This window comes from Trematomus bernacchii, unplaced genomic scaffold (genome assembly GCF_902827165.1).
Source record: "Trematomus bernacchii unplaced genomic scaffold, fTreBer1.1, whole genome shotgun sequence".
In the NCBI taxonomy this organism is placed as follows: Eukaryota; Metazoa; Chordata; class Actinopteri; order Perciformes; family Nototheniidae; genus Trematomus; species Trematomus bernacchii.
Window position 1 is genome coordinate 7,059,165 of NW_022987641.1, and position 64,624 is coordinate 7,123,788.

The 64,624-nt window shown below is 38.4% G+C and overlaps 3 protein-coding genes across 10 annotated transcripts in view; 1 reads left to right on the forward strand and 2 right to left on the reverse strand.

Moving 5' to 3' along the window:
- The first annotated feature begins 760 nt into the window (after window positions 1-760).
- Window positions 761-20,809, forward strand: tbc1d30 (TBC1 domain family, member 30). 5 transcript variants are annotated; one of them, XM_034133594.1, is made up of 15 exons: window positions 916-1,420; window positions 3,868-4,032; window positions 10,414-10,475; window positions 10,685-10,750; window positions 11,392-11,517; window positions 12,332-12,517; window positions 13,127-13,196; window positions 13,435-13,533; window positions 14,014-14,182; window positions 14,521-14,626; window positions 14,831-14,937; window positions 15,194-15,333; window positions 16,448-16,672; window positions 17,228-17,311; window positions 18,967-20,809. In XM_034133594.1, exons 1-15 carry the CDS (start codon window positions 916-918, stop codon window positions 20,118-20,120), a joined length of 3,264 nt encoding a protein of 1,087 aa, XP_033989485.1. In that variant the 3' UTR covers window positions 20,121-20,809. The 5 variants fall into 5 exon arrangements, with proteins under 5 accessions (XP_033989487.1, XP_033989485.1, XP_033989488.1 ...); XM_034133596.1 differs by lacking the exon at window positions 17,228-17,311 and having other exon boundaries at window positions 761-1,420; XM_034133597.1 differs by lacking the exons at window positions 916-1,420; window positions 3,868-4,032 and adding an exon at window positions 7,519-7,988.
- Window positions 20,810-22,236: 1,427 nt separating this feature from the next.
- Window positions 22,237-39,540, reverse strand: prkcq (protein kinase C, theta). The gene is made up of 18 exons (XM_034133545.1): window positions 39,464-39,540; window positions 35,164-35,478; window positions 31,526-31,725; window positions 30,116-30,176; window positions 28,060-28,234; window positions 27,951-27,982; window positions 27,767-27,852; window positions 27,240-27,369; window positions 26,721-26,830; window positions 26,290-26,416; window positions 26,033-26,193; window positions 25,404-25,577; window positions 25,233-25,324; window positions 24,758-24,820; window positions 24,537-24,675; window positions 24,093-24,281; window positions 23,784-23,912; window positions 22,237-23,214 (listed from the first exon to the last, which is right to left on the reverse strand). Exons 2-18 carry the CDS (start codon window positions 35,279-35,281, stop codon window positions 23,056-23,058), a joined length of 2,145 nt encoding a protein of 714 aa, XP_033989436.1. The 5' UTR covers window positions 35,282-35,478; window positions 39,464-39,540; the 3' UTR covers window positions 22,237-23,055.
- Window positions 39,541-57,090: 17,550 nt separating this feature from the next.
- sfmbt2 (Scm like with four mbt domains 2) overlaps window positions 57,091-64,624 on the reverse strand; it is a 41,364-nt gene continuing 33,830 nt past the window's right edge. For all 4 annotated transcript variants that reach the window (XM_034133419.1, XM_034133416.1, XM_034133418.1 and 1 more), the window contains 7 exons: window positions 63,884-64,023; window positions 63,433-63,542; window positions 61,898-62,073; window positions 61,473-61,633; window positions 59,700-59,960; window positions 58,690-58,812; window positions 57,091-57,977 (listed from right to left, as the gene is read on the reverse strand). In XM_034133419.1, the coding sequence (XP_033989310.1) occupies window positions 57,837-57,977; window positions 58,690-58,812; window positions 59,700-59,960; window positions 61,473-61,633; window positions 61,898-62,073; window positions 63,433-63,542; window positions 63,884-64,023 (1,112 nt within the window). In that variant the 3' untranslated portion in view covers window positions 57,091-57,836. The remainder of the gene's footprint in view (window positions 57,978-58,689; window positions 58,813-59,699; window positions 59,961-61,472; window positions 61,634-61,897; window positions 62,074-63,432; window positions 63,543-63,883; window positions 64,024-64,624) is intronic.

Consider the following 64,624-nt stretch of genomic DNA (forward strand, 5'->3'; position numbering starts at 1 on the left):
TTGATTCACTACATCTATTTGATAAACATTTTTACTTTGCTGATTCAGATTAGCCTATCAATGTAACATATTATTAACAAATTATTATATAATATTACTATAGATAAAGACTCAATAATGTACAAAATAATACATCAGTGATTATAATTCAATAATGGCTGCAGTGTTAGCCTACATTATTCTGAATGGGCCCATCCCACCCCAAGTACTTTTACTTTTTGTAGGCATATTGTAGACTATTTGTTAGTAGCCTATATTTGGCAACTACATTTAATATAGTAACATATTGAATGCAGGATATTTATTTGTGAGTGTTTATACACTGTGGTACTTTTACCAATTTGAGTAAAAGGTCTGAGAGTAGGCTTACTTCCACAACTGTTTGCTTTGCAACAAGCATACAATGTGTGTTTAACAACCACCACTGCTTATCTGGAGATGTATTTGGCAGATACATGAACAAGTAAACGTTTACAAAATATACCTCAAATTAAAAGTTCATTATCATGTTAGTGTTATTCTCCGTTGTTTAATACATTCAATTGTGTTAAGTATTGCTCAAATAAACGTACAAAATTACCTCCTGGCTTAATGATTAAACAAGGATGCGGATTGGTCGGTTTACTTTTGTCTCTTCTGTGATTGGTCAATCCACCAGCACCTGTCGCGCGACCTGAAGAAAGTTTGGCAGCCGTTGAGATATTTAGCCAGAGTGGGCCGGCCCATTGTTATACAGGAGAAGGGGGGGCAGGGAAGTCAAGTCCGGAACGTTCAGGAATAAAACTAAAAGCTGTCAAACGGGTCTCTACCTTTTCTGAGGTGAGGAATGGAGTGCTCCAGGAACTCTATCCTCTTCACAGAAAACGTTCTAACTTCTGCTAGGATGTCTGTAAAACAATATTAATTTAAAGAAACATGGCGTCGCCGGTGAAATTAAACGGAACCGAACTTTTGGAAGTTGACATATGCGACGTTGTATGTTCCGAGGACGAAAGCGGCGTTTTCGTCAATTGTGTATCCGCCTTTCAGGAGGACTTCTCCGGCTTCCAGCGGTGGACAAACTCCACCGAGTCAACTTATGACACATCATCGCCTCCGGGACAACAGGTCCCCTCCACCGGGGAGCACGGAGCTCCACCTGCCGCTGTTAGGACTAGCGCGGCAGGGGACAGTGACTCTGAGACCACGGGAGATGGAGTCAAATTCATCAGGTCTAGGTCCATAGTGGACTGTCTTTTGGTGGAGCTTTATGAGACGTACAACGGTGGTAGCAGGAGGAATTTGGACAGCTGGGATAGCTCCACAGAGGCGTCCGGATCTGATGCTTTCCTCGGCCGCAGTAACTCCGGGTCCAGCTTCCTCCAGGAGCTCCAGGAGAAGCACACAAGGAGGCATCAGATGAACTACCTGGCACAGAAAGGTGAGGGGTCTGTTCATTGATTGATTGATTGGCTTGGGTCCAATATGGCCTGGGATGTTTTTAGATCAACAAAGTCACAAAACACATGCATTTTTATACAATAAGCAGCAACAGTCAAGGACATGCTACAATGGAAAACAACAGGGAAGAAACCATATTTTAGACTCCTCCTATAGCATTACAATCAATAAAGCTGTTCACATTTTTTTATTATAATAACAAAACACAGTAAGAAAGAAATTAAAGCCTTCTTTTCATACTTTAAATGATCCTCTGACTGTGGGCCTGGGGCTTTGACAGGTCAAGTTGCATCTGGCATGGTCAAACAAATGTGATTATTTGTTCAAACCTGTGATACACTTTTTATGTTCATGCATTTCACAAATTAGGCATACATTTACCATACATATCCATCTTTTTTAGGGCTGATATTTGGATGTGGTGTTAGTGTTCAATATATCTGCTAACTCATACATGGTGCCAATATTTGTTTTATTTTAGATATTTAAACTTTGACTGAGAGCTTTATTGGTCTAATACATGAGGCAGGAAAATCTAATAGCAGACTTTCTGATAATACATACATAACCATTATTTTATGAGGAATATGTAAACAAAGTGACATGATTGATTAAATAAAAAAGCAATATATCTGCAGATATTTGTACAATTTTATATAGTGTAAATGCCATGTAAATTCCCCAGCATAAAAGCTCTTGATACAGAGAACTTGCATTGAAAAGTCAAATGTATTGGTCAGTTGATCTGCTTAGTACTCTCGGTGTATGGCCTGTTGCATCCCTACAAATGATAATAAATAAATTGTGTATAGTCTTGTGATAGCCATGACTAAAGTGATTAATTATCCATCTATATGAGCTAGTTGTAAATCACAGGAGGGGTTTTCTTTACCTTCAAGTCCGTTTGGAGACAGACAGCAAACAGTAGGAGACACATTTAATAAAACAAGGCTCCAGTGTACCATAATTGAATTTATTAATTCAATTAAATGTGCCTGTAATCAGATTGAGGATTTTGTTTGTTGCCAAGGAGGTTTGCAAATACAAGGGATTTGTTTTGGGGCATTGGTGCATGCATAAACAAAGTAAGAGATCTTTTTAAAAAGGAAAAATATGAGTTTGTTTAAAAATAAAAATAAAAGGTTTATCATGATATGTAGCAGGTATGTGTACAAGGCCTCACTGTTTACAGGTATGCAGACCTTTAGACAAACACACTCCAACACAGAGGCTGATGAGTGTGTTGACAGCTCGGTTGAATCGCCTCAGTGTGTGCTGATAAACACTGTTTCCTCAGAGTCGTGAAAGGCATGTTGCAGGGAGGTCTACGCTGCCATTGTTTTCTCTGTTAAAGTAGAATCCTACAGTAAACACAGACTGGCCTCTGAGCGCAGTGTTTGCCCTCCACACACACGTGACGCTCAGTCGAGTGAAACAATGCTGCCATCAGGAAGAGGAAACCCTCTGATAGTGCTTCCAATAACAATGTGATACTTGTGATTACGATAAAATCCTCTTTAGTAAACGTTTAAAGGTGGAGTCTGGTCATTAGTGTGGTTAAATAAGTACACACATTTCTAAGCTCTTTTTAGTGTCCTTTAAAGGAGACCCTGCCACCTCCTGGGCAGTGTCTGCAGGTGTTCATGAAACTGAAACAGTGATAATATGAAAGGTTAAGCTACAAAATATTTTTGAAATGTTGATGAGAAGATTATCAGTTTTTGAAATATGACTAGTTTCATTACTTATGATTCTGTCGTTTGTTTTTATTAATGTCCTTGTCTTTAGAATGCAAACATTGTGAAAGAATGCCCATGCAATCTGAGTGCTAAAGCAGATTAGATTGCATTTAAAAAGATAAAATACAGAGATAAACAGTTTTTTTTATAAGCTCATACTGCATCATTTGATAAGCCCATACTGCATAGTGATCCCTTTTTTTATTTTCACACATGAACATAATAACAAAAACAATGAAGAAGTCTTCTTCATCACGGATCTGTTTGTGCCCCGTTTAGTTTAAATTCAGATTTGATTTATCTTAAAAAATGTTGTCTCCATTATTGGAAGGATGGTCTGTGTTTATGGCAGTGTTCTGGTTTTTATTTCATCTTTGCCTGCAGCATGGAAAACAGGCAATTGGAAGAGATATCCTCATCACATGTTTTTAAAACTATATTAAGGGGCTTTACTTAGATAAATGTAAATGTCATATTTAACAATGATTCACTTAAATGGTCGGACATCTCATTTTTGAAGCATGTTCATGTAGAATTTGTCAGTTGGGAAAGAGTTTTATTATCAGTTTTATAATTTTAAAAGTAGTTTAGGATATTTAACATTTGATTTTCATCCCAACATGCATGATTCACGTCATTGCAATGTCTACCAGGATTAAACCTGCGATTTCTGTGTTTGTTTTTTCAGCCGCGGAGGAGCTGCTTTCAATCATCCAGGAGGTGAAATATCGTACGGGACTGCAGTCGGCCAAACTGCTCCGCCAGCTGAGGAGACGGGACCGACTGAACCACAAAGTGCAGAAAAACTACGACATTATCACCGCCTGCCTTCAGGCTGTCTCACAGAAACGACGTAAGAATACACACTTATTTTCTTCCTGCTTTAACCCAAAAAAAGATTGGTCTTTTTGTGTGTTAACTTTCAGGAAGAAGCCATAGACATTTAAGTGCTCTTAGAGGCTGGGAACTGAGGAGAAATGTATTAAAAGTGAAAAATAAATGTATTTTCAAGAAACTGTTACACTTCCAGGTCTTTACACTCACTATGTTTGTCCTAGCTCTCCTATCACATGTAGTATGGAAATAGGTCCTACATTTACATAATATCCTGAAACATACAGGAGACTGAGAGCACATGACTACAAGAGAATCAAATATTAATTTTCATATCCCAAATCTCCCAGCTACTCCCAAGCAGCCTTACAAATCATTTAAATCCATCGGGAATGTTCCTAAGAAACGTTTAGAAAAGGTATTTACAGGGAAGAGATTATGTTTGAGTCCTCAGGAGGGATCTTTGAGTTGAAATATCTGGGCTATACTCTAAGGGACAAGTCCATAAAGTTATAATTATATTAACTAAATCATTTACAGGTCTTGTCATCAAACACTTAAAGGTGGGGTAGGTAAGTTTGAGAAACCGGCTCAAGATACACTTTTTGTTATATTCCATGGAATGCTCTTAACATCCCGATAGCAATGAATATCTTAAGTGCTTTGACAAAAAATCCACAAAAAAATGTCATCTGTGGAAGCCGTAGTACTGTAAAAAGCACGACCAATCATTTTAGCCGGCCCGGCTAAAATGACTGGATGGCCTACCTGCCTGTCAGCCTTCCATCTGTGCACAAACTTATCTCGTGCCCTCATTGGTCATGTGCGCGTTCGTGTGTGTTGGAGGAGGGGCTCTGTAAGGAAGTGGCAGATTTTTTTCCGGCTTTGTATTTTCAAATTCTAGCGATCTCGAGCTGGTTTCTCCAAAATTACCTACCCCACCTTTAATAATCTGCCTTTTGTTTAGTGCACAAATGATTCTCTCTGCAGGTGCTTTGGTGGTTGATTGTAAACTCTTTCGAGGAAGAAACACATTTTTGAAGGGAGTTGGGTCTAATGTGGTTATCTTGCTTTTTATGTTACCTGCTTTTTTCTGTCAACATGCAGCTTGATGACTCAAAAGCAGGTAGGGTACACAATAATACCATAATATACACATTTTATTGTAACGAGGCATTTCCACATATGATTCAAGCCTGGTTGTGTCAATATCTGCAAAGCAGCATACTGTGAAGTGAACATGGCTGCATTTGAAAATGTTCTACAGTAAATGCTATCGCTGTGATTCTTTCAACTGGAAAGTGACATAAAGCATAATAAATAATAAAGTACAGTCATTTTCCAGGGCTCAATTGCATTGTGATCTCATGATTTATGGCCATTTATTCTGTCTTTGTTGATATCTGGCAGGAATTGCAGCTTTTATACATCCACAAGTATCTGCGTTTTACTTAAGATGAAGTGAGTTTTAGGTTTTCATGATGTAAAACAAAGTAGACTTATCATAGCAGTCCTACAATTGAAACATCTAGTGGCAAGGTCATTAATAATGCTGTTCATGGAACATTTTCATCATCAAGGATGTTTGCAGGGATTGATTCTGAACGCCATTTGAAACTGGATGTGTTTTCCTTTCAGGAAGCACTTACTGCACCTGTAGCACTGAATCATAATGTCATCATTGATTTAGTTATTGATAAAATACGTGACATGGCAGTTAGTATAGTTTACTGATTTGTGTCTGGTCATGTAAAGTATGCTTGTATGTTATTTAAGGTACATTCTCCATCTGAAACAAAGTAAGGAGAATAAACTTGTTGCATTATCCTTAGATTATAATTAAATTAATCCATGATAAAAAAAAAAACATGTTTCAGATCATTTTCCATTTTGTGCAATCCTTTTACCTGCTCCTCTGTGATTGGTGCAGATTTTAAACAGTTTGTCAGAAAATCTGGTTCCAGTTCTCTCTTGAGAATGAGATCACTTAATGAGATTATCTGAATTAATAAAGGTTAAATTCATGTATTTTATTTTGAGTAGATCATACTCAGGCTTTTTTAAATGATTCTTAAGCGAGCAAATTAAAATGTTATGTATTTTAGACGACATTTTACTTTATAAAGATATTTTTATTTATTTTCATTGAACATTCTTACCTTAAAGTGGACCTATCATGCTATATTTAAATGATATATTGTAGGGCCATACCTATATAAGGTATATTTATACGTTTCTGTTTTCAAAATACCAAACAGATCATGCATTTTAGCCATGCCTCATTTCGCTCTATGTGCTGTTTGCTGTCTACGGGGCTGATCTCTGTGAGCTGCAGCTGACCACGCCCCCCTGCAGGAGAGGGGAGCCGTGCTCTGATCAAGTCAAGAGGGGGAGAAAAAAAGATCTCCGTCCTCCGTGTTTTATTATATAGAGTTCATTTGTTTTAAAGCTCAATAAATAACAAAGAAGACCTTTGACCGGCACTTTTCTAATTTTGTCCGGAAGATTTAAACTTTAACGGACATCTTGACCGGCGAAAGAAACTGAAACTGAAACTCTGCCGCACGGTCCCCTCGTTCCTTGGAAGAGGCGGAGAGGTGGGTGTTTGTCATCTGCTGGTGGACTAACCGGAGAGAATCACAGTGCTTGCCTCGACGGGGAGGGATTGCATTGAATTAAAGCAGCGGGAGCAAACGCTTGCCTCGGGAAGGGAGAAAAAAAGCCACAGCGGAGAATAAACAGAAGGGTAACCATGGTAACTATGGGCGGGAAGTCTTCTTCGCTGCTTTTGTGGCAGACTACAAGCCTGGCATATGTACTACAGCGTCTGCAGCGCTTTCGAGCGGCAATGGCCGGCCGTGGCCCAACCCCACATTCCCCTTATAGGTGGAGAGTTGGCCCAATAGCCGTAGCGCCACTTCTGTGACGTCATAGAAGTGTTCAAATCTGGATCAGTCTGTATCAGATCCGTTGCAGCCCCTTTTTTAGAGATTTGGGTATGGAGGAAAATAGAGAGGGTTGTGTTTTCTGACACTTGGTGAGTTCCCTGGAACACCGGGGACACATATTCATGTACAAAAGATGTACAAAAGTGCATTTTGCATGATAGGTCCCCTTTAACTTTGTGTGTATACAAAGATATCTTTATTACATTTTTATTTGATCTTTTCATTGCGCAGTCTTTCTTTAACATTTTTTATGTTTTTATAAATAATTGTATTTATTTTGTTTAATTTTATTTGACTCAAAACTAGAGCAGCTGTCACAAACCAAATTTCCCTTAGATACATTTGTTATTCTTGTGTTAAGAAGCAGCCCATGTCTGCTCCTCTCCTCTCTCCACCATTACCTCATCCCCTCTCTCTCCTCCCTGTACCTCCTCCTGGTGACGGCAGACTGGAGGAGGGAGAGGAGGAAGAGGAGGAAGAGGAGGAGGAAGAGGAGGAAGAGGAGGAAGAGGAGGTGTGAAGCAGCGTGAAGCAGCAGCAGCACTACACCGAGCACATGCAGGCTGCAGAGAGCGGCTATTTTTGACATTTCCTGAATCATATTTTATGCAGATGTTTGTGTCGCTTGAACGTGGACGTTGCTGCCTCGCCGAATTGTGAGAAGAACCTCTGTCATTTTCATTCGGAAACACAAGCGATCCCCGGAAGAGATTTGAATCAGTTTAATCGATTAATTTTCCTTGAGGATAGCGTTATATGCGCAGCTGTCTGATGCACTCCCTATCGGAAACAAGGACATAAAGACGGGATTATTGAAGCGGGACAAAAGGCGATGATAGCCCGGATCTAGCACTCTGATCCCCGATGAGGCAGGACAGGCTCCCCGCCGCCGGCAGGAGGCCGAGGGCGGCGAGGCGGCGGCAGCAGCAGGGGTCGGGAGGGGTCGGGAACATCATCAGCAACGTCCTGAGGAAGAGGAACGGGATCTCCCGGAGTGCACCGCGGCTGCTCTGCACCTTAGAGCCAGGTTAACACTTCACCCAATGCATGGCATGGTCTTGCATTTTGATTTTATTCTGGTCAATATGGCAATTAGTGGTTTGAGCACGTTTGTTTCTGCTAACTGTCCACAGACGATTCACGATTGGTGTCATTATACTCTCATTTTCCTTTTCTATTAACTGCTTGATGTGATCTGTAAAATTGGCAAAGTAATTGTCATCTTTAAGACATTTCGATTGTTTAAATTATTATATAAGATTAGCAAAATGATGGCTGGTATATCGAACCATTTTGTATCAGGCATACTTTTGACACCTTTTATAGTTTTTGGAATTATGGCTCAAACTGATAAATATTGTTTATAATACCCCCTCCATCCAAAGTGTATAGCCACGTGACTGTTTTACCAATTTGTCAGCTGCAAATTACTTCATTTTGCTACATTACACATGATTAGGTCAAATATTGTATTGCTCTCACCAAGAAACAATCGTAAAGCTTCATGAGCTCATTTTCAACCTGTGCGAATAATCAGATTTTAAGTGAGTTCAAAATCAAATGACGAGAATTTAGGGTTTGATTTAATCTAATAATGCATTTCACTGACCAAATAACCGGGGAGATATCAGATTTACCTGTTCTTGTGGATGGACACTGCCCATGCACCAGTTGTTTATAGTTCTGCTGGATTGAACACTTTTGACAAATATCATTTGGAAAAAGCTGTTTAGTACTTTTTAAATCCCAGATTATAGTCCCCCATTGCTGTTCTTTAGTCTGGAACTGAATTGTTTACTGTTTTCATAGTTTCTGTCCCATGTTTGATGGATAAGGTTTTAGGAAATACAAAGAAAAGCTTTTTGGATAAACGAAAGCCACACATCTAGTGTTCATAACTAAAGACAACAGCACTTATAATGGAGGAATACATATGTTTTGTAATATGTTAAGGTTAATGTGATCCAAACACTTCATGACACAGCAAAAATCCTTCCATCTCCCAGATATTTATCTAATGACGTGGAGTTATTTGAACACGATCTACTTCATAACAGTCTTTAACAAGTGTTATCTTGTTTATTTGTGATAAAGCCAACCTAGTTTTCTCAGTCTTCATTCTTGCAGTTTTATTCACAGTGAGGAAGTCCTTTGTTTTAGCCTAATGTTTATTCCCAAAGACTGAACACTTGAAATGCTCTAGAGGTCTTTCTCCTCCCTTTATCTGTCTTTCTTTATCACCTTCCCTTTTTTCCTTTTTTCCTTTCTCTTATCCTTCATACCTTACCTGCCTTCCCCCCCTCTCTCAGTAGGCAATCATTAATCTACTGGTTTAATTCTAATTAAATTCCCATCTGGAGATATTAAACCTTGCCCTGTCATGCTGGCCTCAGCCTCTGGACCTCTCTAATGCCTTAGATAAATACTGCTTCAGTGTCAGCTGTGTAATCTGTGAAGGGAAGGAGGAGGGCTTCCGTGTTAATCCTCTCCCAAAGCTCAGAGAGGAAATAAAGCGACGTACACGTAGAATGGCGCAGGAAATAACGACAGAGGCGGAAGAAACAGGTTAAACACACGTTTTGTCTTTTTGCAACAGGCTGTTTTTGCAGTAGACATTACACTTGTTGTTGTTCTGGTGGTGCGACCGGCTGCGTTGTGTCGATCCTCCGGAGAAAATGGGGGCAGAAATGGCCGCTGTTGGCTCAGTGCCGACACATGTCAGGACCTTCCCTCTTGACTTCAGATCAAAGTTTCATTTCCGTTTGGTCTTCGGCAGGGTTTAGCGGGTTTAGCACACTAAATATGTTCTAAATGAGTGTATGTGTGTGTAAACGATGTTTTTGTGAAGCGGAGATTGAAACGCAGATTCAGCACCAGGCGGAAGTGGACAGCGACTCTCCGTGAATCGCCCAACAGCACAACAAACTGTTATTAAATCCAATGTTTTGATACGATCATATCTAAATATCTTGCTTTGTCTTATGTTACTTTTAAGTATAGGGTTGACATACATTTCTCCAATACTAAAATAACTTCCGGGGTTTCCTTAAGTTTTGTTTTTGATGAATTTACGACGTTTAGTTTATATTTGTGGAAAGCATAACACATAGTTTGAAAATAAGAAATGATTAGTTACAGGAGGAATTGGAATTAAGTTATATTAAAGGATAACTTATCTTATTGAATTTTTTTGGTCTGAAAAATAGTTCAAAACAATGGGGGCTCATAAATGTCCTTTGCTTGTATTTATACTGCCTCGTCATTGGTTGATTCCCTTTTCATTTATAATATCTGTTCATCCAATAACAGCTTGTTGTTGTTTTATTACAGACTGATGCTGGCTATCTATCGTAATATAACATTTGGGAACTTTGGAATTTTGACTCATTGGTCCCTTAGATCTGGTTCCAGACTAGTTTAACCTTCTGGTGTCTTGTTTGTTTGTTTTGTAGGAGTTGACACAAGGCTGAAGTTTACAATTGAACCATTGCTGGGAACGAATGGATTCCAGCAGGTAAGAAGTCAGAAACCCAAACTGATATTCTTTTTTTAGGTTCCTGAAATACTGAATGCCATCTGTTCGACTACATTTTCGACTACAGTAAAACATATATTATTCTAGATAAAGTAATAATACTGTATTGTACTGGTTTGCACTGTCCTCAGTGGGAGTGTGGCAGATAATTAAACATACAGTAACAGCGTGTTTTTTCTTCCCCACAGTGGTACGACGCACTTAAATCTGTGGCCAGGCTCCCTACAGGGATACCAAAGGAATGGAGAAAGAGGGTGTGTAACCTAAACTAATCATAACGTATGGCATTTCTGGGACATTATTTTCCAGGGGTGGCAATGCAGTGAAACGCTGAAAATGTAAGGAGTAGATTATTATATATATAAAATTGAAAAAGTAGCCTTGTAGTTGTTCATATAATTCTGCATAAACTCTGTGCTACAACCCTGAATCTAAAATATCCCCCGCATAAAAGACATCTTGATAAATGAGCCTTTATTTATATTCTTTGTTTTGTACCAAGAGGGTATTTAGAAAAAGAAAGAGATGACCAAGTAGTGCTATTACAAGAAAGGTGTGTTTTCTTTATTATCGCCAACCTGCAGGCAGAATTTTGCAGCCTTGAAAGAGACCGCATAGTCATAAAAGAACAACACGCATAGGCACTTTGTCTACAACGCTCCATTCATCTCACAAAATAACTTTGTCTCATGGGAGGAGAGAGCGGGAACAGGAAGTGATTAGTTCCATCTTGTCAGGGGAAAAGTACAAAATAAAACCTTTTATTTTTCCTGATCTTGCAAAACAAAATGAATCACTTTGAACAACGGACCTCTTACACTAGACAACTTTGATATTGTTCTATCATTAATGTGCTTTTTCTTGGTTTCTTTGTGTGTCTGTTGTCTTTCTGCAGGTGTGGCTAACGCTAGCAGAACAGTACCTGCACACTATCTCTATAGACTGGGATAAGACGCTTCGTTTCGCCTTCAACGAGCGCAGCAACCCTGACGATGACTCGCTCGGCATCCAAATTGTCAAGGTAACCAGATTGTAACGTTAGGGGTTGAGAGGAATGTGAGTGCAAATGTTAAAGTCTAAATATGTAGATTTACTAAAAACACTGACAGAAAAAGCATGAATGAGACTGTTCAGTTACGTTTTATATTCTTTTTATTTTTCACCGTTATTTGTTTAATTTATTGAACTTTCTGAAATCTGAACATTTTTGTTTCATATAAACAACAATTTTCCAATTACCCAAAATACCAAATTTTTGATGAACTTTTAAATGAACCTTGTAGAAAAAACTGATTTCTCATTCAGTATCCATTTCTTTAAGATTTAATGTAGTTACTTTTCCTGACAAAGTAGTGTTTTTTTTTTTCCAAGGAGTGTTCAACTTTAGCAGTTTGAAATGATCCTAAAATATTGGTCTCAATGTTCTGGCACAGATTACTGTCTGCCATTGAGATAAGTGGATTCAAGCTTTTATTTTACAAGTGATATTCAGGAAGTGCAAAGTAATGATGACTTGCATTTAAGATGATGACCAAAAAGGAAACACATAGCCATCTTTGATATTCTTTTACTGGTTGTATAAAGATATATCCGGAGGCAGGTCAGGTGGAGGATGTTTGCCTCTACCTGTGCGTCAGAGAAAGAGAGGACTGCATCATGGAAACTCTGCAGCTGTTTTCTATTTCTCAGTGACTCACACATTCAACAGAGTAATGGCTGTTTCCATCAACAGAGCAAAGTCCAACGATCTGCTTCTCATCAGAATTTCTGAAACAATTATTTATACCCCTGGTTAATGACTCGTAATAAAACGATCCATACTGTCCATCCTCCAGGACCTGCACAGGACGGGCTGCAGTTCGTACTGCGGGCAGGAGGGGGAGCAGGACCGGGTGGTGCTGAAGAGGGTGCTGCTGGCCTACGCCCGCTGGAACAAAAGTGTGGGCTACTGCCAGGGATTCAACGTACTGGCTGCGCTCATACTGGAAGTTACAGAGGGCCACGAGAGCGATGCACTGAAGGTACGCACACGGAAAGAATTAACGCAGATTTGTAATAAACGAACAATGCTCAAACTAAAGTCAAGCTGTGTGAAAAAGGACAAGTCTTTTATATCAGGAGTTTAAGAAATATCTCAGAGAGACTGTGGGCCTTGCCTCAGAGAAATATTGGAATGATCCCCCTTTACCTTCTTAGTTTTGCTCAATTCATCGACCATGACCAGGCTGTTTTATCCAGGCTATGATTGTATTCCATTGACACTCAGGGATTGAGCCAATTAAGCTTACTATCGTCGTTTGACATAACTTCAGACTAAAACAAATACATGAAAAGACTACAGTTTCTCTATCTCTCTTTAACCTTAATCATACTTATTTATGTGATCTTACTCTGATAACTATTTTTTATAACTCGTGTACAATGTGTTCATTCCAATTCCCTCAACCTCCCATGAAACGGCTTGCAATGTCCAACTTCAAAATCTTCTTTTAATGATCTTCATATACGGCACTACAAGTCAATATAATGAATTGGTTACTTCCTGGTAGCGTTCCTATGTTCCTTTCTGCCCTTTAGTATTTAGCAATGATTAAACGTCTCTGTGTGTCTGGGCTCTCTTCTGTGTTCAGGTGATGATCTATCTGATTGACAAAGTGCTGCCTGAGAGTTATTTTGCCAACAACCTGCGAGCATTGTCAGGTAAACGCAACGATGCAAACCATGCTGATTCATGATTGAAGAAAACAGATTGTAAAAACTTTAATAACTTTAGCCTGAAAATAATCCAGGAGATGAATTATTAACATGGTTAACTCGATGGTTAACAAGCTAATTTATCAAAGCAGAACTTTAAACATTTACAGCATTAATCAAAAGGACATCATTTAACATGTCCAGTACTAACAGATCTTGAATCTGTATTGCCTCCTCCTCTCAGTGGACATGGCGGTGTTCAGAGACCTGCTCCGCCTGAAGCTGCCCCGACTGTCACAGCATCTCCACCAGCTTCAGAAAGCTGCCAACAAAGAGGCCGGAGGTACAAACTGTGTGTCAATGTTCACAGAAATGCTTTCAAAACTGCTATAAATATTCAGCATCAACAGCAGGCAATGCTACCTGGTGATGCTGTAGCTGTTAAGGTGTAACATGTCTCTTTTCTTTGCATGAAAGTGTCTAAAAAAACGACTGGACTGTTTTATATTTAGTTGAGTTGTGTATGTTATAGTAAATGTTTCCAACAATCTTCAAACCAAGAGAAATGTGTAATTTTATCAATTTCTTTGAAGTATGCATCAGCGTTAGAGTTGCCCAATTAATTTAAATGTTGAAGTATTTGTTAAAATATCATTTGTAATTAAATACTGTGGAGCTGTAGAGTATCAAGGCATAACATTCGTACTCTACCGACTTAATTTTTGTTTGTTTGGTACAAATCCTCAAAAAAGATTAAAGGTAATAATGTGGGTTTGTGAATGTATAGAAAACTTGCCTAATCTCACAACATTCTTTTTCTCAGGCAGCTACGAGCCTCCGCTGACCAACGTGTTCACGATGCAGTGGTTCCTCACGATGTTCGCCACCTGCCTGCCGGCGCCCACCGTGCTGAAGATCTGGGACTCGGTGTTCTTCGAAGGCTCCGAGGTTCTGTTTCGAGTCGCACTCGCCATCTGGGAGAGACTGGGAGAGTGAGTGGACCAGCACAGGAATAATGATTTGACTTCTGTTGGGGGTTTTGATTAACAATTTAAACATTTGTGCGTCCAAATTCTGCCTTTTTAACGGACATTAAATTAGACCATTGTCATGCTCAATCATTTTTAAAATGATTGTGTATTTGCTGTTAAATATTGTTTTAGTGAATCCATGAATTCTCCACAGGAACTCAAAACAATGATAGAAGATAGAATATTTGTGCTTCTTTCTTGATTTGTTTTGCTTCATGATTTTGCCTCTCTTCTTCTCCTCATGTCTCAATCTTCCCATTATTTAAAAACACTACTCATTTTTGTCTCCCTCTCTCCAGGAGGATCGAGTACTGTCACTCAGCAGATGAGTTTTACAGCACCATGGGATGTCTCACTCAGGAGATGCTGGACCGCAACCTCATCGATCCTCCTGAACTCATGCAGGTAAAAACCGCTCATACCTCTTTTGCAGTGATGGAAGTACTCAGATCTTTTACTTAGTTAAACTAGCAATACCAAATTTACTCTGATAAAGTACTTTAAAATTGAACTTGAGTGTACAGTACTAGCGTTGTACTACAACATTCCACCAATGCTCTTTTGTGATGTTTTTAAACTGACTTGTTTACTGTTATCCTCGTTGTTCAGGAGGTTTACGCCATGGCTGTGTTTCCATTCCCTCAACTGGCTGAGCTGAGAGAGAAATACACGTACAACATCACTCCGTTCCCCACTTCAGTCAAATCCAGTGGAAGGTTTGTTCTCTACTTAGAAATGATAACAGATACACATTTTACAATAGATGTTAACCAATGAAATGCCCTTAAAGATACTATTGGCTAATACAAATACAAAATCAGTGCATGCATTTCACAAAAGTAAAAAAGCATTGCAAAGGCTGTCTATAAAAAGGTTTACAATCAAAGGAAATCTGAAATAAAATATATTAGTTTAAATGTGTGAGATGGTGTTGATGGGACATGTTTAATATTGTTTGTATTATCTTAATAGTGGAGGTTTGGGCGGCTGGGAGAGTGATGATGATGCCGAAATGGACGATGAAGACTCTGTGGTGACGGCGCTCGGCTGCCTCGGGCCCCTGGGTGGCCTGCTGGCCCCCGAGCTGCACAGATATCAGAGACACCTCAAAGGTCAGCGTACTTTATTACACAGGATTTCAATAGAAGCCGGTGGACAGACGGCAGCAAAGACCAACAGACTGCCGCCCCAAATCCTCGTGTCCTGCCCTCAATTTGACTCAGAGTACAAACTGTCTCTGATCTGATTCCTCCAGACAAATCCCCACTTCCTCCCCCTTCAACGGCTCCTCCAAAGATAAAAACAGCCAGAGGGATTAAGCCAAAAACGTTTTTTTCGCTCTCCACCGATTTAAAATGGACTTCACAGAGAAAGTAGTGTTTGATTTTGGATCTCAGCACAGCTGTTTCGTCCTTGTTCAAAAGGGAAATGTAGCTCCTTTTTAAACAGCTAACTGTAGCAACTGAACATCAAAGAATTATCCTCACAGTGTACTTTATCATATAATTACAGGAAACAACAGGCTTCTAAAATACATCTTGGTCTTTGCAACACAAAAAGAGGAAAGCTGATGATGAAAGAATAACTTCAAACACGCTGAACTTTTTCAGTAGAGCTAAAGAGAAATCAAACAAAGTAAATGTCAAACACTTTTGAACAAAATGCACTTTTCCCCTCGTCGTCTAAAGTCTATTTCCAAAGCATTGTGTTTACGATATCATCAAAGGCGAAAAAACAGGAAAGGCTGACTCATTCGCATCAAAGGCCTTTGAAAATCACTTAAGAATATGTATTGCTTCAAATCAGCATCAGCCATGTACAGAATGTAATTCAAGAAACGTTCGGTCTTTTCAATTTAAAATAAATACAACCTACCCTCCCGAAAATCTGTTGTCATCTTCCCCTGATACCAACGAGAGGCTTTTTGTATTTAGTGCTTAGTTTTGTGACTCTGCTGATCTTGATTAAATGGGATAAAAGCAAAGCTGAGTGAGAAGATAAGTAAGAAAAGGGGCTTTAAAAGGCACATTGGATTTGTCTGCTTCTTTGTGTATTTTGCTTGAATGTTTGGTTCCACTTCTTTAAACCAAAGCTCTTTACTATAATCTTCAAGCCTTTTTCAATTCCTCCTTCAATCTTTTCTGGTTTGGCTTTCAAAGAAATGGAATAAGGTGAGGCATTGTTGGGTAAAAACGTGACATCAGTGTTTCTTCTCTCTACCTCCAGACCATCGAGGGGAGCAGGGGAACATCGCAGAGCTGAGCCCAGGAGCGGTGGGCGCTGCCGGGGGAGCAGCAGGGGGAGGAGGAGGAGCCAGGGCGGAGCATCAAGCAGCAATCAACAGCATGATGATGGAGAGGATGAGCACCGACATCTGCGCCCTGAAGAAGCAATACACACGCATCAAAAGGAGGCAGCAGCAACAGGCTATGCAACTCTACATACGCACAGGTGGGAGGAACCGTTTTTACATTGATCATAACTTAATACATTTTTTTAAACTTCAAACACCTTCTCCGTTCATTGTTTTTTACATTAATGTCAAAAGCTAGTTGCTTCAACTGTCACTTTAGGACATTATGTGGTTTTGACAGTGGAGCTACTTATGTCAGATCTTGGTGACAGTAGCAAATAGTACATTTCATTAAAAAGATTTCTGTCATACTTTTCAGACATAACATGAGTCAAAATGTATGTTACAAAAACAAAATATTCAATTTAATTTAGATACGTTGTCCTTAATAACCTACATTGTTTAAACATTAGTAAATAGACATGATTTTTTTTAAATAAACAAAAAACATGTAGGCCATAAATTAAATACACTTTGTGGAGCATTTTTAAACACTATTTACTGACAGTGGCAGTTAATGTCCAAGTCTTTATTTAAACGAATACAAAACAGTGCTCCCTCTTCTGTAAATAACAATGATTAAACACCGCTGGGGCAGAAAAACATGCATTCAGCAGAAAGTCAGATGTGTGACCATGATGTGTGACTCGTAGGACTTGGAACTGAAGTGGCGAGTCCAGCTGTTTTCCAGGAGCAGCCCGACAAACACAGCGACAGTACCGACCCACACACTGACGGTACTGCTGTCCAAACACTTCTGAAACTCTCGGGCTGATTTGAGGGTCTTAACTGAATCATTTGGGTTTCAACTGAAGTCATTTTGGGATTTAAGGAGGATAGTTGAAAACGTTAAATCATGGGTAAGGTCTACCATGAGTTTCCAAGACAGATTTCCAATTGAATATTTCCTCAGTTCAGAACATATAAAAAAAACTTCTGATGCAAACAACACATCAAAAAGGTGTATACAATGTGCGGCTTTAAAGATATTTAAACAGGTGTACAAACTCTGTCATGCTCATTTTAAACATAGAGAGGATACTCTCTGAAAAACAAACCCTATAGGAAAAACAACGTTAGAAATCTGTCATGGGAACTTCTGGCTCAAAATATTGAATCCTTTCCTGGTTGTCTAACTATAAACTCTTTGACTAATACTACTGAATCAGGTTTTGGTTGCTCTAGTATGAATAAGTACTATAATGCTCTCAAAATGCCAAAGGATGCATACAGGAATGATTCACTTTGTTAAACAGCAAACGTGTCCGCATCGGAAGAAGTTAATATAAATTGTAAATATGCGTAGATACATCTTTTAGACTTAAATGAGAGGAGTACTGTAGACTCTGACAGGCATTTTGAGAGCATTTTTGAAACGTGTGCTTTGATTTAATAAAAACAAATGTATGTTCAGAGGGATGCTGTGCCTGGGACAACAGATGATGGTTGTTCTTCTTGCAGGTGGTATATGCAATGTCAATTAAAATGCTATATTCAAAATATGTTTTTGGAGACACCTGTCACTACTGCACAAAAGGCAAGTCCTACATAAGCATAAATCAACTTTTTTAGAACCTGAACATCTTAAGATGACAGAAGATAACACAACCATAATTGAATAATGAAAAAACACTCTGGTTTTAATGCACCATTATTTCTGGATCATTCTTTAGGGTTCATTTAACTAAACACTAATGATGTCTTCAGTATTGACAGATGTTTCCTAATAATTGGTGTTTTTTTTGGCTGTATCCTCAAGGATTTCCTGGTCTGGGCGGACTCCTATCACTAATGTTATGTTAACAACTTCTACTTCCTTCTTTTTGTTGCTCCTCCCATCTCATGCTAACATACTGTTTAACTTGATGATAATCCTTCAAAGAAAACTTTGGGCGCCCTCTAGTGTCTGATGTTGCTATGAGCAGCTGCATGTATTTATAAATGTGACTGAGCTGATGCATTTATACAATCAAACATAAATAGTTAATTTCTGAGATGGCTGTAGTGCTGACACAATTAATTAATTTCTAAATGTATAGATAAGCAATCTGACAAGTTTGTAGTATTAATACCTCTTTCGGATCATTAATTTGACTATATTGACAATTATTTGAAATGAAGACTCATTATAAATTCAATATATTTGTTTCTTACATTTTTGACAATTGCATTACCTTGTAACACAACTTAGGATAGACAGTTGACAATATCGATCATTTCTTAGAATCATCAATTTTGTAAAATATAATTGATAACGAAAAAAATATTTTTAATGGCAAACAAGTTCTTTAAGAAGTTATATTGGATACATTTCAGCTCCTATCAAATTCACTGTTGCTTCCTGTTTTAATGTGCTTTTGTGTGCGTCTCCTCACCTTTCACCCCCCTCCAGAAAAGTGCCCAGCCACCCGTGTACTGCCCTCCCAACTCAACCCTTCGAGCACCGTCATCAATCACCTCCTTTTGGGTCGGAAACCGCGCAGAGACCCCCGGGGCTCTAGACCCACCTCACCTAGCACCTCCACCCTACCGGTGTCTGGACCCTCTTCCCTGTCCCAGAGTCAGGGCTCCCCGACCATGCAGCGCTGTGCCTCGATGCTCTCCAACAGTACAGGATCTCCAGGGAGCTGTGGAGGAGGCTCGGGGTCTCCCTGGCGCGCTCATGTCCGGGTCCATCGAAGGAATATAGCCATGGCTCGAGAACAGCTGGGCTTCGGAGATTCAGAGGAAAGGGAAAATGAAGAGAGTGAAGAGGAGAGGAAGATGGAGGAAAATGAGGGAGTTGATGATGAGCTGAAAGAGGGGAGCGACTCCTTGGTGTCTCCTGATCCCTCTGGTTCAGTGTGTGAGGAGGCTCCACAGGTGGCAGATGAGACAGAAGTTGCAGAGGTGGTGGTGCAGCTGGACTTCCTGGATCTAGAGGACGAACCAAATCTGACCTCCCCCGACGACGCAGATTCACAACCCACATCACCAGAGTCTGAACCTGCACCACAAGTTCCTCTTCTCCCTCCTCCACCATCCTTAAAAAGACACCAGGAGTCCGACTCGTCAGGTTCAGAAAGAAGCTCTGACAGACACTTTACTTTACCTCCACCTCACCACTCCTTCAACTCCTCACCCTCCACCCTGAGTCCGTCCCCCTCTCCGGTCCCCACATTGGCCTCTCTTGCCCCGTCTAGCTCATCCTCTCCTACGCCACCTTCCACCCCAGTGCCAAGCTCCACATCCTGCCTCCGATCTTCCCTTGCAGCTAACGACTTCTCTTCCACCTTTTACAAAACTTCCTCCCCCTCCACTCCCTCACTTTCCTCCATCTCTTCATCATCAAGATCTCATTTATCCTCCTCCCCGTCAACCCCAGCGTTATCCTCCACCCCTAAACAGCAGGTCTATTCCCCATTCCCAAGCGTGAAGCAGCCAAGAAAATCAGCAGCTGCCAGAAACCTCGGCCTCTACGGACCTACATCCAGAACACCAACAGTACACTTCCCCCAGCTCAGCCTCAACCGCAGCAGTGCTGCTGGCACCACAGGGGCCCGATGAAGACCTCCGCACTCCTGAACTGATGCCACAAACACAGTCATTAAGTAATATGAACAATCATTATTTAACTACACCGTGTTGCCTCCTGCATATGAGTTCACCCATATCTTAGCTGAAGATAGAACGTTATAGACATGTAGAGTTCAAATGTGCCCAGAATTGCTTGATTATTGCTGTTGAAATGTGAAGATTATATTTCCCCTGATAAAGGGGTTATCCTGAAACAACAAGCCATTGCAGATAAATGTTAAAGAAGTAATTGACTTTGTCTCTTCAAAAGTGGTTTGTACTCCTATAGAAAAGGATTCTCCCTGGACTGGAACACAAAGAATGTGAGAAATGCTACCTTCTACACTCTTATTGACATGTGGCATCATGATGAAGAACACTCTTTTCTTATCTGAAAACACAATAGCCATACAGTTGTTCTATGCCAAGTATTTCAAGAGATACCTAAAAATGGCTGTTAATGAAGAATCAAGGTTCTTTATTTGTCAAACGAATAATGAATATGTAATGTTTGTGTGCCCAAAAAAAACACTTCCAGTCTTAAAATGTTTGTTTTTCTTAAGCACTAAACATTGTTTCTTTCTTCACTCGGTCTGTAACTTGGTTGTTTACCATAAAGCATGTAATATATCTCTGTCAATAACGAAATAAAATAATGAAGTGTGAATTAATGAATGTTACTCAACTTGGCCAAGGATTATTTTGACCATTGGGGTGTGAATGCTTTGTGGCACATCTAAATATAAATGCAGAAACATTACTGTCAAGTCGCATTACATAAAATACACCTGCACAACATTTCAAAGGACACCTCCATGTTGATTTCCTTTATATTCATTATTGTCTCACCAAACAGAACGCACTCTTACTCTGGAACATACCATAAGCTTATGCCATCCAGTCTGGTAACCACATGGAAAATTCCCTGTATGGTCAGTCATTTCATGTTTTGGAGAAGCAATACCAACCGATCACAGCATCGTGCTCCTATTCTTTTATCTATTCTTAGATTTAATTTGACTCAACAATATTTTTATATTTTTTTCTTGAGGACAAATATGAGCCAAACTCTTTTTATTGACATTTAAAAAAAAAAAAAAAGAAACATCATAAATGACTCATTAAACACAGAGCAAAGGACAATCTGACAATGTGTATATACAATTTAAAATGGAGATTAAGATATTAGATTTTAATATTAAAACATTTCTACTACCATTTTATCTATAACAATTGTCTCTTTAATGTTATACAATGTTCATGTCAAATACATGTAGTTAACTATCTTAGTAACCTTTTAAATGTTCCTGCATGGCTTAAAAGGAAAGATTAGTGCGCAACGATGGACATGTCACTTCCGGTTGCCATCTTTGTTTACATTAGCAATTAAGCAGCCACATCTTGTGAAAAAAGTTTAAAGGCTTTACTTGTACAAAGAGTGGGATGGTTTTCCTTCGAAATGGCCAGAAGAGTATTGCAGGAATGTGGAAAAGTATTCAAAACTGCCGTAAGTGTTTTCAGTTTTTTCCTCAAATTAGGACTTTATTTTAATGTATCTCCCAAAAAATAATTTAGCCGTTAGCTAACGGTTAGCATCACACGCATTTAAATATAAAATCGGCTAGTAAAGTAACATGCAATGTACAAACTGGGGGTGAACTGCACTGCAAGTTTTTCAAAAATAAATACATTCAAATGTTGATTTATCATTATGTCAAAGTTAAACTGGATCAGAGAGGCTACATGGTAGTTGGCCTTCATTGTGGCTGCAGAGGCTACACATTCTCCATATTGTAATTTTTAGGCTAGTTTCATATGTCCGAAACATACGTTTGGCTAACAGGTTCACATTGAATACTTCTGCTAACCACTAAACGCAGTAAGCATCCCTTGCTTAAGCTTCCCATGGTTATAATAAGGGGTTAAAAAAAGGCTAGTGGTGAGTGATGAAATTCTCCTCACCACTTGCTTATTTTACTAGCATTTAATTAATTTGTGCAAGTAAATTGGAAAACCTGACGTGGTTATTCTTCCACCTCAACTCTCAGTATATCTTTATACATACCCTTCACATTTTGTTAAGTCATAAACGAAACAAACAACAGTATACAAAAAACCTCACATATTTTATTACACATGATTCACAATGAATAGAACAATAACAACTACAGTATGCAGCTGATCTAAGTACCTGATCCAAAATATAGCATCAATAAAACTGCTGAGGTTCAATAAGAAAATACATGTAAACTAAATCCTGCTACACACTAACGGATATCCATCCAACTGACAGTCCAGTATATCGACAGAATGACGTTACATTTATTTACACAACACATTTCTAACATCTGTATCGAACATGGAGGTAAAATACTCATCAGGCTAGGGAATAAGACAGGAAAGAAAACAATAACACTAATTATCTGTAACACATGTTTTGTATGCTTTTCTTTTAAGAACTTTACCCTCACATATTACTACGAAGCTCCGTAAGATTTTTACAACACATTTTTATTTAGAAACACACCTTCATGAGCGCAAAGGCAAGATGTATAGGTGATATACAGTATATGCCACTTGATGAATTGTGTGTGAGTATAACGGACTTCTTGGTATGTGTTCTGGGCCTCTTTGTCTGATACCAGAAGATGAGATTACCAAAGGCTTTTTGTGGATATTTTTGTTTTATTTTAACACTATTTTAAATGGAGAGACTTAAGAGTTAAGACACATATACTGTCATATTAGCCATGTCTGTGCCTTACACTAAGGACACACCCTTTAGTGGTTATCATCATAATTACAGATACAGTTGGGTTTTGTGACATTCACAGTCTAAAGTCTCTGCAGTCCATTTCAGTTTCAGTAAGTGCTGGTTGTGTGTGAGCGGCTTGTTTGTAATGTAGTAGGTTGTTTTGTCCAGTGCTCAGCGTGCTGCCGGGCGGGCCATCCCCGGGTTCACGAAGGAGAAGTTCTTGAACATCGTCTGATCAACGCTGTTGATGAGCGTACGGTCGGCACAAGACAGTCGTGGCTTCTCGTTGATAAACTCTTTGTCAAAGTTACTGCAGTCACTGGGGGATGACTGTCAGAGTGGAAGAGAAAATGTGTAAATACAAACAATATACACCAATTGAAAGTATTATTTATCCTTAACTATTGGACTATATATATAATAAATTTAACTCAATATGTTGGTCATTAGATGAGAATAGGAGTATTACAAAATATTTATACAGTATTGTATCGCAAAATAACCTTTCTATTACAGTATTGTATCCTAAAAAACACTTTATACATTTTTATTTAAGGTTTACATGCAAAGATGAACTGTTAACATCCTTTCAGTGTACAGTATGTGCCCTCTTAAAGTAGTGAAATAATCACTAAAAAGGATAATGACAATGATCGTTAGAGCAGCTAGGGCTAGGCAATACATCAATATTATATTGATATTCTGATATGCTACTTGATATCATCTTAGATTTTGAATATTGTAAGTGTTGGCTTATCCTGGTTCATATTTACTAACTCTAGTTGCAGCCCTATTCTTCACTTTAAAAGTAGGTAAATATATTTAGCTACCATGCTTCCTAGCAAAAATCAGGCCCTTCAAATGTAAATGAAAAAGTGAGAGCATGTGATTGCACTTACTATAGTTGGCTTGAAGGGCGGTGCCACCTTGCGTTGTTCCAGGTTGTTCCAGTCGGTGCTGCTAAAGAACTTGTGCTGTCGGATGTTTCCCTTCAGTCCAAGGCGCTCCTCAGGCTCCCTCACAAACAGCTGCGGCACAAACAAAACCAAGGTTACAAACAAGCAGTTTAAAACGTTTTTCTACAAAGAAAAAGCACCTAACTTGTGTAAATCCGGCCACACTGAATGTGTGAGTCAAGGAATGTTTTGCTTGTATAAATGTACTGCTTTAGTACCCCTAGTACAACGTTTGAAACACACACGTCTGACCTTGATCAGAAGGTCTTTGGAGTCTTTGGAGAGCCAGTGGGGATAAAAGGGGTTGTCGGTCCGTATAGACTGAAACAGCTCCTCTTCGTCTTGGCCGTGAAATGGAGAGTGTCCGATCAGCATCTCGTAGAGCAGAACCCCGAATGACCACCAGTCTGCTGAGCTGTTATACTTCTGACCCAGCAGTATCTGATATATAATTACATAAAGGTTACAAACATGCAGTGTAGCTTTTTTTGATTTGCGTTCGAAACATTCTACATGCAGTCTGATACCCATAGATCTTTTCCTTGGTGAAGTAATATTACATTATCTGTGCTTGGTAGGATAACACTTTTGGAAAATGCTTAAAGTGAATTACCACTTAAGGTACATCTGCTAGTGTTGGTTTGCCCATTAATATATAGTCTTATGTAAATGTAAATATTTAGTGTGTGTGATCACCTCAGGAGCGATGTAGTCAGGCGTCCCACAGAAGGTGGAGGTCACGGTGTCGCTCTGCATGTTCTCCTTACACATGCCAAAGTCTGCAATCTTTATGTGACCTTCAGAGTCCAGCAGCACATTATCCAGCTTCAGATCCCTGCAGAGGAGCAGCAAGATATGAGCACCAACAGTTTTTTCATCAGGTTCAGTTCTGTTTCTAGCTTTTACTGAACATTTACCTGTAAATGATTCCTCTGGAGTGCAGGAACTGAAGCCCACAGATGATTTCTGCTCCATAGAATCTGTGGAAAAATATAAATGGTAGCGAGGAAAAAAATGTGGGATGTTAGTTTAGTCTTGCCTCCTACATACTCAATCAGTATGTACTGCTTACTGCCTGCTAAATGAATGATTTAGTAAGCCATTACCAGCAGGCTGTTAGTTTGGGGGGGGATTTTTGACATGGTATTAAATAAGTATTGAGAATCTTGGAATTTAAATGGTATTTGTATCGACTACAAAATGTTGGGTACTGTGACATCCCTACTAAGTATTGATAGTAAGTGAATTTGCAATTCTGAAAACATTCACATGTGTATTCACTACAAACTCCTGCCAAGGGTTAGGGTTAAAAGCAAGCAAAGCATCCCAACCAAACAGCACAGATCTAAGTTGGGCATCTTAACAAATTTAGCATATTGCCGGGATACATACGTGGCTCTGTGCAAATCAAATTTGTGGCAGCTCTGGATATGGAACATGAGATCCCCTCCGTTCAGATACTCCATGACAAAGAACAGGTTTTCCTGGATAAACAAATGCAGGAAGGTCAGATGTGTGACTGTAGTAAATGTACAGATGAATCCAAGTGTTCCTTGGTGTTACCTTGGTCTGGAAGGTGCAGTAAAGGTGTGTGAGAAAAGGGTTTTCCCAGGCTAAAGAAAGGACCCTCCTCTCCACCATGGTGCATTCCACGTCATCGTCCATCAGCACCACGTCCTTCTTCAGAGCCTTCACTGCGTAAAACTGCCCACTTCTCTTCAGCTCGGCTAAAAATACCTGTAACAGAAAGATTAGTTAAAACTGCTGCGGCTGGACAGTTATATTTTCTTTGACACTCACGCTTCTGAAACACCTTTGTGATTACTGCCTCCCACTGACATTAAAGCAACAAGTTGTTGGTTTACTGTGGAAACTAGCGGCAGTAAGGGTTGCCCAAAATGTGTCATAATGTCATGTATGAAAGCTTTAAATTAATGCGAATAACTAAAATATCACTGATGACATATGGAAAAAGTATTCCCCTAAATGTGTCGTTTGTTATGGCGCATAGCTATAACAAGTTATTATTACTTAGAAACATACCATTAATAATGCTGAAATACTTACTTAATGAGTGTCTGGCAGATACTAAGTCTTATAGTTTGAGAAGAGTGCTGGAATGATGCTTTTTGCTGAGTTCTGCTGTAAATCCCCCTGTGTGCATTAGCTTTTCTTTGAATCAGATGCTGTACCTTGCCGAAGCTGCCTTTCCCGAGCATCTTGTGCAGAACGAAGTCATTGACGGTGAATCTGGGTTGGTCCTTCTTTGGGACGGCGTACAGAGGCTCTTCTTCTTTCAGCGCCTCAGTGAAGCTCCTGTCTGCCGGTCCTTCCCATGAAACACCCTGCATCTCTTCAGGTCAGGAAGCAGGAATGGGGAATATATGCGTTATATTACAAAAACTATCGAGAATAAAGGACAGGGTGCAGGTTTTTGAAACTAATGTACCTTTGTTTGCAGGTGTAGCTGTGGACGTTACTAACCCAGACGGAGCTCTGATAACCCCCGGCTGGTCGACACTGACTGGACCCTCTCTGCCGATGATTTCAGTTTCAGTGTCCCTGGAGCTTCTGGCCTGAAGGCAAAAGGTAGGACTGAGATTTAAAGTCAAACATGTTGGTGGAAAGGCCGCTGAAAACAGCCTTTACAAAAGTTTGCAAAGATTCCAAAAGTAAGGTTTATTGAAGAAGGTTTAACATTATCAATTCCAAAACTAAAAAAGTTTTGGAATTGTGTTTTTATCTTGCAAAACATTCGCTTCAACCGAAAATGGTGGCCGTTTCATATATATATATATCTCCATTATTCCCTATAATGTAGGCAGTTCAAAATGTACACATGAAAATGTTTTGAAATTGCAGAGGTTTAGTGTGTCTCACCTGCTGTTTAGTCTCGATCATGGCCAGAGCTTCAGCCATGAGTTTCTGGTTGATCCCGCATAGGTTGGCTACTTTCTTCTGGCATTTATGATGGACGTTCATGCAGCATTCTGCACAGAAAACACAGAATTACCACCGCAGATAAAAACATGCCTTTTTGAGGACGTTTTGTATTTACGATGGCTATGGCACTGATTCTACCTCCAATTTAAATTGTGTGATGCTACAGAGGAAATCACTTTTCTGGTACTAATTTTGTTTGTTAAAAATATCTGCTTCTGTAGTTGGTATTTCTAGCTCTTTTACCATCATGAATAACATTTATTATAAGTTACCCTATATGTAGTAACCTTCTAGGTCATAAAGGAAAGACAAATCGAGCAACAAACAACATGTGTTTACTAGGCAAGTGTTCCATTAGTTTAATCAGTTGTAGTAACACAAAGAAAGTCGATGGTGTGTCTACAAAACATAAATTAGTAATGAATCCACAGAAATGTTAAATCTTCCGCCCCTCACCCTCACATTTGAGCCCCTGCTTGGCGAGCCCCCAGAGCAGAGTACCGCAGTGTTCACAGAACGTTGGACTTTTGTAGTTGTACACTCTAAACCTGTGCGGCATGTCGATCTTGAAGCGCTCCTTGTGGATCTGCAGGACACACATCACATCATACAGCTCAGCATGGAGGCCCTGGCACAAAATACATACTTTCTTGCCTGTAGTGCAATTTTTATTTTAAAATATAGAGAACACTTCCTGTCCCTAAACAGAGGGGGGCAGGTCTGTTCTTCTTACACTGCGTATTACAACAAGGGTTTAGTATTATCTTTTGGTTTCATGCGTATGAACTCAGCAGGCATGTGGCTGAGGAGGAAGTGAGTCAAAAGATAAAAGCAGCGAATGAGATGAGACATGTGTGGCGTAATGATTCCTCTGTATGAGGTGATTAGTAAGCAGTATAACCACAAGTCTTTTAGTGTGACTGCTCCGACGCTATGACATAAGAGCATTTATGTGAAATGATGAGTGTGAGGCAGATACTCACCATTGTTTCTTTGCTGTTGATGGCTGAACCAGTGCATTTGGCGATAACCTTGTCTATGCATTTTTTGTGAATAGCTGCGTTGCACTCTGTAAAAAACGAAAATGACAGTTGGACATTAAGGGGTTGAAAAAAGGCACCGTTAAACTTCCAATACATCAGTGGAAAATATTCATCTGACACTCACGTCTGCACTGGTACCCCTGCTTGTTTAGACCCCTGCGGTGGAAAAAAACAGGAGAAAATTAGTCATTATAATGCAAAACATGATCATTTGTCGATGATAGTTTTCGTACCAGACAAACTCTTTGCAGACGGAGCAGAAGGTGGGTTGAGGGAAAAAGGTGGCGCTGAACTCGTGACATTTGACAACGTGAACTTTGGCTTGTTTGATGGCCCCTCGCCGCTGATGCAGGGCGAACAGACCCTCTCTCATTTGTCCCGACTCTTCCTCAGGCTGGCCTGCAGCATCTGAAACACATCATGTAACCTTGTGTATAAACGATAAAACATGAAAACACATTTGGTAGAGCTCAGCTTTCGCAGGAGTTATTGTTTACTGGAAAGAAGGTTTTACACCTAAGTTTCTATTTCTCACCTTTTGTGGATTTATGAGAGTTTTGTGAGTTTCATTTTGTTTAAACCGTCTCATATGCAAAAAAATTCTCTGTTGCTGATGTAAATGCTGCAGTTTAATATAAAAGATGGAAAGAGTTTTTACAATTAGTTTTTGACAACTTAAAGGTGGGGTAGGTAAGTTTGAGAAACCGGCTCGAGATACACTTTTTGTTATATTCCATGGAATGCTCTTAACATCCTGATAGCAATGAATATCTTAAAGGGGACCTATCATGCAAAATGCACTTTTGTACGTCTTTTATACATGAATATGTGTCCCCGGTGTGTCAGGGAACTCACCAAGTGTCAGAAAATACAACCCTCTCTCTTTTCCTCCATACCCAAATCTCTAAAAACGGGGCTGCAACGGATCTGATACAGACTGATACAGATTTGAAAATTCTCTGAGGTCAGGAACGAGGAGCTCCGCCTATATGGCCAACTCTCCACCTATCAGGGGAATGTGGGGTTGGGCCACGGCCGGCCATTGCCGCTCGAAAGCGCTGGAGACGCTGTAGTACATATGCCAGGCCTGTAAGTGGCGCTGTAGTCTGCCACAAAAGCAGCGAAGAAGACTTCCCTTGCATGGTTGCCATGGTTGCCCTTCTGTTTATTCTCCACTGTGGCTCTTTTTCTCCCTCCCCGAGGCAAGCGTTTGCTCCCGCTGCTGTAATTCAATGCAATCCCTCCCCGTCGAGGCAAGCACTGTAATTCTCTCCGGTTAGTCCACCAGCAGATGACAAACACCCACCTCTCCGCCTCTTCCAAGGAACGAAGGGACCGTGCGGCAGAGTTTCAGTTCGATTTTTTTTCGCCGGTCAACATGTCCGTTAAAGTTTAAATCATCCGGACAAAATTAGAAAAGTGCCGGTCAAAGGTCTTCTTTGTTATTTATTGAGCTTTAAAACAAATGAATAACGACTCTATATAATCATATAAGAATAAAACACGTAAGACGGAGATCTCTTTTTCTCCCCCTCTTCTGACAGCCCAGCAGCTGATCACAAAGCACGCTCCCCTCTCCTGCAGGGGGGCGTGGTCCATATGTCTTATATATGTGCAATATAAGATAATCAATCATGTAAGATGATTAAGTGTTTATGGAGTTCAGGAGGAAGTGCCATAGATGAAATTGTCTCTGTGTAGCAGCTGCCTTACCACCTGTTGTTCTGAGCAGCGATTTCCTATTAGCACGGTCTATTCTTAGAAAACATGAGATGACTCCTTCCTTTAGTTCTTAGTGACTTCTCAAGCATTTGGTTGGTGTTAATGTCAGTAAAGCCCCATTGCACCGCACGCACGCAGTGGGAAGGGACTCAAAGGTTCTTCTTCTTAATTAGAAAAATGTGGGTAGTGTGGTCTACTTTCTAAAATAACTTTAGAGTGATTCAACTGTATATATTTCACACAATTAACTGGCATTAGCCAGTGACTTCAGCAATACATAGTTTGGCTTAAAAAAAAACGTAAGTAAACTGAAGACCACAGCAGATCATTCTAAGCGTTAAGGATTAAAAAGCATTTCCTTTTTCACACTACAACTTTATCATTTCCGAGCATTAAGATGACTATCTTTTATTTTCACTTTCAGTTTGACTGATTTTGTTTAGAAATGTGATTTCATCGTTTCAACACATATGAATTTGGTTGCAGATGATAGGTAACCCCAGAGTGTTGCAGTATATTGTAGTTTGAGGGGCAGCAGGTGGAGTTATATAAGTGTTAATGACTCACCAGTTTTCTCCAGATAATATTTGGCCTCCATCAGCAGGCGGCCCTGTGGCTTCAGCTCCAGCTGACACGAATCCAAGAAGAACAGAAACATGTGACTAAAAGCAGCATATCAGGACAGAATTAGATCATACAGATTATAAATATGTTTTAAATGGCAAAGGGAGGGATGTTGACGCATTAAATGTACAATGTAATATTCTAACTCAAACAGACGTAGAGGACCAGAGTGGGGAGGAAATCTGAATATTTGGTTTGATTTATCCACCCAATGCAAAGTCTTTTCAGGGAAAGAAATGATAAGTGAGTCATTTAAAAAATAAATCCAGGAAGAAGTGGATTATAAACATTAGCAGGGACGGCTTAACGTGCTTATAATTAAAGATGTTACCCAGACTAAAGTAGGAAGAAGGGCCTTTTGGGACATATTTGCTCTCATTAGATAGATGACTGGAAATGAACAATGATCCCCAGCTGGAATTAAACTGGAGACTATAAACACTTAATTTATTTACTTTTTAACATCTTAATAAAGCATGTTTGACACTTTGGGAGGACTATAAAGGAGGAAGACACATTAACAGTTTTCAATAATTGAAATAAGAGCTTCTGTGGTTAACCTTGCAAGAGGCCAAACTAAGAAACAACTGCTCTAGGATTAATAATTCGTGCTCATTATTTTCATTCCAAATAGAAAATGTCTCCTTAACTTTTTTATTGGATTGTCATTATTATTGTATTAGTTTAAACACATTATATCTTGGTATATGAATGATCTGGTGTTATGTATTCTAAAAAGGATTTAGTTGGGATTACTAAAACAGAGCTTGTTGCACAACACAAGAAAAAACCCACCTAATCCCATTCTGTACATTTAAAGGGATCCAACACTATAAAATCCCATTCAAGGGTACAACATAGACTTCTTTAACTGCAGATATTTAATACATCATAGGAGGAGAGGCACAGGTTCATCTAATCAGAAATGTTATTATTTTTGCTTATGCTTTTCCTGGTATTACTCTCATAAAACGCATAATGAATGTAGTTTAAAAAAAGCCCATTTGTTCATTTTGTTAATGAATAAAAGACGGATTACCACTTCTAACATTTGCTAATTTGACTCGAAATTGAGTAAACCCATCTGGATTTTTAGCTGGAGTTGCCAAACAGCTGGTCCAGGAAAAAAAACACACACACACACACACACACACACACACACACACACACACACACACACACACACACACACACACACACACACACACACACACACACACACACACACACACACACACACACACACACACACACACACACACACACACACACACACACACACACACACACGGTATTCTCCATCACACCATGAGAGTTTTTAATATATATTGAAATGCTAATGTGAACACTCACCCAGGTCTCCAGCTTGCCGTTCTCCTTCTTGCACTGCGTTGCCAGAGAGTCCAGTGCCACGGTGGCCTCGGACTTGAGCTCGGCCGTGCGGTCCTTCACCATCACGTGCATGATGCGCCCGGGGTGGATGTGGGCATCGAACGTGGTGCTCCATGGGGGGTACATGGTGGGCTTCTTCTGCTTGTGCACTTGGCCCTTCTCTGGAAAAACAAAAAGGAATAATGAGAAAGAAGCTACTTAATTGTGCAGGTTCTTTACTTTTTGTTAATAACAGACAAAAGATAAGATATTTTAGAGATTTTCACTTTTTACTTACTTTGATTCCAATAAATATCTAAAAATCCTGTGCGAAAAACAAATAAATGTCCTACAAAAATTGTCATTCACTGGAGGAGTTTTAGAGTGTCTTGCCTTTTTTAAATCGGTATTTAAAATATGCTGACCTCATGGTAAAGGTGATTTAATTAGTCATTAACATTTGCCATTCATCAGCACAATGGCCTTTTATTGTGTCCTAATGCTTACAACACTGTACATTACATCAAAACATTGATAATTAAATTATTGGAAAATGCTAAACATATCCTGCTGCCCAAAATAATCACTAGAGAACCAATTTGTATTAATCCGCCAATGAAAATAGTCCCCAAAAAAATCCCCTTTTCTTATTTCTGTTTAAGTAAGGTCTTCTGTAAACAAGATAATGCTGATTTATAATATTATCAAGCACTTTTTAAATAGTGAATGTATGAATTTATTACTTTTTTTTTTTAGAGATTGTACATCTTCAGAAAGAACAAATTGGCTTCCGGCTGAAATCACAGGTTGGAAATAACAAAAATGTAAAATATCTCCAGCCGGATCCTTTAAGGATTTAACATAAACATTTGAAATGTTAACATCTAGAAAATGGAGAAGATTTCCCGCCAGATGGAAAACCAACACCAGGAATTAATCCCTGGGAAAACGGATGAATGTACAGTGTTTCAATCTCTGGGGATTAGATAATATGTCATTTAAAAGTAGATACATATGATTTATTTCCATTCAAATATGGTAATCTTATGCAAAGTGTCATAATGGGTAACACATTTGGTTTGCAGTACATAATAATTTTACTATATTTGATCATTATAATTAGAACAATGGGTTAATATGTCCTGTATCGTTATCACAATATCAGTCAAAATGATCCCAATGAAGTTATGTAAACATTTTGCCGCTCTTTATGATTATACAGTAGCGTCACAGTTTTGAGGGATTAAATCATATCACATGGCCTAAACACTTCTGGTAATATACCAGGAAATAATTGACATCTGCTGATTTTCCTCTGCAATATCATCACATATATCCACTTGCATAACGGCCACTTGCCATGCTGCTGCCTCCAAATGAAGCCCGCTCAGCTTTCTACCCCTAAAGTGATCTGCAGCCTTCTCCATCATCGGCTCATCGCCAGCTGCCGTCTGATAAAAGCACACCGTGTTTTCTCACATAGTCTACACCAGCTTCAAAGAAAGTTACCTCGCGGCAAAAAGAGAGGTGACATGTTTTGGTGTTAGTCAGTTCCTGTGTTTTTCTGTGAAAACGTGCCACAGTAGCATTTAGGTTGAAGTGTACTCTCAGGTCTTTGCCGCTTTAAAAGAGTTTACATTTTTCAAGGACACCTCACAATTTAGAAAGGAAAGCACATTTTTAGCAGATTATCTATGATCTGTTGGTGTTTGATTAAGTATGTTTATTGGAGACTTTAAAATCGTATACATTTAAAGTTATTGCATCTGCCTTTCAAAACAGCTCTGGTATAAATAGCTATAATTTACGCAAAATCCTCATAAGAGAGAATTACCAAGCTTGTGGTATTATGAATGAAGTACACTTGGCATTAAAAGACCCCCTTAAGAACAACTAAACCAAGGCTTGTTGTAGTAAAACCTACAACAAGATTGACTTGATTCTATAAATGTGATGTCATATACGCTATTTCATTTAAGAGTAAACATTGAATAGATGAATATTTGTAATATTCAATATAAACAACAATCTATATAAACCTTAAAAATGTTCATTAAACTGGATTAAAAAAAAGCAGATAAGTTAGAAAGTGCTAACTGCTAATTATGACACTTGCCTTAAAAACAACCCCATGATAATTTTGAATGTTGCAGTCTGAATTTGGTCCAGAAAAGATATAAAGCGCCTCAAACACTCTTTACTTTGTACATGACTTCATAGAAAAATCTGTTTCTTCCATCACTTGTATTTGAAGATGAATCCGCCGCAGTGCCCGATGGGAAAAACGATTTGTGTGTGTGTTCTTTTTTGGCCTGCCTGTGCGATTTGAACAGTTTTTCTGTTCCTGTACTTTACCTGAGTATTTCCATTTGATGCTACTCTATACTTCTTCTGCACTACATTTTGGAGGCAAATAGTATATGTTTGATCAACTAATACATTATGATATATGAATATATTGAAGGTTAAGATACTCACAATATATAAAGTAGAAACATCTTTCAGTTTACCAGCTATAACAGTAACATAATGAGTTCACTAAAGCATCAATAATCATGTTCAACAATAATTGATAGTACATTTTCACCTAAATGTAGCTCATGTTTACATTATTATGGCATTATGGCAGTAAATGAGCAGTATCAGGTTATTCCATATTTCCCCCTTTAAGTTGTATTGCTTGCTCATGTGTCATTCAGGCATGGAAACAGATTTGTATCTAACTTAGTGTGACATGAAAGTAAGGTGAACGGTCCCTGCAGTGACAGAGTAGAGTGTACATGATATTAACCGGGCCTCTCTGGGCTCAGTCTTGTGGTTTCAGGGAGGAAAAGAAACTTCAGAGCCCTCCTCTTTCCTCCCTCTCTGTTTTTAACTCTATAATGCACTCATATCCACCAGCGGATAAAGATAACCGAATGCAGAACAAAGATATCTGCTCCGAGTCTGTTATCACTCTCTGGGAAGTTTCCCAAAGATGTGACATTCAACAACTGCAATGAAGATATTGAAAAATGAATGAACTTTTAAAAGATGTATGCAGACACGCCTTTACAGTTCTATCTTTATCTCTTTGAGCCTGCCATCCTATACCTCACATCTCCTAGTGTTACATTATATATATCTATACAAATGTAAACGTACTCAGCTTTAGGGGCTTATAAGCTACATTTACAAAAATAAACTGAAAGTGAAAAAGCTGATTCTCCAGAGACTATCAATGAGATTGAAAGTCATACTTTGCCTTATGCCACATTTTGCATTGTTATAGTCTAATATAGGGTTACTACTTCCACATTTTTATATTGATCCAAAAACACCCAAGTGCTTACTGGACATTAAATTCATCTCTTCCCGAGTTGAAGGGGAATTCATGTTTGTCAGAGAAAGAGCCAGTGAACATATGGTGCAAATGTTTCAGCTTTCATGAGCTGGAATTAAAGTTGAATCAATCTGTTATAGGCAGTCCAACTTTCACATTAATGTACAAAAAGCTTTGACCCAGAGGTTAAAAACTGATGAGCAAGAGCCACATATCTAACAACCCAACATTTTATTGTTTACGTTACACATAACTTATATATTCCTCAAAATGGAAAATCAACCCAGCAGTCCCTCACCTGTGTCGACGGCCTCCTTCATGTAAACGGCACAGTACGGGTTCAGCACCTCCTCGTGGTAGGCCAGGCCCGGATCCATCTCAAACTTGGAGAACCCAATCCGCAGGAAAGGAGACATGGCTGCAGCTTTTTACGCTCAAATATCCAAACAACCTCCAGTAAACAGTTTCAAAGATGATATCTGAGGGCTTCTGTTCGCGCTGTAAAACCTCCTTTCCTCGCAGACTGCCCCTTTTTCACCAGAGTAAAGATAAGAGGAGGAGGAGGCAGAGGAGGAGGTGTTTCTGTTTTTCCGCCCTTGATGCTTTAAACTACCTGTGAGAGAAAGACACAGAGAAAGAGATATTACATCACTCGTAACCACACGAGCAAACTCTGAAGTGAGTTTCAACTTGTTGTGCTACAGCTGGCTCTCAAATCAGAATCAGGACCTTTTATTCATCCTGGGGAAAATGGGTGTCGAGAAATTTGCTCCATTTTAGAATTAAATAAAAAAATATTTTGACAAAATCAGCAAACTTCTCCAACACATCAGAAAATCAAATCAAATGTGTGTTATGTAGTGACAGGAAAATGTTTGAGGAGCCTTGTTCACTCCTCGAAAGCAAGAGAAAGATAATAAACAAGCTGAAATAAAACTACACATACCTTCAGGAGACGTAAAAAAGCAGCTGTCAGCACTTACAAACCTTGGGAACATTTAAAAAGAATCATTGAAAAGAATTATCTTGTGTGATTAACTACAGTAACTACTTGTGTTGCCTCCTCTGCAGCAGATTTGCTGGTGGCAAAGTCTTGGTGACGGTCGATGTGATATATGAGGCCTGCCAAAGAGAGGTGTGTGTTTGTGTGTGTGTGTGTGCGTGTGTGTGTGTGGTGGAGAGGAGGCTGACTATTAATAGAGCTGAAATACTAAACGCAGATCAGGAATACGTGACCGCATGGGCCTGAGTCCGCAAAACTTTGTGATGATCAGGAGCAGCGAGTCATCTCCTTCTTCACTCTACTTACTTCACTGACCCTGAGTCTGTGTGTCATGGGAACGACACACAGTCACATTGAATGAATAAGATGTTTTAGTACAGTGGGTAGATTTCTCAACATGGAATATTTTACTTGTTATTTCATCATTTTAACATGGAGATGTGTTAAACCGCAACAAAACTAAAAATGTTTTATTTGCATGTTAGTATGGTTAAGTGAGGTCATTTTTTTCTAAAGCAATGTCCTACATTTTTGTTACCAAGTCATTAAGAGTAAGCTTGCACACACACACACACACACACATTTGGAACATTTAAATGTGCAGAGGTGCAGCTCGAACCTGTTGTAAAGTGTTAACTGCAGCAGGAGAACATCTTCCGGTGCTTCAGCTTTGACGATGTAACCACACTTCCTGACTCTCTTAACGCTTTTTATTTTTCATTTTTGTGGTGGGGCTGTTGCAAACATTAGATTGGAAACATTTAAAAAAAACACGGCTGCTCTACACTTTGAGATGCAAGTCAGAGAACAGCAAAATGCTTGTGAAACACGAATAGAAGTCAGTACATGATTAGCATCATCTCTCCATCTTGTTTGATTACTTTGTAAAAGTCTAAATGGTGAAAAAGCATACATTGATGCCCAGTTGTTGCACGTTTGCTCAGCTTCTCTGCTAACTTAAGATCCATATGTCTAACAAATTAAATCCTTCATCTGGTAAATTATAGATAAAAACCACCAAGATCTGAACAGATTCTTCTTAAAGTGTGGCTGAAAATTAACTAAAATGTGAATTTATGATATCTAAGTGAATATGTCACCATTACAGGGGACCAAATGAAACGCACTTTACCTTAATTAAGATAACAGGTTTCTCTGAAAATGGTTGGAAACATCTAAGATAGTGCAAATACACAAACCTAACAAAATAAATGCAGAAATGTTACTTATATCCACTCTTTAAAATACTTGTTTACATACTTGTTTGGGTCATTGATGTTAACATATAGCACAGATTTGAAGCAGAGGATCAATATGTCTTTAAAAGCTTGCATAATTTACAATATAAAGTGAATAGTTTCATAAACAGCCACATACTGTATAGCTTTAGAGTTGATCCTAATGTGAGTACAGCATCTATGGTCTCTTTCTTCCTCATGAAGTACTTTAAATGTAAGAGGATTTAGTGAGAACCAACACAGAGCGGTCATTGTTCAAACAAGCTGAGAAACAGCAGCTCAAACTAAAGTCTAATGTGCTTTTCAACACATGAGGACACGCACACTGGCTATTTGTATACACCTTAATGATCTAGTGGGCCAATCTGGGTTATTTAACATTGAACAGGAGCTGTCACACACTTTTATGTGTGCAGGCATCAGGGTGCCATTTTAAAAGGTGGATTTGCTTTACTGCGACCCACCCATGGGTGCTTTAATGCCACCCCACCCATCCTCAAACACACAGATGGAGATACAGGGAAGGTCAGGCAGGAGTGTGACCTTTCAAAAAAGCTTTCATGAGGGAGGTTAAAGTCAAACGAGCCTCCCACCTCACCCCTGTGTACCGGGTGCCATCAAAGCACAAAGAGTGTGTGTGTGTGTGTGTGTGTGTGTGTGTGTGTGTGTGTGTGTGTGTGTGTGTGTGTGTGTGTGTGTGTGTGTGTGTGTGTGTGTGTGTGTGTGTGTGTGTGTGTGTGTGTGTGTGTGTGTGTGTGTGTGTGTGTGTGTGTGTGTGTGTGTGTGTGTGTGTGTGTGTGTGTGTGTGTGTGTGTGTGTGTGTGTGTGTGTGTGTGTGTGTGTGTGTGTGTGTGTGTGTGTGTGTGTGTGTGTGTGTGTGTGTGTGTGTGAGCTTTTTGAAGTAGTCAGGGAAGGAGGGGGTGTTTGTTGTTGTTGACAGGAGGTCCATGTGTGTGACAGAAGCCTTTGACTATAGCTCCGAGTGTCCCTGAAGTGGTCACTCATTCAAAGAGAGAACAAAGTCCACACAAAGCAGACCCTGAGCAGCCTTCATTAAGAAATAGCATGCTAGCAGCATCAAAAAGGCACAGTAAAGAGAGGCCATTCAACTATTTGTATCTCTAAGTCTAGTTTTTCAGCTTAAAAGATAGTCTTGTTGTTGCTGTAGCTGCTGCACAATTTCTTTTTGATTTGTAACTAAAAGTATTTTCTAAAGTACTTAGATGTCACTTCCACAACATTTTATAGGGTTATATTGTACTTTTCTATGCCACTAAAACTGTAGTTACTTTTTAGACACAAAACAATTTGCAAGACATCATTCCTTATTACAGACTTGTAATTTGTAGGTTTTTTCCAACCAAAAAGCTTTTGAAATGCTGCTAAAATGCAAACTGTATCTGCAAGGCTGAAATGTAGCCAATTACTTGCCTTTCATTTTGATGTGATTTTTGAGTATTTCAATGTATACAGTACTTTTCCTTCTACTTCATTACATTTAATTGGGAAACATGACTTTTTCACTCCACTACATTGACAGTATTTGACAACAATAGTTCATATTCAGAGTCTAATTTTACACATATGATCAGGTAATAAAACACAATGCAATCTGTTTCATAAAGTAGTTATGAGTTTGCTTTCAACCAGCATCAACATTAAAATGCCAACGTGTATTTGAAAGGCTGCAAAAGAAGTCATTACATTTGCTCAAGTACTATACTGTATATTATACTGTACTTATGATATGAATTAGAAACACCTGCAGTATGCCTGACTGTATTTAAGAGGTACATATCGCACTTTGTACCTTCCTAAATGTAAATTGTTGGGGTCATTGTGTTGCACAATGAGTACTTTAACTTTTGAAATGTAAGTAACATGTAGCTGAAAACCTTCATAGTTGAAGGAAGGTTTTAAATGTAGGACTTTATGAAGCATTTTTACATCGCGGTACTTTTACTTAAATATACTGTAGGATCTAAATGTACCATACCTCACAGAAAATGTAGTAAAAAAAGAAATCCATTCACAACATTATATACACATATTATCATCATCACTTCTGAGTTTCTTATTTGCCTAATAACCAATCTCCCACTGTCGGTCTCACGACAAAAAGCAACTGAGAGAACTGAAATAGTGACTCTCACCCTGTAATAGACCAATAAGTAAATGTCAAAGACACATGCAGCCACTCGTATTTTTTTGTTCTTACCACAGTGTGAAAGTCTTTTCATACATGCTATATTTTACAACACCCACACTAAACATGTCTTGGATTCGGTCAATAGCAGGACTAGTTCAGTTAAAATGAGTAGAAACTTTGTGGAGCTGTTCAAAAGAGGAGTACTAACCTGTAAAAGCACACTGAAGTTTAATGTTGGCAAACTGAAGCTGCTCTCCATCCGATCACTGCTCACACTGCAAGAGAGACGGTGCATTTAACCGTCATGCATGAGGCGTTCAAAGACTGTAGGGATATTGGGAATACTTGGACCCAACTGTCACAGAGAGAGACTTCTGAGTTGGTTTGTTTTACAGGACTCTTTTAAAGAGGCGGGAAGTATTATAATAACAATAAAAAACTATAATTATAATATTACAAATAAACTTTAACATGGGAAACATGTCTGTACTATAATGATGAAAACAATTTGACAATAGTAATACAATTTGAAAAATGAAATATGGCAAAGTTATATATAAAAGATACAAAGTAATATAAAAAAAACGGTAAGAGATGTTGGAAATAAAATGATGTGCTCGCATAAATAAAAGGCTTTATTTATTAAACAATTAAGTTGATTCTGCAATTTCTCAGGCAGGGGGTTGTCTGTCGATGATGCATTCAGGTATAAATATTCCTATTGCACATTTTCCAAGCCTAATTCCAGCTATATCTCCTTGCTATTTTACTTCTACACATTTAGTTTCCCTTTAGTCTCAATGTTTTTTGTGCTGTAGCAAATCCTGATTCAGAATTTGCAATTTCCGAGGACACTTGAACGCCACATTGATCTATCCACCCACATACAAAGTGAAACTTCTTTATGAAACGAAAAAACAAAGAAGTAGGACTTAAAGGAAACATTCAGTGATCGCAGTAGAAGGAAACATGTCCAATGCATTTCTCAATAAGCACACACGTGAAAAAATAATAGATTTTTGACTTTTGAGTGGTTTGCCTGCTTTTGTTTTTGTAAAGTGAGGGCAGTATAATAATGTAAGATAACTGTAGAAGAGACTTTATTGAGATACATTGTGTTTTAGGAGCTCTAAGATGCAGAATTCACTATTATTTGATCATGTTGGCAGTGAGAAAACATAAAACTACCAACAATAATATATTGTTCAATATAATAACATACTTTTTTCCTAGTAGTAGTGGTTTTATTAGTATAATGAAACAGATGACCGGGATTTGTAACTAACTAGCGAAGTAGGATATTTAATAGGAACAACTAACAACGGTAATGAATTGAATCTGTTCTGCTTTTGGATGTTTAGTCATAAGGTGTTTTGGGAATCGTCACATTAAAACATGAACTTCAGTGGAAAGCTGATCTAATGTTCCCCACTGAATCACACATAACCTTTCATCTGAATTCTTCAACCAGTTTTAAGGGGAAATGTGCCTTTTCTCTCAGGAAAAATGTTTGACACAGAATCAGAAACCCTAATATGATTGTATTAAAAAAAGAATATGAATATATATATATATATATATATTTTTAAAACTTTTATTATATACCTTCTATAGTGTTTTGAACTGACAAAACACAAGATAAATCATGTTGAAAATGTGTTTTACTCTTGCATTTTGTCTTTTTTCATTAAAAGAAACAATTAATGTTTACCATCTTAGAACAAGAGAGCTGCACACGTTTTTAGGTAATAACATTAGAATTTAAGAAAATGCTCAACTATTTAAAATAATTAATTATTTCAAACACAATGACATTTTTTTCTCCCTTTAATTAAAAAAAAATTATAATTAAATAATTGCTGACATGAATATTTTCTGCAGTGAGAAAAAGATTGACCAAATAGACACACATTAGATTGAATTATTTAGTATTGTCTCCAGCAGGAGGCGCCAGTGTTCGTGTATTAGCCCTCGTGTTTGCAGCATTACATTACATTACATTTAGCTGACGCTTTCATCCAAAGCGACTTACAATAAGTATCAAGGCCAACGAAGACTTTTAGGTTGATGAATCTGGGGAAAGCAATAATAAAAAGTAATAATAATTTAGATGAAGTGACCCAGTTTGATATATTGCTCACAATCCAATAAATATATGCCATTTAGGTTCAGAATGTGACTCAGGTCCTCAATTTGTGTCCATTATCTTCATTTTGATTAAAGGTGCATCTATCCCTCCATCCAACCTCTCCGCCTGCTCAGCCAATCACAAATCAGGAGATCAGATACCCTTAAGTGCAGATAACGGCAGCCGATGTCTGACACACACACACGCACGCACGCACGCACGCACGCACATACACAAACACATACACACACGTATTTTTTTTTTACATATAGTAATTGTGCTTGCTATCATCAGCTTGCTACTTTCTTTTTCAAATGTACAACAGGACATGAAGGAAAGTCTTTGTGTGTGTTGTAACTTCCTTTTGCTATAAATGGAGAGTGTTTGGCATCTTAAATAATTATATTGTTGAGTGTAATTGTTCATAAACACACAGAGGAAAGTGTCATCATTACTATTTACATTTAACAACAGAGAAATAATTGGATACACTCAATATAAACACTCAGGAAAACACCAGGCAGACATATTAGACCCGTTACTGTGTGTAACAATTTGTTACTGACACATGCTGATAATACTCTATTGTATTGTGCTGTAAGGTAGTCTTAGAGAAGCTAAGAGAAAGGGGCAATATAAGGTAAAGCACAGTAAACAATAATCCTAATATATATGCAATTAAAACAAAGACGGAGATTAACAGTCAATGTCCATGATATCCTTATTGTTGATTGCATTTATTGCAATTTACTTTGGATAAGAGAATCATCTTAATGAGATGTAATTGAAATGTAAAATAAGACATATATTGCATAACCCCTGTCCTCTGAGTTAACATTACATCCTACCGATGCTATGCTGCGCATTGTGTTACTAAAGCTTGTTAAGTTGGAATATGAATTGGACATCATTTAATTTAAGCATCTTTTTCTGTTTCGAACTGCCTGTCCGGTGCTCTTCATTTGATGTTTTGGTGATAAACCACATAGGAAATAAAATAGACAATTCTTCTGTTCATTTTTTATAGTAAAACACTAAAGAGTTTGACTGCTTTCGGACACTAAAATGAATAATAATAAATGCATTTAATTCATATAGCATACTTTAAAATACAGCAACATCCCAAGCTGCTTCACATTAAGGGGATACAAATCTTAGTAAAATTTTAAAACTGGTAAATTAAATCTGCAACCTGTGACAGTCTTTTGAAGGCAGAGAGAGAAAATATAAACATCCAGCTACAGTCAATTTATCAATTTGTGTGCAAAAGATGAGATCGGTGGCCTCAGTTAATTACTTTCTACACTTTATTAATTGTTTTGCCCTCTCTCTTTGAAGCACGAATGGCGGTTCACCTGAGAGTTTAAACATGCACCACACACCATGACGCTCTACAGGGCCTCCACATTAACCCACTACAAAGTCAATAACCTTCGACAAGTACCCTTTTTTATAATCCACTCAAAGTCTTCGTTAATTGCTTTTTACCAACAATAATCCCTTGCAAAACACGTGTTGCCAGCTTGTCTTGATTACTCATCTCCGAGCTTAAATAAGGCTGAATTTAAGAGTCAGTTTTCATAGCTTCAGTATCTACAACCAAGGACAAGTGCCTAAAGCAAGTGGCGGCTGGAATGAATGTCTTGGCCTTGTGCGCTACAAAACACATTTAATGATTTCATTCATACTGAATGAAATCTTTCTGGCAGGAATAAGTAGCCTATCCTCTAGTGTATTTAACTGTCTAATAGTGGATTCTGTCCTGAACGTATCAACAATCTTGTAACTGAAAAACACTTCTCAAATGTTCATCCATCACTAGGGTCATGGAAAATATGTGTTGTTACCATGCAAATAACACTAAACTACTAAGAGGCACAGGCTTCTTTTCCCCCAGCTGGAACTGTCATTTAACATTGAATGTCGCTTTCGCTTAACTCCAACAAATGTAATCGTGAACCTGTGTGTGATAAATAGGAACATTGAATATAGTGGGTGATCAAACTTGCATTACCATTTTTTTTAATTGTTTTTTACTTGGTTGGTTATCTTGGTTTGTCATTGGTTTCTTATACTTGACTTATTTTGACTATAATGCCCTGCACTGCACCAATGGGCTTACTGCAGTGTTTTATGGTAGTTGTATTTCCCTCTACACAACAGAACAGTAGTTCCTTGTAGCACGGCTTGACGACTTATAGCACGTCTCCATGTTATGGAACTGCATTGAATATCATGTTTGACAAGGTTTTATTTGTTAGTATTGTTTTATGGAAGTACAATAACTGATATGTTAAATGAAGAAACAGCTGGCAGCCTTTCATTGCCCTTGAACTGTAAAATGTAGTTAAAGCAGGAAATCAACCACTCCCCAGAAACTGTATCAGAAGCCTCCGTTTTTGTGCGTAATTTCCCAAGAATCCAGTTGTCTTTTTTGTACATTTATCAAGTACAACAATCTGTTTAAAGTACTGTTTTTTCAGCCTTCAAATGCTTCCAATTTACACAAAAACTGTGCAGGTGTTTGCTTACTTTGCAAAGATCAGCGCCCCCTTTCTCTCTCTTCTGCAACGTGAAGCAATGCTTTAGATTTCCTGCCAAAAGCAACCTGCTGCAGTGCAGAGGAAGCTCAAGGCTGACAGTTTTCACTACATCCTTATCATTCATTTCACTGTTCACTCTTTAAACGTTTATTCTATTTAGCAATACAAAAAAAACACATTTGCATTCAGTGTGCTAGCATTTATTTATATAGAACACCAAGTGCCATCCGACCATAGAAGATATCTGAAGAATACATCGAAATGTAAAGCTCGAATGTATGCACCTTACAAATATAAACTCCTGATTTAATGTTACTTCCTTTAAAAAAAAAAAAAAGATTAACCTTATTGCAAAGCTCCAGACATTCTCCTTTGACGAGACACAACTTCAAACAATGCACATCTGAAAAACACACTTAAAAAACACACATACTTTAACATAGGATTAAACTGTTTAAATACAACTGACAAGAAGATGTTCCATAGGTCAGGGTATAAGGTGGCTTTTCTCTAAAACTGTTAACATCTCAGCAAAAACATCAAAATGCAATACAACGGCGGAAAACACACATGTAGTTTATTTAGAAGTATCTTTGCAAAACTAAACATAGAAACTGCAACAATAGGCTAGAAAAAAAAAAAGGTTTTGTGTTTTGACAACCAGATTCAAGATTTCAAAGCAGGGCAGTCAGAAGGTCAGTCCGTCTGAATAATAAAATCAACACTGGCCTCTAAACTCTTGTTGCAGACAGAGATAATATCGGTGTTTCTGCAGGGTTACTTCCTGTAAGAGTCGCTCTGAAGGTGTGAACTCGTTGTGTGAGTTGGGTTTCCCCGTGCATTGCCCTCAATTAATTCTTCCACTGAATATGAGCAGAAGCAAATCAAGGAACGGCTTTTAAAGAAATGAAATTAGTTACTCTTTCTATGGAGAAAATGTATTTGCATAAGGGGGGAAGAATCTTCTTGCACACTGATTTAGACTTGTGATGAGAGGCTGCTTATTGTCTATTAATAAAACACATATTTTAATATTATATATTTTGTAAAGAAAGCAGTTAAAAGAGGGGTTAATGAGAAGAAGAGTGCAGGCAATTGTACAACGTTATTCTTTTGTACAGAGCATCAATACGGGACTGAGGGACGGAGCATGTTCTATTTTTTTACACGCGTTACCATGGAAACCTGCCCAGCAGCCAACCAGCTGCTCCAGAAACCCCCCCTACACACACACACACACACACACACACACTCCTCCTCCACCCAGCCATCTTTTACACACGACCCCCGTCTTCTCTTCATATTGCATACCAGCACATGGATTATTATAAGCTGAGTGTTTTTACTGTAGAAAAAAAAAACTGAAACTAAAAAAACACACACACCTATTCCCTGATAATACACACATGCACCTTTGCACACACTTAAATACATAACTAAAGGTTGTGCAGCAGTTCATGATTCATAATGGAGACACACAACAGGAAATGAGTCGGCTTATTTGAGAGAGAAAAAGATAACCGCAGCATTTAAAGAGTGAAATTGAATTTACCTGCCGAGAGCAGGAAACGTTTTAAGTGTATTTTTGTCAGGTGAAGATACAGGATAGTTTATGATTAGAATAACGTATGTGCATATGCTGTACACGTACACATGTGCACACAAATGGAGCATAATCATTGCAATGCCTTGCATTAAACATCTGGGTAGTTAATATGTGAACAAAAATATATATACATATATAATTGCAGAGAACAACGGGTGGTATGCAGAGAAATGAGAATGTGTGAGGTACGGGCTGTTGAGATAAAGAGACACAAGTTAAAAAGGAACTGGAAACACAAGAAAGAAATATTTGAAATTCTTAACTCCTTATTCTGGCATTCAAAATCATTATTACTGAGTATCAAGTAGGCATCTTGTAAATTGAATTATAAACTGTTAAATGTGTCAGCTTTTTGCCGTTACAGTTTATTTTATAATTGTTTATTTAATATTAATGGGTCATTTCAATAAGTCATCCTAGGAAACTTGAAATGATTAAAGAAAGTACCGTACAAAGTCATTGTGAATGGAACAAAATTAGATTGGAAATGAGACACTACAGTATGTAAAACATTGTTATTTATATCATTATTTTAAATGGTGGAACATCTTCAATATAAAGTAATAAACACATTTTTTCATATTGATTGATGTAACATATTTCACAATGTACACTTTGACTCTCGCTTGATTTGTTTTTATAAATATTCTTATTCTATGTTATTTATTTTGATCATCAAATGCACATTTTTACTTAACCTATTACATAAATACAACTGAAATATTTGTATTTATCTTTTCTAAAACGGAGCAACCGTCACAAAACAGATCTGATTCTGATCCGTGAGATTCTGTGTCACCGTAAAGAGTTTAAGAGAAAGAAAACCCGGTGCAAATGTAACTTTTCTGCAGTCTTTGGAGAACGAAACTCCATGTAAGAAGTTGATGACGGGACGATATCTGATATATAATAAACGTCAGACGGATAAATATCGGACCAGCTTCAGTTTTTTACTCACGCTGATATGTGGCTGCAGCGAGGGCTTACATTTCCCTGACACAGTTTCATCGACCTCCCCGACCCCCAACCATCAACACAGGTCGAGTCTCACATTACTCACACACACACACACACACACACACACACACACACACACACACACACACACACACACACACACACACACACACACACACACACACACACACACACACACACACCTCTGAGATTGCACACACACCTCTGAGATTGCACACACACACCTCTGCGATTGCACTCTTGATTGATGGGTCAAAATTGGGACTTTCTGTTGGATAAATGTGTAACCTATGTGTATTATTCAGAACAACCCTTGGTACTTCACTTTACATGCAGTAGTGCTACTTTTTACTATACTAGAAATATGTGAGAGGTGAGAGCTTTGTGTTTAGAGATGTTATGTACCATGTTCAAACCTCTAATAAAAAGCCTTGTTTTTAGCCTTGTGACAAAATGCATATCAAACATTATCTAAAGTATTTTTTTGAAACCTGTTCACATTTTGTATTGGAGCATTTTTTTTCCATTTTAATATGATGACGAGGATGATGACAACATCAAGGATCAATTCTGTCTTTGATTTAAAAACTGGTATTTGTCAGTCGATGTCATCAAGTCTGCTTTTCTAAACTTTTTCATTTGATCTCTTAAATGTCAAGTTCTCATGTAAATCTGAAAAAGTCTCACTTATACTTTAAATGTCACAGATCATAGAGGGAGAAAATATAATTATCATCTATCCCAAATGATATTACACATCAAATCCAGCTTCTTTACACTGAAGAGTACATTTTTTATGTTGGATGTATTTTTTATTGAGTTTCAAACTGTATTAAACTGTTTTAAAAATAAATGTTATGAGTATGACACCAAAAAAGGTCACAAAGTAGTTCCTAATTTCTATTGTATGTCTTTGTTTTGTTTCTAATCTTCTTAGAATCTTTTTCAGCATTTCCATTGCCTCAGATCCTTTAATTTGAATTTCCATGTAGGCAGACTTCTCGGCCCACTCCTAATAATACATTTATTTCTTCCAAATTCCCCCCCCCCTGCTGCCCACCCATACTGACACCCCACTCCTCTGCTGTCTCAAAAGCAGCGATTTATTCCCAGTTTTATCATTTCATCAATTCCCCCAATGATATCGTCAATGAATGCATTACCTTTTGAAAGAGAGATGAAGGGGGTAACAAAGAGCTGCATTAAACCCCCCCACTCTCTCTCTCTCTCTCTCTCTTTCTCTCTCTCTCTCTCTCTCTCTCTCTCTCTTTCTCCTCTCTCTCTCTCTCTCTCCTCTCTCTCTCTCTCTCTCCTCTCTCTCCCGTCTCTCTCTCCTCCTCTCTCTCCTCTCTCTCTCTCGCTCCTCTCTCTCTCTCTCTCTTCTCTCTCTCTCTCTCCTCTCTCTCTCCCCTCTCTCTCGTCGTCTCTCTTCTCCTCTCTCCGATCTCTCCTCTCATCTTCCGTTCTTCTCCTCTCACCTCTCTCTCTCTCTCTCTGCACATAGATGTATGCCTCTCTTGGTGCAGCCATATGGAAATGGAGCCTCAGCAGATGGGAGGCCGTCCTCATGACTAATGAATAATGAACAATAGAGAGGAAAGTGCTCCGTCCTGTTAACTGAGGTGTGATGTTCAAGATAGGCCACAGCTAAACGTTCATCAATCGAGGGGTGCAGGAATGAGTCCTAAAACAGGGAAATGAGTTAGCATTTTAGCACGTCCAGTTCCCTGGTCTTAAAGTCAACAGATTTGAGTGTTTTTGGTTGGATGCCTGAAAAGAGATCTGTGGTTGCAGTAAATACCCCCACTGATGAATGTCTGAAGCTTCTATGTGTCTTAAAAACAGCGGCTGGTGGTTGCTAACAGGCGGCTAAATAGGACTACTAATCGCCATCACGCCAAACATTAGCCGCCTTTAGCTTAGCGGTGGTGACATGGAGTCTTGTGACCATGATGTAGTTGGTTAGCCTTACATTAGCTTTTTACATCTGGCAATTTCCTTCAACTTTTATACAAGTGGTGTCAATATGTGGAAATGATCCTGCTGATCGTTATGTGTAAGTATAATAAACAATTGCAACAGTACTTATTTTCTGCAATATTCCAAAATCCAATGGAAACAAAACCTATTGCTTGTTATCGGGAGCCCTGGCGATGCTAACTTACTGGTCGGCCTTCAAAAAAGACGTCATCCCTTCTAGTGAATCGTGTCTCTGTGTCTAAATAACATTGAGCGCAGCATCAACTTGCCTCTACTCTGACATCTGACCTCTATTAGCTCACCAAAAGCATCATCTCTGAGTCATGCTTTGCTGGATTCAGATTGCGATCTTTTTTTAGGGAATGCATCATCTCAGTGTAACTCATCAAAAGAAAAGACTGATGGAAGGAATGTGGAGAAATTTGGAAATGATCCGTGCACATCAGACCATTTAAAATTCCTCTGCTAGTGGGGGTGCATTTTGAATTTCTGGCACCATTTTAAAAAACTTGTTCTTGTGATTTTTTTATATTCCTGTGGATACGGGGCCAATTTGAGAGGATCACATGGAGAGATTTCCATCGCAGCTACTGAATAATGCAGCTGGCTCACAGCGTGCTGGGAAACAGCCGTAAATCTGAGGATTTCGTGACGGTCCTTCTGCGGAGAAACAGTGAGGAATTCCCCTTTCAGCTGCCACTTTCAACTCTGATTTTAAATCTAGAGAGGCCTGTTTGAATTCCATGTTGATTTGTAGAAAAATAGTGAGAACAGACAGCAACTAAACTTCTATGACTTCCACCAGTAAATAAAAACAAAGCTTTGAATACCCAAGAAATACTAAAAATGTAAACTAACATCCATTTGGAGCATGGTTAAAATGATCAAAAATCAATATAATGATAATTTTAAACATTTAGCTATTTAGCTAAATAGAGTCCTGTATTTGATCTAAAATACAGTTTTCCTTAGATTCTATCTCTTAATAATTTAATGAACAAGAAATTAAATGTCTGACAGTAGACACATTTTGTTTTAACCAAACCCTTCATTAAAGCTCCATAATGTGAAATATTTCAACACAAGAATCCATGTTTTTATTGAATGCACCTGTCCATTAAAAGGACATATTTCATGTTTATCAATGTATACACATTTAAAGTTTAACATGACATATTTGGAGTTTTGGCAACTTTTGGATCTCCACTAGTGTTAAAATAAAGAACAATGTTTTTAGTTTATTAGTTTATGCTGAGCAAGATTAAAGAGGTGGAGTCACATGATGACAAATTAAAGTAATATGCATTATAGGGGCCGCTAAAAGATAGTAACTGCACCTTTTTAAGCATTATGTTCTAACATAATCTGTTGCCAAAGGTAAATAAAGAGCTTGATATTTTTCCATTAAAATGTTTAGTTTTGACAGCTTTCACACCTTAAGTGACCATTGCACCTTTTTTTATTTAACGATTGGTACTTTTACTATCAAATGTGTCGTTCCTACTCAGGTTTCCTATGAACAAATACAAAATGCACACAAAGCAGGGGGAGAAAAAGTACATACTCATGGCACAGTTATTTTTCTTTCTAACCATTATCAACTATTCTTATACTATTATCAAGACTGGAAAAAAGGCATGTGTAAAACGCCACAAGCTAAACAAATGTAAATATTTGATGCAAATATTCCAGTATATTTCCTGTGTTTGCATACAGCTGAGAGTCACTCTAACTCGGCCTGATTAGCTGTCATTTATACGAGATAGTGATGATTTTTTTTGCCCCCAACATTAAGTTATGAGTGACTTTTCCTCAGCTAGAGGAACGTGTCTCTCTCACCTCAAACCCACAGCTGATTGCTCCACGTTCACATATTTTCCATCTTGGGCTAAAAGTCGTAGCGGGGAAAAGCGAGGCAGGGTGAAAAAAATGGCTACAACACAAAAGAAACATAACAGCACACACTGATGAGATGTGTTTTTAGAGAGGGGGGGGGTTCTGCTTTAAAGTAGTTCAGCTGCCAGATCCAGCCTCGTCACATCTGATTGTTCTCTCTTTCTGTCGAACCCTTACATTTTGTGTGTGTGTGTGTGTGTGAATATGTGTGTTACTGTGACCTAGATTTCAAGCCTGCAGTGCAATGCAAGTGATGGTTTGTGTGCGAGTGTGTGAAAGAGCTCAGTCTATGGTTAACCATACACCTCGCCTTTCCCCCACACACACTCAAGACACACACAAAAAGACACACACTGAAAGGACCTCCTTCCAGCTGTGTCCTGTCACACACACAGGCGTTTTAGTATGAATTTGTGTGTGTTGTATCTAGGTTGATTAAAATAAGTTAGTGTATTATGAAATGTGTGAATGTTTTTTCCCTGTGTTTTAGTACAGAGAGTGTTGTCTAATTTTTGGAGTAAATTCAATCATATATTGAAAGTGTTATATTCTCAGGTATTTGTGATTCGACTCCTATATTAAGTATATTGTATTAAGTGAAATAAAGGGGGTTAGAGATGGCTAACCAAATACAATGTTAGTCTTTTTTCCATCTCTGACCTTTTTACTTGTTTGAGAAGGAAAAAGTGACCTGGTTCCTTTTGACCGTGGCTTTTGTAGACAAATGGTTTTTAAATGCACTTTTCTATCCACTAATGTTTGACAAATGTCAGGAGTTGGTTTATTGACAGTGTAATGACTCGCAGGCTGTGCAGATTAAAACCAGCTTGAACAGGTTGTAGCAGGTGGAGCAGGTTTGGATTCATTTATACAGAGCAGGCAGGTTTTAGCAGGAGGAGTCAGTCAGAATGCTTTATTTATCCCGGGGGTAACTTGTTTTCCTGACAGTTTCTCCATTTAAGAATAAATACAATAAAATACAATAAAATATTAAAATACTTAAACTTCAGAACTTAAAGTCAAATGTTTAATAAAAGATCAAATAAAATACAATTGCATAAAAGAAGAAGTAACAAATGCGCATTAAATTATAAAAAAGTATAATACAAATATTAATATAAAAATAAGAAGCTCAATTAAAAATGCACGATAAAATATACAATTATATAAAATACAATTATGAATATACACAGAGGAAGTTAAGGTCAAAATATGCACATTGTACTACTAATCATAACATCTATATATCATTATATACAGTCATTTATATCTTAGTATCAGTTCATCTCTGGACCACATACCAGAATGATGAAAAGCAGGGCCGTTGTATGGAGTATTTGTAGTCATTGTTACACATGCTGAGTTCAGTTTCACCTCTTATGTGGATTATATTGATGAAGTGAAGTGTACAAAACATTGTTGCTATGGTTACCTACAGTTTAATATAGCCTGCAAAGTGATTCTGAGGTAAAACTATATACTATACTATATTTATTCTACACTTGCGTAGATATTACCAGTTTTTAACACATCATACAGTAAGTGAATTAAATGTTAAGTTTGAGCAGAATGCTAATGCTGATTTTTTTGGGGACTGTCCCTAATGATAAAGGAAACAATTACAAAGGTGTCGGAACATAAAATGATGTGTTTGCCACTGTTGCATATCAAATAGTGACAAATGATCCAGCTTGATTTAGATTGCTTTTTGGAGCAGGAGATGTCTCTTGTGTTATAGACGTTAGTGAAGAGGATGGAAACTGAACCAGAAAATAGGAGACTAAAGCTGAAACCTAAGATGCCAATAATAAAATAATCAAATCTAGTGAGGAAAACTGTCATAGTTTAAAGAACATAGCAATATATTCACAGATGTGTAAGCATGTGTTAGCAGACGTATCAGAAGTAAGACAACTGTATATTGAGGCAGCAATAAATGCGCTTAACTAAACACTACTCGGCTTATTATTTTTTAAACATTATAAACTGGTATTCTTCACAGTAACATTTATTAAATATGGCAGTATAACACCCACATCATTTAAATAATTTCCTTGGTGCACAACACCAGCTCATATTCAGTATCTACAAACTAAAATATCCGTCTCAACATTTCCTGTGTTGTGTTCTCCTTTCCACCCGGCAGACCTCGGCTCCCTCTCTCCTCCCCCTCACTCGTCCTCCCCTCACCCCCTCCTCTCCTCCTTGAACCTCCTCCTCCCACCCTCTCCTCTCAGACTCACCCACGGCAGAATCCTTGAAGCTTTCCTCTGAATGGCTGCAGGATAATGACTCGATGGTGCTGAGCTGAAGCTGTGAAACAAACTGTTCTGCGAATGCATTTTAAACAAGAGTGATTCAAAAGCACACGATGAGTAACTAAATAAGGCACAAACACATTTGGACAGCTAAGAAAACAACCAAAAACTATTGAATAGATGGTTATTTTACTAACTTTGTCTATCTGCATCTGTAGATTTCTTCTTAATACACCAACTTAACATTAGTGAATGCCTCATTTTCATATTCATATCACAAAACGTGTACAATATAAACACTTATTTGTGTTAATGTGAGCAATCAACCTTGGAAGTTTTATAATGAAATCTATTGGTATTCACCTCTAATGTCTTACTTAATCTAGGGATACATTTGTATGGCAAAGATCGTCTTAAAATATCCGACCATAATCATTGAAATACTTGTAATTCCCTCTAATATCGTTATCAATATCACAATTGCACTGACAGTCAAAATAGTCGCTTCTTGTTTTTTTCAGCCCTAGTCTGATTGGTAGAGAAGATAATTAGATTAATCAGCTGACGGATTACTCCTGTAACAAAGATGAGCTTTGATCAGTCAGCCTGACAACACGCCTACATGAAATCTGATCTCCTGTCAGTTTCATTGAGCAGCTACACCTGTCTCCACCTTTAAACCTGAAGCAACTGACACCGCAGCCGCTGAATATGAAACATAACGTCTCTGTCTGCTTCCCTTTAAATCAAACGTCTGTTTACTCGTGGTGTCGTGACTTCAGTCTGAATTCACATATGAGCGGGCGGAAAATCATGCAAAGTGGACGTTTGATTTGAGGTTGCCAGGCAACAGTATAAGGCAGCAGCTTTTCAGAGTGACTCAATAGAAAGTGTCAGAGTTGTGTGTGTGTGTGTGTGAGAGCTATTAAATTAACTAGAGGGGGAAAACACACGCCTCGTTGCTGCCTTCGTGAGTTTCCATTGGCTGATGTTAGGGAATAATGCAATGATTCCGCATTTCATATGTGTGACACAGCATTACACATCCAATTATGACACCGCTTTTATCACTACATAGATAGTAGAATAATGTATTTAATTTGCCACCACAAACTGTTCTGCTATTATGAACCGTGCGCGTGGCTATCGTCTCCATTATAGAGATTTTATTGTTGTTGTTTTCCATTCCAGTTTGTGTAATTAACTAGACCCTTTCAAACTAGAGGCAAATTCAACAACGTAATGTCCCTTTCTTTTATCACTTTTGCCCAGGGATTGCTGCTAAAGAGGTTAGAATAGGTGTCGCTACAGTGTTTGAATCTTAGAAATAGAATTCGTATAATAGGAAAAGGGTGTTTATTTATTTATTATAATCAAATCTGTGGATAGAACAAATTATTTTCATGTAAGGTTAAGTGTATGCTAAATGACTGATGTTTCCCAACCTGGGTCATCACCCTCTTAAAGAGGTACATATTAAGGGTTGTAAGATAATTGCTCCTGTGGTGATTGTCCACAGTATTGAGTATGTAAGTCGCTTTGGATAAAAGCGTCTAACAAGTAACATGTAATGTAAGGTAATGTAATAATTGAATGCCCTTACACACCGGTTTTTCGTTTAGGGCAGGAATAATTCAAACGTCATTATTTCAAACAGTTTTGTCATGAATACTTTCCAACAGAAAGCACAGTGGTTAAAAATGTGATCATTTTAAAAATGGTTGTAGTTTTATTTTACTTAGGGTAATCCTCTTGGAGATACCTGTAATATTTGCTCATTTTAATCAGACATTTTGGTAATTGAATACTCTTGCTTTCGGCAAAGGTCTGCTGTATCAGGCTAAAATAACTCGGTTCAGAAAACTTCATACATAAAAATATATAAATATATATAAAAATGAGTGTTATAGTTCATTTTAGTTCTTAAAAACAATAGGTTTGAAAATAATATATAAAGATTTGTTCTACTACAGAATCTCAAGTCAGATAAGGCTATACTGTAAATACTCCCATCATATTTCAGGAAGGACTGCTTTTCATTTGAACCCCCTGGAACTATCTATAGTGTCCTCATACCTGCCTCTTCATGCGTTCCCTTCTGTCCTTCATCTCTGTATGCGTTACGTTATTCTGTTTATTTAGCAGGGTGTTGCTGTAAAAGCCGTCTGCCCACACAACAAACACTGTAAAGCCTTAATAAACCACAATACATCTAAATAAACAATCTAAATATACTAGGAAGTAGATTTTTGATATAAATGATTGTTACTTTGAGGCAGGAATTATTTTTTGTAAGTGCTTTGTGCTCGTAGAGAAAAGAGAAGGGTAGCTTTTATGAACGCTCACATTGATCCTCTTTGTATGAAAAGACATTTCATTTCAAGGGAAAGAAATCAAGTGCTGCTTTTGTTTACATACTTCAATTTCAGCTTTTTGTTCTTGATGGCATTTTTGTTTTATAAACAGCGTCTCATTTCATGTGTAATCGCTCTGTCTGGTTTCTGTGGAATACATTAGTGTCTGTCAAGGCTGCTTGTTTATTTTGGAACAGCTTAGTAAAGTAAATCAAACCTTCATGATTTGTATTAGTCGACCTCCCATTGTTAACCACTGTTCACATTTTGAAATAGATTTCAATAACGTAATGGTTTTATGACCAATTTCATGACTTTTTCCAACTCCATATATTAGTCATTACAGGATATGTTACTGCAGCCCTGTGAGAAACTCAATGCCCCATCATAGTGTGTCATGTGACTTGATTTTAAAATGGTTATTTTACACTATTCATCATATAAAAGACAATAGGGTCACACAATTGAATGTTAAGGTTATTTGGACGAGTTGGGAACTGTACTACTATGATATATGTTTTATATAAATATATATCATCAACGGATTATGGCGAACTCTTACTTTGTACATTGCATTTAGCTAACTTTTCAACTATCTTTGTATTACTTTTAGCAAACACTTAGAAATATTTTTCCTTACATTTGGCAAACTAACAAGCAGCATTGTTTTACTTCAGAAGTATTCAACTCTTTTTTTGAGCTAACTTTTCAAACCAATGACCTTTAACAACTGTATAATTCCCCCTGGTTGGAATGACTGATATACAGCATAGACATAACACCTAATTACAAACATGTATTCAAATATTAATACTAGTATAGGCACAGTTTGATATTTCATATGCAATGTATCAAATAAATCCAATGCTATAATTCGTAGGCTATAATTATATAACTTTTTCCTTATCACTCTCTGCTTATAATCAGTTAATGAGTTGTAACATTGAAATGATAGAATGAATAGATTCACGTGTTTGTGTAAGCTAATGTTTGCTTATTTCAACAGAGAGGACTGTGGTTCCTCTTTTACTGACTCTGTCGTCATTGTGTGTTTTTTCTGTTAACCACAGTCGGGTTTGACTTCCTTCATTCTCACAGTGCATAGGGGAGCGTTCACATGTCATCCACTTTGTCTCAACTGTGGCTTCACAAACCTTCCATAGAGACCAGTTTGTGTTGTTAGTGAAAGGGTCATTCACTATAATGGTTTAGCAAAACTTGAAATCAACTACTGTTAGTGAGCCATCTGTAAACAGAGATCAACTTTATACATGTGTGCTTGTTGTGTAGTAAGTTGTACAAGCAAACGCTAAAAACATCGTAAACATATTGTTTGATTGAATTATTAGTGTTTATTTGACACGGTAAAGTAGTACTGAATCAATTGTTTATAGGGTTATTTATTTGAACTCCGCTGCTTGCTTGCTAAGTAGTTTTCACACCACGTTGAGGTGTTAAGGCTTTTTTCATTCAGATAAATAGAGTGTCTTTTTGGTGAGTACTCACTGATCACTGTTTCTCCGTCTTATAATATGTCCTTGGATAGGTTTTTATACCTGCATTCATAAAGTAGCTCTTCTACAGCATTTCATATTTTTTCTAAACACATATATGCGAAATATATCCACATGTATTTCTAAAAAAACCTGATAATAATGGTAATTCATCACTGATAAATTATTAAGTGTATAACTGAGCAACTGTCTACACTAATAGTTCATTCATCATCAATCATTGTTACAGCTTGTTTCCCAGTGGCAGAAAGTCATGTATTTCAGTGAGTACATTTAATTTGATGTACTTCATTTCCCGCTACTTTTTCATACACTCAACTATATTTATTTGATTTCACTGCAGACACAACATGCAAGATAATAGTCCAATAATGCTATTATGTTACACTAAAATATAGTAAGAACATTTGTAAAGGAGTATTTGTTGGTATGTTAGGTTAGTATCTTTCACAGATATAGTTTTCGCTTTAGAAATATCAAAAATGTAATTTAAGCTTTTGTTTTTCGTTGTACTTATGTAAATATATTACAAGTAGAAAGAGTGTTTTGTGGTTGGAGAACAGTTCAAACCAAACAGATAACAAATCAATAGAAATTTATTTTCTTACTTATCAAAAATATCTGCAACACATTTGCATAGATGGACACAAAATAGCTTCCATGATTGTTTCATGTGATTGTATCAACAAGAGGAGAGTCACACCACGAACTGTATTTCTCTCAAAACTGAAGTGTAAATCTAAATGAATGCAGACCCTGTATCTGAAATAACTTAAACATCTTTTTGGGGGTAAAGGAGCTCATGTTGACATTATTATATAACTGATCAAATATTTTCTCTGAATCCCAATGGATAACAATAAATATTTCAAATATATTACTTCTTGGTTTGTTAAATACTTTCAAATATATCCAATCATGTCACACAAAAAGGCCCAAACTCTTCATGGTCAATCATTATTATTTTTTCACTTAAATGCTATAATGCTCCTCTGTCACAAATAAAATGGAAATGAAAAGTAAGAAATAAACACAAAAGTCTTCAGTCTCTCATAATCACTTTTTCACAGGATGAGTAATCCGATTGACTCCGACGTGTTTTGGGCGGACGTTTCTGTGGGTACTCCATCACATTTTGACACCACCATTATCCCAGAAATAATCCTTGAGCTTCTCGTGGGGATATTCCTCCGTTTGTTCTTTTCCAATGCAATCGCTCCCAAAAATATCCCTTTTCTTGCATGTTGGAAATCCATAAAAGCTCCACAACTTTCCACCAGGAGGCACCTAATCCAACGACTCTTGCTGTCGTGCTGCTCCTGGATCAGTTGGCGAACTGTCTGTAGAAGGCGACCTTGACGCGCTCTATCTGGTGGCACAGTTTGATGGCGGGGCCGAGCTTCAGGTCCATGCACTCCTGTACGGTGGGCAGAGTGAGCAGCAGCAGCGCCTGGCCGTCAATGTCCTGCAGGAGGAGATACATTCATATTTAAAGAGACAGTTCAAGAGTAGTGTCGCTTATTCTGGATTTTGAAGATTTTCCTCAAGTTTTGAAGCTTAAACTGTCCGACGTGTGCAATCCCTCAGGATTTTTTACCTTTACCACCAAATGCTTCTAGAGAAAGATATTTGTTTTTTATGACCTTACGCATCCAAAAATGGTCATTGTTCAAGCTTCAAGATGATATTTACTATAGTTAGACTAACTAGATCCTGTTGCTTTGTAGTCCAGCTTTACTCTGATCATAAAGCTTTCAGAATAAAAAGTTAAAAAGAAACAAAAATAAATCCTCATATCCTCCGGCCTATCCCAGCCTTACAGTTGATTCTGCTCGAAAAAGGAAATGTGAATAATAAGGGGAAAGAATGCAAAATAGCCTTTTAGTAAGAAAAACACGATTTATTCACAACTATCTGACCATCTATTTAATTTACATCAAGAAAGAGAAAGGATTTTGATCACAATGTTGTCCGTTTGACATCATGAGCTGAGGAAATATTTATTTATGAAAAACTCAGAGTGAAGGCTCTAATATTGTAAAGACTGTAGACAGAGTTTGTAAGTTGGAAATACTGAGGAAGATATTTTGTCTGGTTAGAAAGGGGATAAGGCATGGAGTAGTGATTGTAAGGTGTCCTCACTAGTAGTGTGTGTGTGTGTGTGTGTGTGTGTGTACCTGCTCCTGGAAGATGTTGGCCAGAGACGCACAGTCAGTCGAGTTTATAAACTCAACGACTTCATCTACACTCCACTCCAGAGGGTTTCTGTCCAACACCAGCTGATCCTCCTCCTCGTCCATCTGACACACACACACACACACACACACACACACACACACACACACACACACACACACACACACACACACACACACACACACACACACACACACACACACACACACACACACACACACACACACACACACACACACACACACACACACACACACACACACACACACACACACACAAAGACACACACACAAAAAGACACACACTGTCAATTACAGAATCACAAACACATTTGCTTTAATCACTCAACTCATTCAGTCTAAAGCTGGATTCATCCATCTCTGGTGAAAATGCTGTAGATGTAGTGATTTATTTAATCCACCACGATAACAATACTGTGGATGATTATGTCGGACTTAATTGTATGCCTGATCAACTTGAATTAATTGCGTTGTTTTTTTTGGCTCACTTTGCAACCATAGAAATGAAAAAATATAACCACATTGGAACAAAATCCATGAGCAAATATTCCTTGTTTGGTATCGTGTAACTTGCTGCATGTCATATTGCTAAACATTTTAAATATTTATTTATCAAATAAAGGCTTAAAATTCTCCCAAATAGTCTTGAGAAAATGTGCTAATCACTTCTTTAAAACACGTACAAAATGCAACCCTTTTAGGCTATTTTATTTGTTCCTTTATGAAAGGGTGGTCTTAATATTCCGTCAGGTATACAGTAGTGTAATGTAGTATACAAAAGACAAATATTGATAATGATAAGCACTCCATGTTGTTTAAACATCAGCGTCTAGTTCACGGAAGTTTAATAAGGCCTGCTCCTAAGATTTACTTTCACAAGAATTGTATTGTTTCCAGAAAATAAGCCAGAAACCAGAAGTTACAGAACTACATTATTCATTCATGAATACATTTGTACTGGTCTGTCTGACCTGCATGTCCTGTCCCTCCGGTGGCTGGTACTTGTTCTGGTTGTAAGTGGACAGTGAGCGTGTGGACCTCCTGCGGCCCTCGGGGGCCTCGGTCCCCCCCGCAGCTTCCCCTGTGCTGAAGGCCCTGCGCAGCGAGGCGGCGCGGCGGGGGCGGCTGCTGTTCACCTCCACCGAGGGGCCGTCAGGGTGGTCCTCACGGGGCTCCGAGCTGGTGCCTTCACTGCCCGACTGCAACGTCAGCTCTTCATCCTCATCACTGTCCTGAAGGGGGGAGGCAGAGGAGTCAGGGGTGGGGGGGGGGTTTGTGTTTGGGCTTCAGTATGGTGGGGAAAGCACCTAAACGCTACACACACAATAACTTAAAAGCCTGTTTTTACGCTAATAACCGTTGATCTTCACTGCGAAGATTTGTGTTTCGATCCCTTTGGCTGTGTTAGTGCATACATTTTTAAAAGGGTGTGAGTTTTTTTTGGCATTCGCAAGTTCTTAGACTCATATGTCCCCATTGAAAGCCATTAGCTATTAACTATCCCCCAGATTGAGCCATCTTATCGTGTGTCCCAATAGGGCAAACACATTATATTGTCCTGGTTCGCTCTGCACAAATATTTGATAACAGAAAAAGCCAAATATGATATTGAAACTTGAACACTTCCCACTGATGTGACACAGGCAGGGATATTTAAGCTGGGTAGGAACAGAGGTGACGTTAGTTTAAAGTTCCTCAAAGCAATGACTCATGGTCTCCACTCAGGTTTCCACTGAGAGCAAGAAGTGAGACTTAGATTGAAATGAGATACCGTGCTAGCTGAGGCTGGGTTACACACACAGACTACAGACTCCTGTTGAATATTCACTATTTTCTTTTATAGCTAATACACCTTTACCAAACAATAGCATGTAGTTATTAAGCTAAATATCAAATATCTATACAAACGTATTTTTGTTGGATGTCAGTATTTTGTTGGATGTCAGTATTTGAGTTGTAGTTCTTCTTTTATTTAAAATGGATGAAGCCTCAACATAAATAGATTTGATATGGATGTATGAAGCTTCTTTCAGACTTTTCTTTCAATTCAATTAAACCCATATATATTTGTGCTGCTGCTGTAGAGCTGATATTATACATTGATTAGTTGATTAAGAGAACATTAAATGATATTTTAAGTATGTTTTAAAGTAAAATTGCCAAACAAACATGTTAGAGCCTCTCAATTGTCAGGCTTTTGCTAATACAAAATAAAAAAAAGCTTCACTTCAGAATTATTGGTCAAATAAAACCAAGGCTATAATTAAGGGTTATATTCAAGGTCACGTTATCTACCAACAATTTACAGTCCAAAATGTTGCTCATCAGTTGCTTTTTCATATACAAATACACATACAAATAATAATTATTAAAACTGCTGTAAATGTATTTTCTCTTGATCAAATAATCGATTACACTGACTGTTTCCTCTCTTCTTTTTTTGAACAATGTTTACTTTGCAACACTACCCAGTTTAATCGCTTTATTCCATTCAATATTAATATTCACTCACTTTAATGATCTTGATGACCAACATCAAGTGTACATTAGTCTTACTAGTGTGCTCCACATTGTAGTGGTATAACATATCAAAACACCCAGACACGAGGCCAAATAACAGAGTAGTGAGTAAACACATAGGCTGCCTAACCTAAATTGAACTCCTCTCCTTCCTGTCTCAGGGATGTTGTTATTTATAAACCGGATTATGACTGTACACTCCGTCTCAGAGAGTGTTATCTAACCTGTGGTGAGCCGGCAGCAGTGTAGTCCACGTTGGACGAGCGTCTCTTCTTCTGCACAAAGATTGCTTTCCTCTTCTTCCTGCGGCGCGTCGGCTTGGCCTCCGTCGCCTCCTCTCCAGCCATCGGCTTGGAGAGCTTCCTCTTCTTCCCGTAGTAATAAGCTGCGAACACAGCAGATGTTGAAAACAATACACACCACAAAACAAAAACACATCCTAGCTGCTCATCACCGGCAATTATACAATCTTTGATTTAGGGTTGAAAGAAGTGGAAGATATACTCAGATCCTTTCAATCAGTCGCTTTTGCACTCCATTACAAGTCGTGCATTTAAAACGTTACTTAAGAAAAAGCACAGAAGCATCCTCAAGTGTACTTCAAGTGTCAAAAAACCCAGTAGTGATGCGTTTAATTGCACACACTCACTGTATTTGGTTTTGGTCTGGACGGAGCAGTTCTCCGGGCACTTGTCGGCGATGAGGAGGGGGCTGAAGAGGTTCGGGCAGCACTGCAGCTTCACGCACACTTTACGACAAAAGTCTGCGATCTGGTCAGCGAGGCGCACGATGCGGATGGTGGAGCGATAGGTTTTCCCTTTATATCTGCAGGTATAGAAAGGGAGAGGTGTTGATGACATGGGATGCAGGGGTAACGTATTATTGTAAGAAGTTAGCATGGCTAGGTTTACCGCGGTTATATTCAAAGGGATTTGTTGTATTGGATATTGGAAAATGGCAGAAAATAGGCTCTGTGATATCTCCACATATCAACTCCACTTGTTGTGATTTTTGAAGTGCACTCGCCAGAAGTAAAAAGCTTAAAATTCTCTTTCACAGCTTGTATTAACCACAGACCTTATTTCAGGCCTCTGAGGACTCATTCCTGCACCTCTCTGTAGTGGTGCAGGGATTAGACTTGTATTCATCAGAACAATGCATAATAAAACTGTGATACATCAGAGCGTTTGACACTGAATGATGATTGCCCTTGCAGTTATGATGTGAACGTGGGCTGTTTTAGTGATTTTACATCATCCGGTTGATGAGGATTACACAGGCAATCTCCTGTTTAATGGCAAAGGTTAGGAAGGGTGATCCGATCTTCTGGCAAACGCTCAAAGGACAAATCTGCCCTGATCTGATGTGAGTGACCTCTCTTTTCTTCCTTTTCATTGCTTTGTTTATCAACTGATTTTCTTGTTTTCTTCAGCACAACAATGTAAAGTCTGCTCAAGAATCAAATGTGTCTCCTTGCTTAGTTGACTATCCTCGGAGGACTTCACTGTCTGAGCAGCAAAAGCCCGACAAATGATAGTTCTTCCTGTTGTCGAGGTGTGAAAACATCCATGCGTGAATGTGAACATGATGCTGCGCAGCCGAACACAGGTGACTCACTACAACCTCTGCGTGGCCAACTCTTCCTCGTTTCAGCCAGATATAAAAAAAAAAGCAGGGCAGTTTTTGATTAGAAAACACAGAGCACACAGCCTGGAGCTGTGGAATAATTTGGCTCTGTGCACACAGCAGTGGAAGGAAATCACACACACACCACGGCAGGAACAAAGAAATCAATTCAATGAAGAGGCTCTGTGAGGTCTGATTCTGATTTTAGGGAGGATGTTGTCTAAGCTTGATTTATGATGATGTATAATACATAAAGTCATGTAATTGTATTGCTTTATAGCGCCTGAAAATGACCAGAGCCATAACTTGACCGAATAGAGTGCTGCAGGAATGTGTCCTAAACCTGGAAATTAGTTAGCATTTTCGCACTTAGGGTTTCTCCGAAGTCAATTGTTTGTTGAACTTCATTTTGGTTTTGATTTTTGGTCTGCCAGTGAGCTTATTCTATGCAATATTCCAAAAATAAATGGAAAAATCCCATGGGCCTTTTGTCCAGGGTTATAATCTGTTCTGATTTATTACAAGAACGATCTCCTGCATATTTGGGGTGTTCCTCACTTGGCTTTGAGGGTCTCCTCTTGGCAGTCCCAGCTCTGATCCTCCAGGTCCTGCAGCTCCTTCAGGACTCGCCCGGGCTTGTAGGCGGCGTTGATCAGCATGCTGAGCAGCTGGAGGCATAAAACAAAAAATAAACTTCTGGTTCAAGAGAACAGGCTGGGAGTGTTACTCTAAAAATGTATTCAGTTACGTCTTTAAACATGTGTGTATGCAGACTGTCTCTGGAGACATTACCAGTCTGTTTTGCTGAGCAGTTGTTACGGTGTGTACGAGTAAACACTCTTGACTGACAGCTCTGCACATTAAAATGAAGACACTGCAGGTGGTTAACAAGACATCGCTGTCTCACACTCTGTCTTCCACCTCCTCCCCCCCCCTTCCAATCTGCCTCCTCCCTCCCTTTGAAAGTGTGCGAGTCTTTGATTAAAGCTGACTCCTGACATCAGCCCACCTCTTTGAGGACCAGCGTGCACTTCCCGGGCCCGACAGCCTGCGGCAGCTCGGCGATGCGTCCCTTGTTGAGGTACGGGCCTGAGAAACAGCGGTGGTTGACAAAAATCTTTGAGCAGCAGTACCTGCCGTTAGCTGAGCCTGAAAGAGAGGACAGACAGGGATTAGGTCATGTGGAAATACATATGATGTGTGCAAGGTAAACATCTTCTCTTTTAGACTTACAAAGAGAGTAATCTATAAGTAAATGTTATCTCTATTTCCTGATACCTACGGGTCACAAGCACAACAATAAGTGAATAAAAACGTGTTCTAAGGAATGAATAATTAATACATAGACTCATGTAAATAAAAGCACGCCTAAACATGAACTGTGGTTTGGACCATTTGAGATCAAAGCGAAAACTTTGTAGTTGTTTTGACTGAAGATTAAGTCTTTGCTCAAATGTGTGTTTGTCCTCAGCTGCTGTAGTACATCCTTATTTAAGTTCTACACAGACTAGATACACAAAAAAACATATATGTATACTATAAGAGTATACTGACAAGTTTATTGCGTATATTGCTTGTTTTAAGCATAAGTACACTCGTTCTTTTTATTGTGGATCGCAGACATTTAGCATCTTTTGGTTGCCAAATTGGAGTCGTATTGTGCAGATTGTTTATTTGTAATTCAATTTCTAATTCGTATGTTGCTAAATCCTGACTTTTGTAAGGAAATGTGCGGCATAACCTTCCTTTA

Coding starts and splice junctions, on each gene's coding strand:
- tbc1d30 (XM_034133594.1), top strand. CDS start 916: ATGGCGTCGCCGGTGAAATTAAACGGAACCGAACTTTTGGAAGTTGAC. Junction 4,033..10,413: donor GGCTGTCTCACAGAAACGAC/GTAAGAATACAC, acceptor TTTGTTTTGTAG/GAGTTGACACAAGGCTGAAG. Junction 13,534..14,013: donor TGCCAACAAAGAGGCCGGAG/GTACAAACTGTG, acceptor TCTTTTTCTCAG/GCAGCTACGAGCCTCCGCTG.
- prkcq (XM_034133545.1), bottom strand. CDS start 35,281: ATGTCTCCTTTCCTGCGGATTGGGTTCTCCAAGTTTGAGATGGATCCG. Junction 27,853..27,950: donor GCAGGGGTACCAGTGCAGAC/GTGAGTGTCAGA, acceptor CGTTTTTTACAG/AGTGCAACGCAGCTATTCAC. Junction 23,215..23,783: donor CGCCCTTCAAGCCAACTATA/GTAAGTGCAATC, acceptor CCACTCTGACAG/TCATCCCCCAGTGACTGCAG.